We start from the raw sequence: 71,822 nt of genomic DNA on the forward strand, positions 1-71,822 counted from the left end.
TGTCTATCTGCTCTCCTGGTGCTTTTCCCCGCCACCTCAAGCGTGTGCGCGGCCTTTATGTTTTTTTCAAAGTCAAAGTCAGCTTTATTGTCAATTTCTCCACATGCCAAAGACACACAAAGAAACCGAAATTTCGTTCCCCCCTATCCCACGGTGACAAGACATGGCTCACAACAGACAAACAAGTAACAAGTATAACAAAAGCGTGCTGAATAAATAATGAATAAATAACACAACAATAAATAAATAAATAAGAGGAGCAGAAAAAAAAAAATGAGCAAGTGCGCGTACAGCAGACATTCCCGAAAATAGCGCAACAGTGCCACACGCTACGCAGAAGGGGGTAGCGAGTTCAGGGCCCTAACAGCCTGGGGAAAGAAGCTGTTGGCAAGTCTGGTGGTGCGGGAGCGCAGGCTCCTGTACCTCTTCCCAGAGGGCAGAAGGTCAAACAAAGAGTGAGCCGGGTGACTCACATCTCTGGCAATCGAGGTTGCCTTGCGGGCGAGATGGGAGGTGTAAATGTCCTTCAGGGAGGGGAGCGAAGCACCAATAATCTTACCAGCCGTATTCACTATGCGCTGCAGGGCCTTCAAGTTCTGTTCAGTGCAGTTACCACCCCAGACAGCGATGCAACTGGTGATGACGCTCTCAATAGTGCCACGGTAGAATGTAGACAGGACTGCCTGAGGAGCACATGCACGCCTGAGCTTCCGCAGGAAGTACAGGCGGCGCTGAGCTTTCTTTGCCAGTGACGAGGTGTTTGCGGACCAGGAGAGGTCCTCACTGATGTGCACCCCCAGGAACTTGGTGCAGCTCACCCTCTCCACCACAGCACCATCGATGATCAGCGGCAGGTGTGCTGTGTGACCCTTCCGGAAGTCAACAATGATTTCCTTGGTCTTATTAACGTTCAGCAGGAGGTTGTTGTCCCTGCACCACGTGGTCAGAAGGTCAACTTCCGACCTGTACCGAGTCTCGTCACCCTTCGTGATGAGACCCACCAGAGTCGTGTCGTCAGCAAACTTCACTATGCGGTTGTCGCTGTAGGTCGCAGTGCAGTCATGCGTCAGCAGGGTGAAGAGTAATGGACTGAGCACGCAGCGCTGGGGGGCCCCCGTGCTCAGCGTGATGCTGGCGGAGATTTTGTCGCCAACACGCACCACCTGAGGCCTCCGACAGAGGAAGTCCAGTATCCAGTTGCAGAGGGAGGTACTGAGGCCCAGCTCGTCGAGTTTGCAGATGAGTCGCTGCGGCACAATGGCAGCTGAAGTCCACAAACAGCAACCTCACATATGAGTCCTTTCTCTCCAGATGGGTGAGGGCCGAGTGGAGGGCAGAGCAGATGGCATCCTCAGAGGACCGCTTGGCACGGTACGCAAACTGGAAAGGGTCAATGGTGGGGGGGAGAACGGACTTGATGTGCTCCATGACCAGCCGCTCAAAGCACTTCATGATGATGGGCGTCAGTGCCACAGGGCGGTAGTCATTGAAGCAGGACGGTGCAGGTTTCTTCGGCACAGGAACGATGGTGGCAGCCTTGAAACACGAGGGGACGATGGCCTGCTGCAGGGAAACGTTAAAGATGTCCATGAAGACACCCGACAGCTCCCCAGCGCAGTCCTTCAGCGCTCGACCCGGGATGTTGTCAGGGCCCGCCGCCTTACGGGTGTCAATAGCGGCAAGCGCCCTCCTCACACCGTCGGCAGAGAGGCGCAGGGGCTGCTCGTGTGGGGGGGGAGTGGTCTTCAGCGGGCAAGTGCTGTTCTGGGCGTCGAAGCGAGCAAAGAAGCGGTTCAGATCGTTCAGCAGACGGACGTCGCCCTCACAGCTCCTCGGCGCGGGCTTGTAGTCCGTGATGGTCTGAATGCCCCGCCAAAGGCTACGTGCGTCCTTGCTGTCCTTGAAGTGGGTGGAGACCTTGCACGAGAACGCCTTCTTCGCTTCTTTGATGCCTCGGGACAGGTCGGCCCTCGCTGTCCTCAAGCCAGCCTCATCCCCCGCTCTGAAAGCCTTGTCTCTGGCCCTCAACAGTCTGAGGACAGCCCCCGTCAGCCACGGCTTCCAGTTCGCGCGAGTGACGACGGATTTCGAGCAAGTCACATCATCGATGCACTTCGTGATGTAAGAGGTAACAGAGTCAGTATACTCCTCTATGTCCGTCCAATCGTTGTAGGTGGCTGCCTGCTTAAACAAGTCCCAGTCAGTGGTGTCGAAGCAGTCACGAAGTGCATCGGAGGCACCCTCAGGCCACACTCGAACCTGCCTCCGAACCGGCCTGGATGCCTTTACCAATTGTCTGTATGCGGGCAAAAGCAAAACGGTGAGATGGTCAGAAAGCCCCAGATGGGGGAGGGGGGTGGCTTTGAAAGCTCCCTTTTGCGCCGAGTAGACTAGGTCCAGGAAGCTGTCGCCACGTGTCGGAAAAGGAACATGCTGGTGAAGCCTCGGGAAAACAGACTTCAGGTTGGCATGATTGAAGTCTCCAGCGAAGATGGTGAAACCGTCAGGGTGCGCTGTTTGCTGTTCACTGACAGCCTGGTACAGTTCACCAAGCGCCGCGATCCTGTCTCCTTCGATGTTGGAAGGCGGGATGTATACCGCGACTAGTAGAATCGCGGTAAATTCCCTCGGCAGATAAAAAGGACGGCACTTAATGATCACAAACTCCACAAGCGGCGAGCAGTGCTTACATACCACCACAGAGTCCCGGCACCATTCTTCTCGGATGTAGACGCATATTCCACCTCCACGCGACTTTCCCCCTCGTACAATGGCACGGTCCGCCCGATAGCACGCTAGCCGCTCCAGGTGCACTGCAGAGTCCGGAATGTTGTCACTCAACCAGGTCTCGGTGAACACGAGTCCCGGGAGCGCGTGGAAAAAGCATAAAGTGCCATCGAACCGCTAAAAAGTGTCCATCCGCTCTCCTGGTGCTTTTTTCGGCCACCTCGCGCGTGTGCGCGGCCTCCCGGTAGTTCCAGTAGCGCGTGGAAAGGGCACAAAGTGCCGTCGGCCTGGAGAAGAGGCGGATATGCGCTAAGTGCGATTGACAAGGCGTGTCCGCCAGAGGGAGGTATTTCCCCGCTACAGCTGCAGTGGCAGCGCTGAAAAGTCTCCCCGAGCCCCTGGAACTCTTCGCTGGGGGTAGATGCGTCCCGTGCGAGGTACCAGATCGCGCTCCACGGTCAGCAAAGCTGGTTTTGGTGGGCTAGCGGCCCGCTGGGAGTCTATTAACGCTCTGTGTTCTCCTCCGCGGAGCTTAAAAATGTCTATCCGCTCTCCTGGTGCTTTTTGGGGCCGCCTCGGGCGTGTGAGCGGCCTTCCGGTAGTCCCAGCAGCGCATGGAAAAGGCACAAAGTGCCGTCATACCGCTGAAAATTGTCTATCCGTTCTCCTGGTGCTTTTTGCGGCCGCCTTGCGCGTGTGAGCGGCCTCCCGGTCGTCCCAGGAGCGCGTGGAAAAGACACAAAGTGCCTTCGGGCCGCTAAAAAGTGTCCATCCGCTCTTCTGGTGCTATTTTCGGCCACTTCCCGCGTGTGCACGGCCCCCCGGTAGTCCCAGGAGCGCGTGGAAAAGGCACAAAGTGCCGTCGGACCGGAGAAGAGGCGGGTAAATGCTAAGTGCGAGTGACTGTGTATTGACTATGCGTGTCCGCCAGATAAGGTAATTCCCCGCTACGGCTGCAGCGGCAGCGCTGAAAAGTCTCCCCGAGCCCCTGGAACTCTGCGCGGGGGAGAGATGTGTCTCGTGCGAGGTACCAGATCGCGCTCCACGGTCAGCAATGAAGATTTTGGTGGGCTAGCGGCCCGCTGGAAGTCTAATAACGCTCCGTGATCTCCGCCGCGGAGCTTAAAAAGTGTCTATCCGCTCTCCTGGTGCTTTTTTCGGCCACCTCACGCGTGGAGATGCACTCGGGCGAAAAGTCCATGCTCCAAATGACGCCTCAAAAAGCAACGAACAGCAGTGAGTCACTGATTGTGTAAGAGTGCACTTGCGTTTGTTGTTACCTGGCTTGTGTGCTTCATTGCATATGACGTTGTGAACGCGTGTGTCTGTGTGCATGTGTGTGTATGTGCGTGTGTTTGTACGCGTGTGCACTCGCGCTTGTTCTTGCGCCATCCCTGGCACAATCATGCGCCCAGCGCGTAACGGCCGCGTGCAATGGCCGCGCCCAACGGCCGCGAGCAACCACCGCGCGCAACGGCCGCTCAAAAGCCGCACACTTCCTCTTGGTTACAACCGGAATGGCCGATCGGAATTGCTACGCGCAACAACCGCGCGCAATGGCCGATCGGAAAGGCCGTGCCCAATTGCCGATCGCAACAGCGGCGCGCAACGTCCGCTCAAAAGCTGCACACTTCCTATCGGTTGAAACCGCTATGACCGATTGGAATTGCCGCGTGCAATGACCGCGCGCAATGGCCGATCAGAACTGCAGCGCGCAATAGCCGATTGCAATAGTCGCGCGGAACAGCCGCTATAAGCTGCATGCGTCTTCTCGGTTGAAACTGCAATGGCTGCAACGACTGTGCGCAATGGCCGATCGGAATGGCCCCTCACAATGGCCAATTGCAACGGCCGCGCGCAACCGCCACTCCAAAGCAACACACTTTCTCTCGGTTGAAACTGCAATGGCCGATCGGAGCTGCCGCGCGCAGTAACCGCGCACAATGGCCGATCGGAATTGCCGCACGCAACGACCGCGCGAGCAGTCATTGCGCTCCTGTTGGATTGTCGCTGTGGAATGTCGTCCTCCGGCCAAAGCCCAAAAGTAATTGAATGGGCCTTTGCACTTTGTGTAATTTCAACTGAGAGGAAGTGTGCAACTTGTAAGCGGCCGATGTGTCACGACTGGCGCCATCTTTGACTGTCGCCATTTTGGTTTGCTGGCGCCATTTTTAGATGTGGATATGTATGGGCACGTATTTTTATGAATCAAAACTGGTGCAGCATCTGAGCTAGCTTTGCTACCAGCCAGTACGTGTGGGTTGAAGGGGGGCCGTTTTGTTGAGAAAGAGAAGGGGAGGGGTGTTTGTGTCAGTGTGGGCGGTCGTGAGAGTCGGCATTAATGGTGCCAAAGTTATCTGAATGAGAGTCGCATGTAATTTGACAAACAATAGTTTAGCCAAAGTTATCTGAAAGAGAGTCGCATGTAATTTAACAAACAATAGTGTAGAGGATCAAGGGGGGTTTTGTTGAGAAAATCATTGAAGTGTTGTCAGCATGGTGCCAAAGTTATCTGAAAGAGAAAAAATCAAGGTGTTGTCGCATGTAATTTGACAAACAATAGTGGAGTCGGCATTATTGGTGCCGAAGATATCTGATGAGGTAGAGCCTGCTGGAATCGTTTAATTTTGGAGGGAGACAGATGAAGGCCTCTGTTTTTATGAAGGTTATCTAAGTTTAAAACATATCCTGATAAAATAAAAAAAAAAACACGTGATACACAGAGGTGTGGTTTGAGCGAGGGGCTGGACCTGTTGTTGGTGTATTACGCCAGAGTATTGTGCTGCTAGTTCATCGAAAAGAGCTAAGCTAAAGCAGTGGTGTTAAACTGCAAACCTGAAGCTCAAATCATGATCGCAGAAACGCCGGTCAGTATCCATCTTTGTCGTAAAGGCCCTGATGGCTTGTTAGATGCCCCTAGGAAGAAACAAATGTATCTAAAGCGTATGCAACAGAGGCCTACAGAAAAACTTGAGCGGAGCTGGCATCTAACACCGGAGACTCTATGGCAGGGGTCTCAAACTCAATTTACCTGGGGGCCGCTGGAGGTAGAGTCTGGGTGAGGCTGGGCCGCATCAAATCGTAATCCACAAAAGTAATCCATAAAAAAGGTCAACTGATCCAATCTTCTCAATTTGAACAAATTAACAGTTAGAACATGCAGAACAGGAAAAGTTCTTCAGAACATAGGCTTCATTTCTACTTCCTCCTACTCCTTGCTGCCAGAGACTTGGCAACGCTTCCTCTCACACAGCTGAGCCACATTTGGCTTGAGGGAGGAGGCAACTGAGACCCTCAGTATGGCTTTAAGATGCTCATCTTTAATTCTGGACCTGTACTTTGACTTATTGAAGTTCATTGTGGAGAAGAGCTTTTCACACAGATAGGTGCTGCCAAAAAGGCACATGGTCCCCTTGAACATCCTGGAAAGCTCAGGGAAGCTGGGGGGCAGTTCTCTCAAAAATTGTCCAAGCTCCACTGTTCTTCCACTCACTTCCCTGAACTTGGCTTTGAGTTCAGTATTGCACTGCAGGTCAATTAGCTCCATCTGCAGAACAGGGGGGGCATCCTCAACATCAAAGGAGAAGGGGTCAGCAAAAATGTTAAAAGTGGCTCTGTGTGTCTTGAAGTCTGCAAACCTGTGATCAAATTCTTCTTGTAGCTTCCCAATGGTATCAGCATACTTCTCACCACTGAATGCTGTGCCTGAATCCATGAGTATCTTGCAAGCTGGGAAATGGCAGAGGTTTTTCTGAGAAAGGTGGGCTTTCCATAACACAAGTTTCCTGGAGAATGCTCTGACATTGTCATATGCAGCACTGACAAGCTGGCCCTGGCCTTGTAACTTCTTATTCAGTACATTCAACTCCTGTGTGATGTCAACAAGAAAAGCTAAGTCCATCAGCCATTTAGGATCACTTAGCATAGGAACAGGCATCCCATCCTTCTCGATGAAGGCTTTCACCTCTTCTCTCAACTCAAAAAACCTCTTCAAGACTTTCCCCCTGCTGAGCCAACGTACCTCGGTGAAGTAGAGCACGTCCTCATATTCCGACTCTATTTCTGCCAAAAAGTCGCGGAACTGTCGGTGCTTTAAAGCCCTGGATCTGATATGGTTGATCATTTTCACGACGTTAGACATGACCTTGTCAAACCCCAGGATTTTGCTGCAAAGCGCCTGCTGATGGATAATGCAGTGCAGAGCAATGGCATCCTCCACACCCTCCTCTTCTAGTTTTCTTTGAACAAGTGCTACAAGTCCGTTTTTTCTCCCCGTCATTGATGGCGCTCCGTCGGTAGTTATTCCGGCCAGACGTTTCCATTGTAAGCCGGCATCCTCAATGGAATCACACAGCTGTCGGAATATCTCCTGACCGGTGGTCTGGCCATGCATTGGAATCACTGAGAGCAACTCCTCCGTAACTTCAAAAATGTTGTCAACACCACGGAGATATATTGCAAGCTGCGCCGTGTCAGTGACGTCTGTGCTCTCATCAAGAGCCAGCGAGTATGAGTGGAAATGTTTAGCTTTCTCACGCAGTTGATCGTAAATGTTACCCGACAAATCAGAAATACGCTCTGCCACTGTGTTGGCGGAAATACTGATGTTACCAAACAGCTCCTTTTTTTCCGGGCAGACAATACTTGCAGCTTGGATCATGCACTGTTTTACAAACTCGCCGTCTTTGAAGGGCTTTCCAGCTTTTGCTATCATTTCACTCACAACATAGCTAGCTTTCACAGCCGCTTCGTTCTCTTTGCTTGTTTTTTTGAAAAAAACTTGTTGCCTCAGTAGAGATGATTTAAGTTTGGCGACCCGATCCTCTCGCTCATCTCCCAGGTATTTTGCATACTCCTCAGCATGTTTAGTTGAGTAATGACGTCTGATGTTAAACTTTTTGTTAACAGCAACTTTACCCATGCATATTAGACAGGTTGCGACGTTCCTGTGCTCAACAAAAAAATATTCCGCCTCCCACTTCTCCTGAAATTGCCTGTGCTCATCCGCAACTTTTCTCTTCACGGCAGGTTTTGAAACAGACATGACGGGGGCTGACAATGTACAGCACTAGGTGATAGTGACAAGATATTTCCCTCCACTCGCTCATTCAAACATGTCAAAGTGCTAATTCGCCAATTAGCCAATTGCTAATTCGCCCAGTTGTCACGAGCCTGAGCTACGGGAGTCCATACGTGTCAAAAAAAGTAAAACGGCCAGATGCATGTGCGAAAAGAAATTCGCGGGCCGCACTAACACACAGCTTAGATGTCACGCAGGGGGCCGCAAAATATTGTCCCGAGGGCCGCAATTGGCACGCGGGCCATGAGTTTGAGACCCCTGCTCTATGGGGATTTAAATGTTTTTACGAGACTGGTGAGTTGTCTTTCTTTATGAGAAATCAAGAGAGCTCTGGATCAAACAACAACAACAACAGCAACTATGAGCAGGCCGGTGCGTATGGTACGTTGAACTCAAATGACAGGGGTGTTTTAAATCAACTCCTGCCCGAGGTTTTGACTGAATTTCTCAATGAATATTGATTGATGATTTTTCCTATCAAGCCGTGTCTGGACAAACATCGTCGGAGTGAAACGTAAACTGACTTTAGATTAACCCTTAGTAAAAAAAAAATACTTTAAACGACCCACCCCTGGCCCTCCTCAGCACATTAGCCCATGCTCCTCCTTGCCCCCCTCTTTTTCTCACCTGCAGTCACAGAAAGGTGGGGTTGTAGTCATTAGCATAACTATCTAAAATGTATAAGAGCGGACTTGCAGACGCCTCTTTCACACACAAAAGCTCTGTCTATACATCAGAGAAAGAAAATGGCTCAAAAAATCCTCGTTTTGTACCTATGGAACATGGGCCTGGCATCACATTCTGGTCCAGCCCTGACAACTCTGGTGCAGAGACAGATGATGATGTGGACACGGCCTTCATAGCGGCACCATGGCCAAGCACGGCGGCTGAACAACCGGGACCAACGCCAGCGACAGGGGTGGAAAGGTTTGAGATTCTTCCATTGCCTACTCCCGACCCGAGCGAATGCATGTCATCGATCTGCCTCGACGATCTACAACCTGATTCTCTCTATGGAGCTTTGTCATCAACCTTTGACGTGTTTGAAACCCCTGAAACCTCGGGGTACAACCTAGCAAGCACAATGGAGCAGCATCAGCAGCAGCAGCAGCAACAGCAGCAGCAACAACAGCACCAGTAGCAACAGCATGAACTGTGGTCCTCGTCGCGAGCCATCGAGCTGTTTGACGACGCATGCGCACGCTATCCTGAAAATGGCAAGGATTTGCCCTGCTTGTCTGCTGCTGACATAAGAGTCATGCTCAGAGAGACAGAGACAGAGGTGCCCGGTGATTTTGAGGGGGCGGACGACACGATCGTTACCAATTACCCCTCGCTGGACCTTGAGTTTGGCATCGTTCCTACGGTGACGTCGACACCTGTGAGAATCAACACACAACCAGATGCAGAATATAATATGATGGTAGAACCTCTTAAATAGCTGGTGATTGAAGATTACGCCTGAAACTGATGGTCGCTCATCTTTTGTATGATGCCTTAATGAAGCATGCAAAAATAACATGTGACGGATGTGCTCTTGACGACCTTAGCCAGATGCATCATATATGTTTGTTTATTGAGGATCGAAGCTTTTATTTCTACGTGAATTATGAAGCAGTGACGGCTGAGTTGTGCAATGCTGACTTCCTCCATACGTTGTCGACATACTTTTCTATTTTAAAACCTCAGCATCTCTGTGTGTTTTATACCTGTTTCTGCTTATTAGTAATGTTTTTAAGAACTAGTTGATTTTTATCTGTAATAAACTATTGTGACCAGAAAAGTGATTGTATCTCTGTGTTTATTCAATTAAAAATCACAAGATGTCATACCTGTTTGTTTTATTAGCAGCGTCACACTCTGATATCCAGCAGAACATACCTGACAATGGGTGGCGAGAGATGTCTTCAAAAACTCTATTATGGTTCTATAAGAGTCCAGCTAGTTTTGGGGGAGAGACACGCCTACACAGAACAGCGGCTGTTAGCTGTAAAAACACTAACATTAAAATAGTGAAAGCTTTTTTATCCGATCAAGATGCTTACACTTTACACAAACCAGCCAGAATAACTTTTCCTAGAAATAAAGTTTTTGTTCGAGGTCCTATGAGACAATTCCAAGCAGATTTACGCGATATGCAATCACTAGCACGCTACAATGATGGATATAAATATTTACTAACCGTAATCGATATTTTCTCGAAACGTGCATATGTACGCGTTTTGAAAGCTAAAACAGGTACGCAGGTCACCGAAGCATTTGAAGATGTCTTATCAGTTAGCGGTTCGCCATTACGCGTTCAAACAGATAAAGGGGCGGAGTTTTTTTAACAAACATTTCCAGAAATTAATGAGACAGCACAATATTACACATTTTGCAACGTCTTACGATACAAAAGCGCAAACCGTTGAACAATTCAACAAAACGTTGAAGACGCGCATGTGGAGGTATTTCACAGCTAAGAACACGCAACGCTACATTGATGTAATTCAGGATTTTATTGTCAATTATAATGACAGTTTTCATAGTAGTATAAAAATGACACCAAATGCCGTAAACGAGGATAATAAAGATATTGTTTTTACCAACCTGTATACAAACAACCCTTTTCAACGCGGGGACAAGTTCCGGTTCGCTCCAGGTGAAACTGCGCGGCTTTCCAAACTAAGAGGGGTTTTTGAGAAGGGTTATTTACAGAGTTACACAGACGAAATATTCAGAATAACAAAACGTCTCCATCGCGTTCCTCCCGTCTATAAAATATCGGCCTTGGACGTTATGCCTATAGAAGGCAGCTTTTACGAAGCAGAATTACAAAAAGTAAAAATAAAAAAAAATGACATTTTTCGCATACAGAGAATTCTTAAATCACGCACCGTGTCAGGCAAACGCGAGTCCCTCGTCCACTGGGTTAGGTGGCCGACCAAATTCGACAGTTGGGTACCCGCAAAGAGTATTAAAAACATTTGACGTTCGATAAAACGGCCATTCTGTGAAAATTACAAGATGGGTGAAGGCCAGAGAGAATTCTACGTAACATTAGCGTCAAATGCTAGTATGCATCTTTTTAGCGATAACAGCCTCACCGAATTCAAAACTGAACTGGCGCAACATATCGATTTAAAAGGTTCGTGGGAGGTCGGTTTATGTGAGATTTCATACATCAACTAACTAACGTTCCTGAGAAAAAAACGGAATTTCTATCTAAAACAGCCTAAGCTTCCGGTTCATAGAGGGGACGTGTTCCAAGATGAATCAGAAGTGCGACACATGCTTAAAACGCGAGGCGGGGTCTACAAAGATCATGAGTCGTTAGCTTTGGACATTCAAACTCTATTAACTAAAGCAAGTAACAAAAAGATTGATGTCCAATTCAACATAAACAGAGGTTCTTGTTTTCGGGCGAAGAAGGTTTGAGAATTATGTTCAAGAGCCCTCTAGCGTACATTGTTGGAATGAACCCTGCACATTGGCTCTCACTCAAGCCGGAAGGCGTAAACGCACAACATCCTGCCGACAGACGAGCCGGGTCATATTTCATGTTCGTCTACACTGACGTCATACATCATCAGACAATTGGTGACGCCTACGCTCCAATGCTTAGGACCCTACCTATTGAGGGTAGTTACGGCGACGTTATAAACAAAACTTTTAATCCTGTTTACTATTTAGATGTGTGCAGAAGCCATATTGAAACCATTTCGGTTTACCTGCGAACAGACCTGAACAATCCGATAGATTTCAAATACGGGAAAGTCATTCTCATTCTGCATTTTAGATCGAAATAATAAAAAATAATGATGACATCAACAACGCATCCCGACCTATATCGTTTTGTCGATTATTATGAAACACAAGTCGGAGGGTCATTTCAAGGATTTTCTGGCGCCCCTTACACCTTGAAAACGGCTCTCTCATCCTGGCACACAGCGGTGATGTCCAAAGCTCCCATCCAGTTTCCTCCTGGAGAGCAGTCGTCGTTAATGCATTTGTGGGTCCTGCAACCTTGGATGCAACATGTGTAGTCAGCAAGACTTGGAATGGTCCCTCCCGTCGTGGCTGGCCCAGTTCCTTCTTTTGATGACCTCGATGTAGACCCAGTCTCCTGGATTGATGGGGTTGTCGACCTGTGAGGAGGAAAGATCAAGCGGCAGTAAATTTGTCTTTGTCACAGTTTGAGCGTCCTGATCATATAATCTGCCAAGGACTGCTCTTCATCTGTTGTTTGCAACTCTCGTAGTCAATTGTAGTGCCCATTTAACTGGCAAATAGGAATGTTTGCGGGAAGAGTTTGAACACTTCCTAATGATTCCCTTTAACCAAAAACTATTTATGACAGGGGCATTCCCATTTATTGCCTCCTGGTGTAAAAGAGATTGTCTTATCCATGGCTTCTTTCTCCTCACACGCTCGCACCCACACAGGGTGTGAACACACACACACACACACACACGCACACACACGGTGTGTAATAAGAGTATTGACAATACAGACCCACACACACACACATACATACACAGCAGCAGAAGTACAATCAGTGGTCATAGAAGTAAAGTGAAAAAGTGTATAACTGTATATAAGGTGCAAGAGTAAAGTGCCAAGTGGCATGGTGACTTTGGAATGTTCAAGTGGTTTTCCTCAGTGTGTTCATGAGTCTGATGGCTTGAGGAAAGAAGCTGTTACTCAGTCTGCTTGTGCTTGTTCCTATCACACCAGGTGATGAGTTGCTGTACCTCCTCTCTGTATGCTGAGTCATCGTTGTCTTTGATGAGGCCCACCACTGTTGTGTCATCTGCAAATTTTATGATGTGATTCGTTTCAAATCTGGCAGAGCAGTCGTGGGTCATCAGCGTGAACAGCAGGGGGGATAGCACACATCCTTGCGGCACCCCGGTGTTTATGACCGTGGTCGCTGAGGAGTTGTTTCCGACTCTGACTGTCTGCGGTCTGTTCGTTAGAAAGTCCAGCAGCCAGATGCACAGTGAAGTGCTGACGCCTATTGTACTCAGCTTATTCACCAGATGTTGGGGGATGACTGTGTTGAACGCAGAGCTGGAGTCAATGAACAGCATCCGCGCGTGACTGTTTTTGTTCTCCAGATGAGCCAGGCAGAGGTGGAGTGCTGTTGCTATGGCGTCATCAGTGGAGCGCTTGGGGCGGTAGGCAAATTGGTATGGGTCCAGAGTAGTGGGGAGGGTGGATGTTAAGTGGGCCTTCACCAGTCTCTCAAAGCACTTCATCATGATGGAAGTGAGTGCTATGGGTCTGTAGTCATTCAGTGATGATGCTGGTGACTTCTTGGGTAGTGGTACGATGGTGGTAGCTTTGAAAATTGCTGGTATGATGACTTGGTTCAGAGAGGTGTTGTAGATGTCTGTGAGGACGTCAGTGAGTGAGTCTGCACAGTCTCTGAGCACGCGCCCGGGTATGTTGTCTGGACCTGCAGCTTTCCTGGGGTTCACCTTGAGTAGGGTCCTCTTCACGTCCGCTGGGTCCAGTTGAAGTGTTGTGCTGTCTGGGTGTACTGGGGTTTTTGTGGGTGTTGTGGTGTTGTTTTCTTCAAACCGGCTGAAGAAGGTGTTGAGAGAGTTGAGGAAGTCTATGTTGTCCTCACACGGTGGGGGGGATGGTTTGTAGTCTGTGACTGACTGGATGCCTTGCCACAGGCGTCTTGGGTCTTTTGTGTCTGTGAAGTGTGAGTTGATTTTTTGACCATATGCACGCCCCGGTGCAAGTTGGCCCTAGCAGTCTTGAGGGCCTCCTTGTCCCCAGACTTGAAAGCAGCGTTGCGTGCCCTCAGGAGCTCACGTACCTCCCTGGTGAACCAGGGTTTTTCATTTGCTTTCACTGTAATGTCTTTGGTGACGGTTACATCTTCCATGCACTTCGTTATGTATCCAGTTACAGAGTCTGTGTATTCGGTGAGGTTGACGTCCTGGTTGGTGGTGGCCGCCTCCCTGAAGACAGACCAGTCTGTGCGTTCAAAACAGTCCTGTAGAGCTGCTGTGGAGCCCTCTGGCCAGGCCCTGATCTGCTTCACAGTTGGTTTGCTTCTCGTCAACAGAGGTCTGTAGGCTGGAATTAGCATAACAGAGAGATGGTCTGATGAACCCAGGTGGGGGTGGGGAAGGGCTCTGAAGGCCTGTCTGATGTTTGCGTAGACCTGGTCAAGTGTGTTTTCTCCCCTTGTTGCAAAGTTCACACACTTGTGGAAGTGTGGCATTACTGTTTTCAATTTGGCCTGGTTGAAATCGCCAGCGATTATGCAGACCAAGTCCGGGTGTGTGTTCTGTAGTGTACTCACAGACTTGTACAGTATGGAGAGTGCGTCCTTTGTGTTAGCGCTGGGGGGGACGTAAACAGCTGTGATGTTGACGGTATTGAATTCACGCGGTAGGTAGAATGGACGGCAGTTGAGGGTTAAAAACTCAATGTTCTCTGAGCAGTGACTTGTAGTAACTACAGCGTTTGTACACCAGTTGTTGTTAATGTAAATGCACACACCACCTCCTCGAGATTTACCCGTGCTGGCGTGGTTTCTGTCCGTGCGGAACGTTGTAAACCCATCCAGTTTAATGGCGCTGTCCGGAACGTTGTTGTGAAGCCACGTCTCTGTGAGGATGATCGCGTTGCATTCTCTCACCTTTCGTTCTGTAGTTAAGTCCAGCTTGAGATAGTCCATTTTATTTTCCAACGACCGCACGTTTGAAAGGAGAATAGATGGAAGTGCTGTTTTGTGAGGGTTTCTCTTCAGTCGGTGTGTGATGCCGGCTCGGGAACCTCGCCTTCTCCTCCGGCGTGTGCTCAGACTCCACCGCCGCTTCAGCTGCTTCCAGTGTCGGCTGGTGGGGGAGGGGGAGCCCGCTGCCTCGGAGGTTCCTTTGTCTCGGGACATTATTCCAAGACCGCGAATAGTTTCGCGATCCATGGCAAAGTTAACTCCGGATATATCTTTTGTGCAGTTGTTGCTTCTAAGTCCCAATAGTGTACTTCTGTCGTATGCGATTCTCGGAGACGATTTGGACGGTACATTTAACACAAAACACACATTTTTATCGGGAGCCGGCTTGGCCGCAGCCTCACAGGGCGCCGCCATCTTGGAAAATTACGTTTGGGCACATGTTGAAGGTATGTGCGCAAGTCTTCCTGGCTATAGCAGATGGATTAGTGATTTTAAAAGTAAGTCGATTCTGTTTTTTACCATGATACCAAATTAGTATCGAGAATTGTGGAAAATCACAGGTATTGGTACCGACGACTGAAATTCTGGTATCGTGACAACCCTGGCACACACACATAAATATGTCAACGGGGCAAATTGCTAGTCCGTGGGGGTTGACAGTGTGCCAATTGTGTGAAGCCAGTCTTTCCACCCTGGCCTCCAAATATCTCAACCATTGTCCCCTTCAAGGATTGACGTTCGACAAGCGGATTTTAAGTACCACAACCATTACATTTGCTCACCATTTACGAGGGACGTAGAGGTCCACAAATTCACCAGCGTCATTCTGCATGTTGATTAGCAGGTCGTCTGCAAAGCAAAGCTGCAGAGAATATTTTATGTCAACAATTTCACTACACACTCCAATACTTCCATTCATCCATCCATCTTGATGCACACATTCAAAATAGCCACAGCAGTGCGTTTTAATATAATTGGCTCACATGACCTGGGAGCTATTGAGCAAAATCGCTATTAACAGTATTAATTCATTGAAAAGAATTTAAGCATTCATCACATAGAGCCTATTTGGAACTATCATCCTTCACAGTTTGGGGTCAAAAAGTCACATGACCTGGAGCTATTGAGCTAAAGCGCTAACATTTATAGTCATAAATTCACAAAAAATATTTGAAGCATTCGAATGATATTATGATGTGTATCTCAACCAGCCTATGTGGACTATCATCCTGCACAGTTGGGGGTTAATAGGTCACATGACCTGAGAGCTATTGAGCTACACCGCTAATATTTACAGTCATGAATTCACTCAAAATATTCGTAGCTTTGGAATGAAATTCTAAGAGGTGCATCTCAACCAGACCATGTGGGGCTATTATCCTTCAGTTTGAAGTCAATAGGTCACATGACCTGGGAGCTATTCAGCCTCTTAGAATTTCATTCCAATGGTTCAAATATTTTTAATGAATTTATTACTGTAAATATTAGATCATGTGACCTATTGACCCCAAACTGTTGGATGATAGTCCCACATGGGCTGGTTGTGATACACCACTTAGAACTTTATTCCAATGCTTCAAATATTTTAAATGAATTTATAACTGTAAATATTTGCATTTTTCCTCAATAGCTCCTGAGTCATGTGACCTAATGGCCCGTGACATTGCAGGATGGTCGTCCCACATGGCCTGGTTGAGATATACATATTTTCAGTTGAATGCTTATTATTTTATCCGATTTATTACTGTAAATGAGCATTTTAACTCAATAGCTCACAGGTCATGTAACGTTTTGACCGCAAAAATTGCAGGATGATAGTCCCATGTTGAATGCTCCTCAGATTTTTTTAAGAATTTGTTAATTTGATATACACGGATGAGATTTACACATTTATCATTTGGAAAAAAAACGGACGCGTTTACATGTTATCACACTATGCTTTCTCTTCGATCTCTTTAACGGCATTTACATGCTATCGTAATGCAATGCTTTCCCTTCGCTCTCTATACCGGCGCTTACATACTATAGCACTGCCCTGCTTTTCCTTCGCTCTCTTTTAACGTAAAGCCTATAATATGGACACGCTTCCCGTGCGACTGGCTTGATCGCAGTGTTACCTGGAAGCGAGTCGAACCGTTAAAGCCAGAATTAAACCCAGAACGTCTGCACTGCGAGACGGACGTGCTAACTAGTGCGTCACCGTGCCACCCCAACCCCTTTCTCGGCTAAATCGCAATCTCGCGGAATGCAATGTGCCAATGCGTGGGGGTGTAAAACTGACCAGAAGACTCTTAGCATAGCAACTAACATGTGGAACGTCCACGCGTACCGGCGTGGAAACTGCCAATTAAACTGCATTTTAACTTTTTGTCCTCTAAACAAACACACACAGTAACGCTATCTGTTTAACGACGATAAACGTCGGTAAAATACACGGTAATATCACCGCATGTGCTCGTTTAAGGCGGTTCCAGAAAGAGAGCAACGCAGAGACTCACCGTAACCGACAAAAGGACGACGAAAAGGACAGGCCACCCCTTCTTCTTCTCTGATGGTATGACGGTTGACGGCAGTTAGCATCCGTTGCGGCCACACATCAAAAACGTAAAGTCTAAAATTTCAAGAAGCATGGCAGTCATATACAAAGCAAAAGAATTACTGGATTATCATTCACTTCGTACACTTTATTGTTCTCTTGTCTTGCCCTGGGCTGAGGTTTGGGGGAATACTTATAAAACTTCACTACAGCCACTTATCATTCTGCAGAAAAGAGCAATAAGGACTATTCATAAAGTCAACTACTTGGAACACACAAATCCACTTTTCATACAATCCAAACTATTGAAATCCACTGACATAGTATCTTACCAAACAGCAATCATCATGTATAGCAAGTAAGCAAAACAACTACCAGAAAATATCCAAAACTTATTTAGGAATCGGGAGGGAGGTTATAAGTTAAGGGGGAATCACAACTTCAAAATCTTAAACATAAGAACAACCTTAAAAAGTTTCTGCATCACTATAACTGGGGTCAAACTATGGAACAATCTAAGTGAGGAACTCAAGCAAAGTCCAAATATCCACCAGTTTAAAAGAATGTACAAAAATATGTTGTTTAGCGGGTACAAAGGCTAAAAGTGCCAAAGGGCTACACACAAGTTAAAATGAAACAGAAAAATAAGTGTGAAAGTGTATCTACTTGTGGTCTGTTGTAGAATTACAGTATATGTTGAATCATTGGTTTAATGCACAGGTGTCAAACTCAAGGCCCGGGGGCCAGATACGGCCCGCCACATCATTCTATGTGGCCCGCGAAGACAAATTGTGCATCAAATTCATGTGTCATTACTAGAATTGCAAATTGTCTTCACTTGTAATATCTTTTTAAAAAAATATTTGACCAGTTTTTACTCGTCTGATTTGAAAACGACTTATTTGTCAGTTTGTTTTGTAGCTTTTACTGTATATAATAGTGTTAAGAGTAAAAGTGATCAAGTCATCACAAAAATCACGAAAAAAATCTTATATAAGACGCACCTGACTATAAGCCGCAGGGTTCAAAATTTTGGAAAAAAGTCGCGGCTTGTACACCGGAAATTACGGTATGTGTTGGAAATGATATACTTTTTTATCATTGGATTCTATGTATCTACTTTTGTGTGCAAGATTCTCCGCAGTATGTGACCATCTAGCCTTGTGAAAATGACTTGGGGGCATATGGCCGGCTAATGACTGGAGTCATTAGCCGCGCTATACAATAAGCCCCATAGTTAGCTAGACATGTTCAGATCATGATTGTCATGGGATGGGTGAAGCAGACAGAGGTCTTATTTAAGTTGAAGTCATGAGTACGGCACAGGGATGTATTCCCAGGGCCACTAAGACTAGGTCTTTGTTAAGCTAATAGTCATGAGACGTCCATACTGCTCCGTCCATAAGAGTATCCCATTTGTTCTGTGGTAATGAGATAACTATGGAATGTACTTCCTGCCTGGGAACCTACCCGATCATGTACACTTGCCCCTTTGTTTCTCTCTCAATAAAAGGCACGGCTAAATTCGAGCAGAGCGCGGATCTCAGCCACACTTGTTGCGTGTGTTTGGGGTGCGCCCTTCTGCGCAGAAGAAAACGCTAAGCCAAAAAGACCTACCGCCTCTGAGATTGATTTCAGATAAATGTTGTCAACCCAACAGTATGTACTACAATTAACCCAGTAAAACTTTTTATTTGGCAGCATGGTGGAGCACTGGTTAGCATGTTTGCCTTACAATGCAAAGGTTGTGGGTCCGATTTCGGCTACGGACTTTCTGAGTGGAGCTCGCATGTTCTCCCCATGCCTGCCTGGGTTTCCTCCTGGTATTCCAATGTTCTCCAATGTTGAATAGACGTGCATGGTAGGCCGACTGACGACTATAAATTGTCTGTAGGTTTGAGTGTTAATGGTTATTCGTCTATGTGTGTCCCGCGATTTGGTGACAACCAGTTCAGGGTGTCCATGACTACTGCCCAGAGTGCGAGGATGTGCTCCAGCAAAGTAGCACTACTCTGTGAGTAGGCATGTTCAGAGAGCAAGAGTGCGCTTCACTCCTATTAAAGGGTAACTCAACCCAACATTTTCTTTAAAATATGTTATATATGCCCACAGGAGCCGAAATACATCATTCTTATTAATATTGCGTCCTTGGAATGAGATAAGTAACAAAATTCACTCGTTCTTATCCATCACAGGGGGGCAACCATATTGCCACTCGCTGCCGACTAAAAATGACATCACAGTTGCCAGGTCTCAAGCCAAAAACAATCGCAGTTCAGCTTTAGAAAACTGGTGAGCAAAATAGCCACCCGTTCAGATGGTGAAAAACAGGTGGATTTTAACTGTTACGTTCATATTCAACAAGTGAAAAAACATCCCTGCGTTTCAACTACTTGGGCAGCTGAGTCACGCCGAAAGTTACGTCATGCATCCTAAAAAACGGCCTTCGGAGAACGCACCCTGTGAATTTGGACACAGCTCCCGACTCCCAGCTGGCCTGGGAACTCCTTGGGATACATCGGGAAGAGCTAGAAGAAGTGGCTGGAGATAAGGAAGTCTGGGCTTTCTTGCTGAAAATGCTGCCTCTACGGCCCAACCTCCAGATAATCGGTAGATGATGTATGTACGGATGACAGGACAAAAATTCTGTATTTTTACTGGGATAATTATTCACTTTGTAATTGTAATCTAATGGACTTTAAAAAACAAACAAAACAAATGTGCTCTATGCGCTAAAAAAAAATAAAATAAAATAAAAACCAGGACCAATAAAGCATTTGGATTTTGTTACATTTTATTTTAAAGATATCACTCAGATGTTCCTATGGAGAGAAAAATGCACATTATAACACAAGATACGTGCTGATGACAAAAATGTCATCTTACTTGGCAACAACACCATCATTCTTTGCCAGCCTGAGGATGGAATCATCAGACTCCCCCTGTTTTGCATTTAGGAGAGAACACGCACATGTAAAAAACCACAAGCATTTGAACCATTGAACACAATCCAGGATGACTCACCATTCTGCGGATGGCGCCACAGATGGCATAGGTCTTGAACTGACCGTTGAAACGACCCGTGACATTGTCCACCTGTAGCAGACATAGTTGAATGAATGACTTTTTTATCGGGAGCCGGCTTGGCCGCAGCCTCACAGGGCGCCGCCATCTTGGAAAATTACGTTTGGGCACATGTTGAAGGTATGTGCGCAAGTCTTCCTGGCTATAGCAGATGGATTAGTGATTTTAAAAGTAAGTCGATTCTGTTTTTTACCATGATACCAAATTAGTATCGAGAATTGTGGAAAATCACAGGTATTGGTACCGACGACTGAAATTCTGGTATCGTGACAACCCTGGCACACACACATAAATATGTCAACGGGGCAAATTGCTAGTCCGTGGGGGTTGACAGTGTGCCAATTGTGTGAAGCCAGTCTTTCCACCCTGGCCTCCAAATATCTCAACCATTGTCCCCTTCAAGGATTGACGTTCGACAAGCGCATTTTAAGTACCACAACCATTACATTTGCTCACCATTTACGAGGGACGTAGAGGTCCACAAATTCACCAGCGTCATTCTGCATGTTGATTAGCAGGTCGTCTGCAAAGCAAAGCTGCAGAGAATATTTTATGTCAACAATTTCACTACACACTCCAATACTTCCATTCATCCATCCATCTTGATGCACACATTCAAAATAGCCACAGCAGTGCGTTTTAATATAATTGGCTCACATGACCTGGGAGCTATTGAGCAAAAACGCTATTAACAGTATTAATTCATTGAAAAGAATTTAAGCATTCATCACATAGAGCCTATTTGGAACTATCATCCTTCACAGTTTGGGGTCAAAAAGTCACATGACCTGGAGCTATTGAGCTAAAGCGCTAACATTTATAGTCATAAATTCACAAAAAATATTTGAAGCATTCGAATGATATTATGAGGTGTATCTCAACCAGCCTATGTGGACTATCATCCTGCACAGTTGGGGGTTAATAGGTCACATGACCTGAGAGCTATTGAGCTACACCGCTAATATTTACAGTCATGAATGTTAGAGATTTGCTCACTCCAACTTATTTTGCAAGAACCACACGGAAGACAAGCAAGTTCTTTTAGACACCTGCAGGTGGAGAGATCACTCGCTACAGGAATGAAATCTGGAGCCTCTCCCAACTGCAAAGGCATATTTATTAAGAGAAAGAGTGGGGGTAAGAGTAGACTGAAAAGGAAGCCCTTGTGCTCTAGTCAAAACATATCAGGGGATGTTTTACGACCTTGTGTAGGATGAGACAAGGTAGGTTATTTATTACCGGTTGCATTCCAACATAATCATACGATAAGGATACTTTGAAAAACCCTAACATCTCCCTCCTGTTTTATCATATGATTATGCCACCGCAAACAACAAAGACAAGTCAAAAAAAAAACACACATATATAATGTATAATGTATAATGAAGAAAGAAGAATAGTAAAAATAAAAAAAACAACAAACAATGATAGCAACACTTTCCAGTGAAGATGAGGCATTACCTCAATACCCCAGATCAAACTTATTGTATAAGCGAAAAACCTGCTGGCCAGATGTTATTAGCAGGAAAATTCTTACACGGCCCCGTTGCCACAGGCGACCAGAATGCTATCAATAAAAAACAAAAACACAGAAACAGTACATCATTGTATCCATCACTTGCGAAGCATTTTCGATGGTCAAATCATCAAGTTTCTGTAAAACATGCTCAACAGAACAGCATCTACGCAATCCATGTTTCATTATCGTCATCACATCCGTCATCTCTAAGAAGTTGTATATGAACTTGGGCTACAGTAGAGGACACAAACTTCGACACAGCAGACTTCAAACATGGGATAACGCAGGACGTAAACAAGCACAACACCACCAGCACAACAAGCACAGGAGACAGCAATTTCAAAAGCAGTTGCCACCAGTTGCCAGAGAATAGCCACGAAAAGAAATCAAACTGATGTGGGACCTTGTCATTAGACATGGCCTGCTGTAAGTTTTTCAGTGAATTCATGGCGTCGTTGATGTGGGTGTCATTTTCTCCTGGTATGTATGTGCAACAGGAAGTCCCAATGATGTGGCACACACCACCTTGTGCTGCCGTCAACAAGTCCAGAACCATCCTGTTTTGCAAGACCATCAGTCTAATAGCCTGAATCTCTCTATTTTGTCCATCGTTGACTTGCAGCGAGAGATTCACAAAGGATTGAAAACGATAGTTCAGTGTCTCGATGAAGAGCGATAGTTTCCCAACCCCAATCTGAGGGAAGAGCGCAAGGACAACTTTGTCTCCGACGGACCATACTTTATGGTCCTCTGGAACGTTCGCACCCCAGACAGGGTCATGAGGGTCAAAGGTTGCAACTGCTCTGCGTCGACGTCCAGAAGAGTTGTGTGCTCCTGTCAGCTGATGATGTCGTATCCTGTAGGTGTGGTCCGTCACCCACACTGGTGCACACACTCCTGTCCAGTTGGCGGGCAGCATCGGATAAACCTTGTGACCACAAAGCCACCAGCCATTCTGTATGAAGTATGTTCCGTTCGATGGTGTAGCCATGTTCGTTGGAGAGCCCTCACCACCTGAAATGGCACTCTGGCCAAGGTCTGCCTGTTGTTTCCATGCATTTTTTCAACCTGCTTTTGATAGTAAAGTTTGCCCGTTCAACCAGGCCTGCGCTCGAAGGATGCCAAGCACAGTGGTTTTCTAACGTTATTCCAAGGTGTACAGCCATGTTCTGCACAACTTGGTTCACAAAGTGTGGACCATTGTCACTGTAAATGGTTTGGGGGATGCCATGAGTTGGTATGATGGTTTTGCAGATAGCTTTTGCCACTGTTAAGGCATCTGCGCGTTTAGATGGAACTACTTCCACCCATTTTGAAAATGCATCAATCATCACTAGGCAGTATTTGTAAGGTCCACTTTGTGTGAGTTCAATAAAATCCATATGCATGATTTGAAATGGATAAGAGGGTTTTGGAAATGAGCCTCTCTTAGGTCTCATGTTTCCTTGTGGATTATGTTTCACACAAACAGGACATGCTTTACAAAAAAAAATTAAGTAAGCATCTAAACCAAAGGTAGTGAATTGTTGATCTATGATGGACTTCATCCCTCCTGTCGACACATGGCAAGGCCCATGTGTCGCAAGCGCTGCTGCCTTAAAAAGTGATTTTGGTAAAACAGGTTTGTCATTGATGCGGTGGATATTATCTGTATCCACTATTGCACCTTTTGTCGTCCACATTCGTTTTTCCACCATTGGAGCATTGCCCTGCATATCTGTCAGTACAGTCTTATCTATGAGTTGTGTGTCCTCTGAACCCATTAAAAAAAATTCATGGCCATGTCTCCCTGCAGCTGCTTCTTTTGCAATTTTGTCTGCTAATCTGTTTCCATTTGAGACTTCATCTCTGCCAGTGGTGTGAGCAGCACATTTACACACAGCTAGTTTAGCAGGTAAAAGAATGGCCTGCAACAATTCTTTTAACAAGGAGGCATGGGTAACCGGCTTACCGGTTGATGTTGTCATCCCTCTGCGCTCCCATTGTTTTGCAAAATAGAACAGAGTAGAAAACGCATACTGACTGTCTGTGTATACAGTGACTTCCTTATCTTCCGCTAATTGACAAGCTCTTGTTAGAGCAATCAGCTCAGCAGCCTGTGCTGACCTGGTGTATGGAAGCTTCTCTGCTTCAACAATCTGGTTTGGCAATTTCACAATTGCATAACCACTTTGATTGTTTCCTTTAGGATCCTTTGAACATGATCCATCCACAAACCACTTTTCCCCCTTGTCAAGTGGCGTGTCACTTAAATCTTCTCTGGGCAGCTGTAGATGTTCTGTAGCATCCAAACAGTTATGTGGTGTTCCATCCCCTGGCAACGGGATCAACGTTGCTGGGTTAAGGATTGTGCACCTCTTTATCACGATGTGTGGTTGTGACAGAAGTATAGCTGTGTAGGACAGATGTCTGGCTGGCGACAAAAAGTTCATTTTGCTTTGCAGCAGCAACACATCTACAGCATGTGCAACCAGCAGCTCCATTTTGTGAAAGAGCACCACATCTGCAGATTGTCTCACTACAAGCGCCGCCGCGCATACTGCTTGGACACAGTCCGGTAAAGACAGAGCCACTGGATCCAGTTTTTTTGAATAAAATGCAATTCGTCTTAGTTTGCTGCCATGACTCTGCAGCAACACTGAGGTCATAAAACCATTCCTGCAGTCTGCTGTTTGCACAAAGGTTTTATTGTAGTCTGGCAAGATAAGAGTTGTGGTTTCTATCAGAGCCTGTTTCAGCACTACAAAAGCATCATCCGCTACTGGTGTCCACATGATTTTTTCTGTCATTGTCATGGGAACTCCATGCACAATATCCAGCAGCGGTTGTGTTTTTTCCGCATAATGTGGGATCCACGCTCTGCAGTAATTGCAGAGCCCCAAAAATGACATCATTTGTTTTTTTGTTTCAGGTTTCGGTGTATCTGAAATAATCTGCTTTCTGGTTCTTTGTATCTGTCTTCCAGAAGCCGACAAAGTGTGACCTAAATAGTTCACTTCCTGTCTGACCCATTGTAACTTATTTTTGTTCACTTTATTCCCTGTTTTGCAGAGATAGTGTAACAATGCTAAGGAGTCTGCCTTGCAAGCAGCTTCAGTTTCAGAGGCTACCAGGAGATCATCTACATAAACTAGAAGTTGGCTTTTGTTTGACATCTGAAAATCAGCCAAACAGGCCATGATAGCTTGAACGTAAATAGTTGGACTATCAGCAAATCCTTGTGGCAATCTGGTGTATGTATAGCTTTGTCCTTTAAAGGTAAAAGCGAACCAAAACTGTGAGTCTGGGTGAATTGGCACTGAGAAAAATGCATTGCTGAGATCAATTACTGTGAAAAACTTCTGATTAGGTTTCAAAGTGTTCAGAAGTGTGTGTGGGTCAGGCACATTGGGTGCTCTTGTTTGCACTGCATCATTCACTGCTCGTAAATCTTGTATCATTCGCCAATTAATTTTGTCGGCCTTTTGGACTGGAAAAATGGGAGTGTTGCAAGGAGAATCCGAGCATTCCCTAATGATTCCTCCTGCCAAAAGATCATTTATAACAGGGGCAATCCCATTTATTGCCTCCTGTTTTAAAGGATATTGCTTAACTCTTGGACGCCACTCTGATCTTGGTTTGATCTGTACTGGGGAAATTGATTTTAAAAGTCCTACATCAGATGGGCCCTTGGTCCACAGTTTTTCAGGAAGCCCAGCCAATTCCCCCTCCTCCTTTTCATTCAAACAAATGTCAACTAGTCAGGGAAGCGCACAAGCGCCTGCTCTGCCTACAGCCACTTCACACACTGTTTGCTTCCACACGTCACAACTGGTACTGTAGCTCCACCCATCACCTTTGTCCTCATAATCAGTCACAGATCCAGCAAGTTTAATTCGGGAACCCACATCTGCCCACGTTATACTGTGAGGTTTAAACAATGAGATGTGGGGTACAGCCGACAATTTGTATCTGTCTTTCTGAGGAGCGGGCAAGAGTACAGCGGCAGCTGCAAATGACCTGCGATCAGTGTACAGAGCAGTGATTGTTAAAGTTACTTCTGTGTCGCTGAGAAAACTTCCAATATAGTCATCTTGTGGATCAGTGAGAATATTCATGGTGACATGTAATTCAGTACAAGTCATTTCTGATTCAGGTTGGGACAATTGTTTTCGAGCTTCACTCAGCAATCTGCTTGGGAGTTTAGGATTTCGTTCAGGAGGGATGGCATAGGAGCAGCAAATCTGTTCACCTGCTTGTGCAGCATATGAGTCCACATCTCTCACTCTACATGCTCGCATGCCATCCTTTACTGGAATTATTGCAATTCCCAACCGAGTCATCAAATCTCGTCCCAACAGGTTTATGGGACATTTTGGGGATAGGACAATCGAAACTGAAGCCATGCTTCCAGTTTCCTTATCTCTCACTTCAACTGGATTAGAGATACTTTCCTTGTGTACCTGCCCATCAGCAGATTTCACCCAAATAGTATTTTGGGAGGCCTTTAGATTTGGGACTTTAGTTTTTATCACGGTTTTACAAGCCCCGGTATCACACAAAAACTCGACATCACTGCCTCCAATGTTTAGAGTAACATATGGTTTTTCTTTTAATGCACTCAGAATGTCCCATGCTGTATGGACATCTACTATTTCTTCCTCTATAGGAGCACCAGAGGTCAAAGGGGGGGGGGGGGGGGGGGTCTAGTCATGCTGAGAATTTGGCCTTTCCTCTGCCCCTCCCTGCACCCTTTGATTGATATTGTTTTGCAGAACGACACTCCCTTGCAAAGTGTCCTCGTTTCCCACAGTTCCAACAGTTGTCAGAATCTCGTGGGGGTTTTGAATTATATGGCTGCCTGCGACCTTGTTGGCCTCTACCTCTTCCTCTAACATGCTGGGACCCTTGGAAGAAGACTGTTGTATCTTCATCTAGTTCATCATCATCATTATCTAGATGAAATACATCAGAACTTTTGCCTTTTTTGATCACTTTTTCAGCATGTCTGGCCCATTGCATAGTTGTTGACACACTTGCAACATCCACTTCCACCAAATGTTTCCTCACCCAGTTGCCTATTTCAGGGCGGAAATTAGTGAGGAGCGCATTTTTAAGCTGTTGTTGATAAGCACTCTCAGCTGTATCATTGAATGGGATGCCACTATGCACCCTGAATTCTTTTTCAAATCTCAAACGAAAATCATCAGTATCTTCGCCAGGCTTCTGTTTTATTCCTGCCAAATGACCATAATTCGCTCGTCTTTGAAATATAGTTCGCACTCTTTGCACAAGACCATTCCATTGTGCTGCATACTCCTCTCCCAATTGATTTCCCTCAACGGGATAGGGAAAAGGCCCTTGATTATTTCTACCTGTATAATTTCCTCTAACCTTTGCCCAGTCTTTTCCCAAGGAGGACATTGCAGCTTCTCCTGCCTCATGTCCATTCAGTCTATAGGAATGTATAATTCCAGCCATGTCCTCTGCCCATATAGCTGGGTCTTCAGCAACAGGGGTAACCCCTTCAACTGCTTTTCTTGCCTCTTCCAAAGTCCATGGCCGGAAAACATATGTATGTGGGGGTTGGCCTTCACCTACAATAGGGTTTGGCACCTGTATCATTGGGCACACATCAACATTGTCTACATTTTGAGAAAATTTAGCAGCAGTGGTCAAACTTCTTGTTTGTACAGGACTTCTAGTAATGTGACCCTGACTTCTTTTGCTGTTATATGGGGGGGGGGCTGCAGGTTTGTTAAGCTTGGATACAAGTTTTGTGTACGAGCGGAAGGCCCCTCTTGCTCCTCTGCTCGAGCTGCCCCTTCAGCGTCGGCTGGAGCCGTGGCCGCGGCAGTGCGCCTGCGCACTGCGGCCTCATTGTCTTCCGGCCTGACAAACATAGTCTCAGCCTCATCACCTTTCATCTTTCTATCTTTTGTCTTTTGGATTTGTTCTTTTCTCTCTTGTGAAGCTTTCAACCACATTTTAGCACAATCCAATTCTCTGTCTTTTCTTTTCTTTTTCAGTCCATTTTTCTTTTTATCCACACTCTCTTCCAAAACATCAACTACTATCTTCCACACTTCAACTCTCAACTTCCCTTCTACTCCATACTTTTTCTTCCACTTCGGCATATATTGCATACAATTAAGAAATCTACTCGCCATGTACTTCTCATCTTCGTCAAGAGGTAGAGATTTACCGTTTTTATTTCCCATCTTAATTCTAGTAATTTTAGGTTATACAATTTCCTTTTCTCAAAAATATTATTATTATTATTACTTATTTATTACTTATATATTTAATTATGTCTTTGAGGATCCTCAATGCAGGTTTAAATTGACCTTTCAACAAATTACTAGCCTGTATTATTGCCGTGGATCAATGCTAGAACTGCTATTTAGTCAATTTATCCTACCAGTCACACACTCAATCACACAAACTCCAGCGCTTTTTTAGGCCTATCCAGGGATGGGTGTAAAACCCTCCCAAACAGCTTTGGAAAAACGGACAAAAGAAAAAATCTACGCCCTTCTTCAATTAAGAAAAAGAAGCTCTGTTTTTCTTAGCCCGTTTCTTCCACTGGGACTTGAACCCAAGCTATTCTTTGGCTTGGAAAAACATACAAAGAAAAATCTACGCCCTTCTTTGATTAACAAAAAAGAAGCTCCGTGTTTCTTAGCACGTTTCTTCCACTGGGACTTTAACCCAAGCCAGATCCCTCAGCTCGGAAAAACAGACAAAGAAGAGTCTACACAGTTCTTCGATGAACGAAAAAGAAGCTCTGCCTTTCTTAGCCTGTTTCTTCCACTGGGACTTGAACCCAAGCTGGCTCCCGTGCACCTCTATGTGTTACGCGTTTAACAACACAACACAATTTCAGGCCTTTAACTTACTTGTCCCCTGGTTCGTTGCACTGCCGGGTCCCGTCAATCCACCTCTGTCAGACGAAGGCAGACCTAAGATGCTGGCCCAGCGAAGAATTTCCTTCCCAGGTCTTTCTTTACCAGGTCCGGCTAGTGGACGCTGGCCCGTCGACGGTGTACAGCGCGTCGTCCTCCGTCAGCCAGATGATGGGTATGAGGGTCCCGGGTTTCGGCACCAAAATGTTAGAGATTTGCTCACTCCAACTTATTTTGCAAGAACCACACAGGAGACAAGGCAAGTTCTTTTAGACACCTGCAGGTGGAGAGATCACTCGCTACAGGAATGAAATCTGAAATGTCTCCTTCCTGCAAGGGCATATTTATTAGGAGGAACAGAGTGGGGGTGAGAGTGACTGAAAAGGAAACCCTTGTGCTCTAGTCAAAACATATCAGGGGATGTTTTACGACCTTGTGTAGGATGAGACAAGGTAGGTTATTTATTACCGGTTGCATTCCAACATAATCATACGATAAGGATAATTTGAAAAACCCTAACAGTGTTGATCGCAATTTGGAGTCAGATCAATAACTAAAATCCGTAACCTAACATCACTTATAGTGGGTTGCTTATTGATTGCTCAAACAATAACACACGGAGGCAAAGATGCAGTACGAGCCGATCTTTACCGGGTGCTCCGTCACGACCCCACACAGACCTGACCACACAATCACTGAACCTCCAGTACTGACAGACAAACACAGTCGAGCACTGAGTGCTCGATCCAATCTACCACATCCCTCTTTTCCAACTGAGAAGTAGTTTATCCATCAGTTACCTCAACTCTTTCGTATCAACACTGATCAAAATTGCAACATGCATATTTCAATTATAAACAAGGCATGTTTCAATAAACCAAATGGCTTTCAACAAGCTATTCTGTTAAGCTTATCGTTTGGCGAATCATGTTGACCTTTCTTTTTTTACTTTCTCTTCGAACTTATAACATTTTATAACATTTCAAGATAAACACAAATCATCCACCCGTTATTTTCTCCATCCTTTTTTTTTTTTAAACACTGAGTAACAACATCACTTCAAGTCAATCGGTGTACCTGGCAGGGCGCTTAACTGCTCTGCCACTCCTGGTATAGCATGTGGGTGTGCTGTTCTCAGACACAGGATAAGGGGTGTGTGGTACCGGATCCAGTGGTGGTGAGTCCACTGTTGCAGTAGTCTGAGAATGTTGTAACTCAGAGTCCAAATGTTCATCAGGATGAGTGCTCGATTCAATCTACCACAGTTCTGAGAGAATCTATGGCCACAAACTGAGCAGGAAAAAGGTTTCTCACCTGTGTGTGTTCTTACATGTGTTTTTAAATGTCCCTTCTGAGAGAATCTTTGGCCACATCTTTTTTGATTAAAGGACACACCTTGTCCTTTTGCTCATTAGGCATGGCTATTGTCACATTCAAACTTGTACAGATAGAAGAATCAAAATCAGGACTCGATCCTGCTTACCAAGACCAGCGCTTCAACCAGCTATTAGGTTCGAGCTCACTAACTGGTTCTCAAACTTGGCCCAGCTATCTAGCTATGCTTGCTCGCAGAATATTAGCATGGGAGTTAAACGTGCCTTTTGATTTGTGACACATCCTGATTAAATTTCGCATTATTGTACATGAATAGTTTATGTACATCAACTAGACCAAGGAAATTGTTGTTGACTTCCGGAAGGGTCACACCCGCTGACCATCGACGGTGCTGTGGTGGAGAGGGTGAGCAGCACCAGATTCCTGGGGGTGCACATCAGTGCGGACCTCTCCTGGTCCGCCAACACCGCGTTACTGGCGAAGAAAGCTCAGCGCCGCCTGTACTTCCTGCGGAAACTCAGGCGAGCAAGTGCTCCTCCGGCCGTCATGACTACATTCTACCGTGGCACCATTGAGAGAGTCCTCTCCAGTTGTACCGCTGTCTGGGGTGGTAGCTGCACTGCATACAAAATGAAGGCCCTGCAGCGTATAGTGAACACGGCTGGTAAGATTATTGGTGCTTCACTCCCCTCCTTGAAGGGCATTTACACCTCCCATCTCGCCCGGAAGGCGACCACAATTGTGAGTGATGTGAGTCACCCCGCTCACTCTTTGTTTGATCTTCTGCCCTCTGGGAAGCGGTACAGGAGCCTGCGCTCCTGCACCGCTAGATTCACCAACAGCTTCATTCTCCAGGCTGTTAGAATCCTGAACTCTCTTCCCCCTTCTGCGTAGCGTCCTGTACTTATTTATTGTGTTATTTGTTTATTTATTATTGATTCATCACTCTTATTTATTCATTGTTTGTGCCTTCTTGTTTTATTTTCTTGTGTTGTTTACTTGTATGTACATTGTGAACTATGTCTTGTCACCGTGGGATAGCGGGAACGTAATTTCGATCTCTTTGTGTGTCTTGGCATATGAAGAAATTGACAATAAAGCAGACTTTGACTTTAACTTTGACTCCAGCTGCGTCGCTGTCCCATCTGACAGCCAAGCTTGCTTTCCACGCAATGTCAACATAAGCAGACTTCAACAATTATGTAGCGACCTGGTTAACCCAGTTACCCTTCGCCCTAGACAACAATATAAGTCTCTAAGGTCTCTATTAAGGTCGCCAGGCATCCGTCCTGCTATATCAGTGATGCCTTCACCTTTTTTTTTCTTTCACGAGTCCCTGACTCGTATTGTTGGCCTGGCCGATCTAATTGACCCTGACCTTAGGCAACAGTACAAAGTCCCTAAGCGTCTACTATTGAAGCCACTCCGGTGCCCATATGCTAGCCATTGGCATCCCACAAGTTCCAGCGGTGTGAGCACCCTTCGGTGATCAGACGAAGTCCTCACCACCTTTCTCTTTTCAAAAAGAAATCATGCATACAATCATAAATGTATATACAACCACCATTCCTGAACACAGAGCTAAAATTATTCATTTTTAATTTTACTCTGCTTTCACTTCATAACATTGCTGGACTGGGAGGTTTTATTGAAAAAAAAAAAAAGGTTCCCCCTTACCTTTTGTGCTGATCGGACTGCAATATTGTTGAGCAAGAGCGGAGAAGGAAGAATTCTTCCTGGAGCATGCACTTTCCCTTCTGAAGAAATCACGTCGGATGGTCACCATTTGTTGGATTTTGGTCCACAATTTGGGAAGCGCGCTATTCGCGCCTCACGGCAAAAGCCATAGCCAATCACCTGTTATTCCATTTACTCACTGTGTGCTCGTTTTTTTTTTTTTTTTCAGTTTTAGGAAAAGGTTAAGACACCGAAACGGAATTTAGACTTACACAGGTTGGTTGAGTTCAATCACAATTCTTGTTTAGAAAGCTCTGTTTTCAGGAAAGTACAATACAGCGCTGGGCCTTTCGTGCGACCATGCTCAAGAGCAGAAAGTCTCCATTCAGAAAAGGCAACGTTCAAGGTTCTTTGGTCAGCTTATATTCAGTTGCACATGCTAGTGTGGGCCGAGTTTGATGGGTGATGAATCGGGGTGTGGCAAGTTCGCAGGAGAGTTTGATTCCATGGGAGTGGGTGCTGGTTCGGTGAGAGCTGGTTCCGTGGGGGTGGGTGCTGATTATGGGCGATTCGGTGTGTGGGGGGGCTGTTGTCTTCCATCCCGTCTTTCGGCCTTGGCGATCACCTTTGGCCGGGTTCTTGGTTGTTTTCCTTCTGCCGCTCTTCCTCTGGCACCTCTACCGGTTTTATCTCCAAGGCTCCTTCCAGTAAACCATTCTTGCACATACATCCTCTTTGCCCACTGCCGCACACCGCCCATTCATCATTCTTTCATTTTTGTCATTTTGTACGGAATTATGTGAGCTTTTGGCTGTGACATCATCAATTTATTAATGTTCCCTGACTATGCAAAGTTTGTACTCACCATGTTTTTGTTTGTTTGTTCTTTTGATACTCCATGTACTTGCTTACGTCATCAGATTCTTAGTTTAATCATGCCTCCAACCATATCTTTTCTTTGTTAGGCTAAATATTTTCCTCTGTCCAGAACGTTCAGTCGTAATCGAAAACTAGCATCAAGCATTAGTCAATACATAAAATATAATCAAGTACTGTACATTTTTAGACAACTTTGGCAGTGTCCGTGATTTAGAAAATAGTCAGCCATGCATTGAACAGTTCCTTAAGGGTCATTAAGCTATTCAGGCAATACACTCATGATTGCAGACCGGCTCACAACCACAACCGGATTGTCAAGTTCGCCGACGATACCACTGTGGTCGGTCTCATCTCCAATGGCGATGAGGTAGCCTACAGAGAGGAGGTCCTGGAGCTGGTCGACTGGTGCTCTGAGAACAATCTCGCTCTGAACACCAAGAAGACCAACGAGCTCATCATAGACTTCAGAAGACACAGCCCTGAGCCAACTCCCCTCTTCATCAACGGCGAGCAGGTGGAGAGGGTCCACAGCACCAAGTACCTGGGCGTCCACATCTCTGACCGGATCTCCTGGTCAGAGAACATCACCACCATCGTCAAGAAGGCTCAGCAGCGGTTACACTTCCTGAGAGTCCTCAGGAGGTACAACCTCAACACCGACCTGTTGCTGACCTTCTACCGATCTTCCATCGAGAGTCTACTGACCTACTGCATCGTAGTATGGTTCGGCAGCTCCACCGCCGCTGACAGGGAGAAGCTGCAGAGAGTGGTGAAGGCAGCCCAGAGGATCATCGGCCGCCCTCTCCCCTCCCTTACGGACATCTACACTACCCGCTGCCTCAGCAGGGCTAAGGCCATCTCAGCGGACAGCTCCCACCCTGGCTCCGCCCTGTTTGACCTGTTGCCCTCTGGAAGACGCTACAGGCAAATGAAGACCAGGACAAACAGACTCAGAAACAGTTTCTTTCCCCAAGCCATAGCCGCCCTCAACTCCAGCCGACACTGATGACACTTTCCTCCTGCACTATTACTGCACTTTGTCCGCACTACTGTTTCTGATTATTTCATCTACTTTTCTACTAGTCGATTACTTGACTATGTTACTTGTGTCTACCTCATGCACTGGATGGAGGTCTCCAATTTCATTGTACTATGTAGAATGACAATAAAGGTTTTCTGATTCTGATTCTGATATCAAAAAACATGTTATTTCAAAGTGCTCAGAAATACATATCAGATCTGTCATGTAACATGGGGGGAAAAGAAGGTGCAAATGGTAAAAAATGGATTGTTCACAGGAATAAATTGGCAGAGCTGAAATTCCAAATTTGTCCAAAGGATGGCGCCAGACCAAAACATGAGACCAAAAAAGGGGCCAGAATAAGCTAAACAAGTTAAAATAGAAATAAAACAGGAACACGGTGTCAGAGTGTGAGTCATGCATGGACGCACAAATATGATTTTTACTTTTTGATTTCTTTGCTTGGTGTGGTATATGGTTTTTGCTGCTTTGCTGGTCTCCAAAAAACACTCGGTGGTCGGTGGCTGTTTTCAGAAAAATAAGCAATTCAGGGACCACGGCTGATTGGGAAAAGATTTTATTCAACCGATGTCAGAGTGAAGTCTTTCCAAAAAGTTGAGTGGCCCAAGGCATGGATGTAAAAAAAAGCCCTCCCCCCAAAAGAGGGAGCGAGCGAGCCCGCACTAGAGCGAGCCCCCGCTGGAATGAGAGACCGCTGGCACCCGCTAGAGCGAACCCCCCCCCCCCTCTTGTCAGGCCCGTAGCTTTTATACCTGACAAGAAGCTGATGTCACGGCTTTGGGTAACAGCTGTAGTTTTCAATCTACTAGTTTACTTCAGTCCTAAAAAGGAGATCTTGACCAGCGCTGTTGGTGATGGACGACAACAGCCACCTTACCTTATTATAGGATTGCACACATTGCTGAAACTGAATTCTCCCTGGTCACGGACAACTGGCCCTTCTATCTTCTACTAAGTACTTGTACACTACTGAAACTAAAGCTTCTCTGTACAGCAAATATAGTTTGATAGTCTTACTGCTACATTTGGATCATCTAATGCAACATACAGATACGCCTAAAGTTCAAAATTCACTTCATTGGCTAAAAATGTATTCTGTAACCGCTAAAGCAATATTGTTAGTCAATTCGATCAAGAGACCCCTCACTATGAGAATAGTGGCGTGACATAAATTGTTTGGAGAAGCACAAATGTGATTTTTACTTTTTGATTTCTTTGCTTGGCTAAAAATGTATTCTGTAACCGCTAAAGCAATATTGTTAGTCAATTCGATCAAGAGACCCGTCACTATGAGAATAGTGGCGTGACATAAATTGGTTAAAGAAATAGATCAAAGGTTTAGATTTTTATTTCAGAGTTAATTGAAGCGTAACTTTAAAAATTATTCTCATGCAACAGGAAGTGAAGAAAAGGGGAAGTGAAAGGCTTTACCGGCGGCTAGCTGTACATTGGTGGAAAGTAATGCCTGGTCAAAGCGGAAACATCTGCTGAAGGACAGCAGGTGTATGAGAGGGAGAAAATTGTCCAAACCCTATACAGCGTGGGAAAACTGACCAGATTCTATAGGGCGTGGGAAACTAGGCGGTCTTATCCTATAGAGAGAATATAGGTACCAGACAAGTCTATAAAAAGTTCTGCAGGGGCAGCTACGGGGCTTTTTCCCCCAAAGAGCGCTCATACGTGAAGAAGCCCGAAGGAGTTTCAAGATTTTTTCCAGAGTCCCGGGATCTTTGTGCGAGACGCAGGATCGCTGGTCTGAAATTAACTTGGATTTACTCCAAAAAATTGGACTGGACAACTTTACAGGAGAAATTAGGGGAGGGAAAACGACTTTTATGTATTTTAGCGAGAGTGGGAAATAGTCATCGGGCCGCCGGCTCCCTCGAGGCCAGCCTGTTTATCTAATTTGGATTTTAGAAGTAAGATCGAATTGATCACTCGACTTTGCTTCCACCAAAAATAGCACGCAGCTGGTATCTACCTTTTCCCTCTGTCATGAACTGTGTTTTGCAATCGAATTGTTCTGGGATTGAATGATTTTATTAACACGGGTATCAGTGAGTGGAATTGTTCGGTTTCTGGAGTAATTGAGATTTGTAATTCGATTTCATGTTTCGTCAATAAATGTGTTTTGTATATTATCTACTTCGATGTGCGCTGATCTGTACTGAATGTGCAATCGAATGTTTGGGGTTGATTTGACGATTTGATTAATGTGCAGGGGATTATTATGGTATAACTTAGGACCGTAATAAATAAGAGCAACCTCAGACAATTTTAGAGAATTAAATAACTCCCGTAGTTATTTAAGACACGGGTTAATTTCAATCCGTTTGGAAGTTTGCTTCGTCTGAATAAATTAACGAAAGTGCTTACAACGGATTATCGGTTTAGTGTAGAACTAAAAATAATTTAATTATTTGAAGGGCGCGGGCCTGTTTCCCCTTTTTGACGGGCCGCGTAAAAAGCAACTCCGAACATGTTAGAGAATTAAATAACTTTCGTAAATATTTAAGGGAAAAGTGAATTTTGTTAAATGTTAATTCGTTTGAAAATTTACTTCCTCTAGATAAAATAACGGCGATGGTTAAAATAGATTATTAGAGTTGGTGAAGGATAAAAAAATTTCGATTGTCTGTCGGGCGCGGCCCAGTTCCTAAATTTGTCGGGCCGCGTCAAAAGTTAAACAGGACGCGGTCGAAAAATAGACTTGCCTTCCAAATTAATTACTGGGCAAATCTAAATAGAGTAAAACATTTTTATTTGTTTTAAGAAAGTTGTTACTCTTTTTTTAAAGCAATCAAGTGGGGTGAAGCACTCCGACCTTTAAGTGCTAGATCTACTTATAAGAAGTTGGAATTAATAATATAAAGTGCAGTAATTTTCTTCTTAAATGCTATTATTGTCACACTTTTATTAATTCGATTCTCTTTCGAATAAACAAGTTGGTCGGCTCGCTGCATGAGCGACCAAGTGGAACGGACCCATATCAACATTTACTTCGGCAAAACTAGTGCTTGGGTGCGCTATACAAACGAATCCCTGAGGTCTTAACAAAGACATCTAAAAATATCCGTAACATAATAAGAACTTCAAACATTAGCGGGGAGCCATCAATACGATGCGGTCACTTCGAAGTCTTGCCTCGAATTGAGTTACTCGGCTCGAGCTTCGGGTGACTTGAGAGGGATTGGCGTCGTACAGAAATTAGATTGATTCCGGTGGAGTTAATTTAACTCGGGTGGTTAGATTACGGACGAATCTCCGAACCCGGCTAAGACAAACCCGCCTTATGGAAAGAGGTGCGTTTGACCCGGCGTTGATGCTCGCCTTCAAGCCCCACCTCGGAAAACGGAATCCATTTATGTTTTTCTTCATAAGGGGCTTGTGAGAGCCGTGCTTTGTCTGGCCCCTCACCTAGGATCCGTTTGCCATGGATGACCCTACCAGGGGCATGAAGCCCCAGACAACATGGCTCCTAGGATGTCTGTGCCTCCTTACCAGCAAATTTCTGGAAGTCCACATGGCGTCTTTGATGGCAGCAAAGGTGAGCCACTGCTTTGTAAAGTCTTCTTGCTTGATTTTCAATGGGCTCACCCCATAGAGTACAAGGTCTGCATACAGCGCTTCCCTTGCCGGGAATTGCAGGTCGCCCACAAGTCTACAGCAGCCCTGCACTACCAGAGCAGGTGCAACACCGACTCCTGGGTGCCACAGCCAGGTCGGGGGCACGTTGAGAGCGCTGACATGCCCCGGGAGTGCATAACGGACCTGACTTGGAGGACATCATGGGCCACCACCCGTAACAGGTCCCGGAGTTTGTTTCGAGAGGGCGCGGTGGTTGACATTGTGTCAAACTGTTGTGGGCTCGCCGAATGCAAGCCCGTGCACTGGACACGCCGCTTCCTGCTCCTGTACGACAGAGATCATAGACCTGTGATTTGTTAAAATTTCACTATTCTCTTGCTCTAATTTAAAGTTCTTCAAAAACTTCTTGACTAAGGAATAAGAAGGTGACAGATTAAAAGACACAGGAATTCTTTGGTCGGTGGGTATTAGCTTTATTTTCCAAAGGTATGAGCCCATCCGGAATCGTGTCATTGCTTGGCTTTTCGGTGCATTTGGTGTAACAAAGCGCGCTTCACAGGTGCAGGGCAACATATCTTCTACCGAGGAAGAGGTTTAACTCCGGGACTCCTTCTCCTCCGTTTTTTTTCTTTTTCTTCATGGTGTCCCTCTTCAGTCCCTCTGACTTGGATTTCCAGGTGAAGTAAAAAATGGCTCGGTCCAATTCTAAAAGCAACTTCAAAGTCAAAGTCAAAGTCAAAGTCTCCTTTATTGTCAATAGCTCCGCATGTCAAGACACACAAAGCGATCGAAATTACGTTTCTCACTATCCCAGGGTAACAAGACAGAGTTCACAACGCACATACAAGTAAACAACACAGGAAAAATAAAACAAGAAGATGAACAATAAGAGTGATAGCACGCTAGCCGCTCCCGATCCACAGCAGAGTCCGGAAAGATGACAGTCAACCAGGCCACTGTGAACACGAGCACACAGCAGGCACGCACTGTCCGGTTCGTGGATCTTATCAGGCGAACGCAACCCATCTTGTCGTCCCGCGAACGAACGTACGCCAGTAGAATGGAAGGCACGGCTGGGCGAGGTGGGGTGGCCGCAAGCCTGGCCCGATGTCTCCGCGCTGGCCCCTCTCCCGCTGCCTCGCAGACCCGCTGCCGACGCATCCCAACAATGCTCCAGGACGGAGCAGTCCGAGCTCACGACGCAGTCCAACCGGGGGGAGGAAGAGCAGGCCAACTTACTTGTTGGGATGAAAACAGAACTGATTAGTAAAAGCAAGGGTAAAATCACCACTTTTATGGTTAAAATTCTCTCTTCTACGGTCAGCTCTCTTAATCCCCCAAACCCAAGAACAGATACTGTTAGGGTTTTACAGAGTATCCTTATCATAGGATTATGTTGGAATGCAACAGGTAATAAATACCTTACCTTGTCCTCCTTATCACAAGATCGTAAAACATCCCCTGAGATGTTTAGACTAGAGGACAAGGGCTTTCTATTCAGACTACCCATACCCCCACTCTGTTTCTCTTAATAAATATGTCCTTGCAGTTGGGGGAGCTTCAGACTTCACTCCTTCAACGTGTGAACTCTCTACCTGCAGGTGTCTAAAAGAACTTGCTTGTCTCCCGTGTGGTTCTTGCAAAATAAGTTGGAGTGAACAAATCTCTAACATTTTGGTGCCGAAACCCGGGATCCCTCATACCCGCTATCTGGCTGACGAAGGAGGACGTGATGCATTGTCGACAAGCCAGTGTCCATTAGGAGGACCTGGAGAAGAAAGTCCTGGGAAGAGACTTCTTCGCTGGGCCAGCATCTTAGGTCTGCCTTCGTCTGACAGAGGTGGATTGACGGGACCCGGCAGTGCAACGAACCAAGGGGACAAGTAAGTTAAGGGCCTGAAGTTGTGTGCACGAGAGATACGGCTTTGGTTTGTCCGAGCTATGAGATACGGCTTTGGTTTGTCCGAGCTATGAGATACGGCTTTGGTTTGTCCGAGCCATGAGATACGGCTTTGGTTTGTCCGAGCCATGAGATACGGCTTTGGTTTGTCCGAGCTATGAGATACGGCTTTGGTTTGTCCGAGCTATGAGATACGACTTTGGTTTGTCCGAGCTATGAGGCCTAAAAAAGCGCTGGCGTTTGTGTGATTGAGTGTGTGACTGGTAGGATAAATTGACTAAATAGCAGTTCTAGCATTGAGCCACGGCAATAATACAGGCTAGAAATTTGTTGAAAGGTCAATTTAAACCTGCATTGAGGATCCTCAAAGACATAAAAGAAATAAATAAGTAATAATAATAATATTTTTGAGAAAAAGAAATTATATAACCTAAAACTACTAGAATTAAGATGGGAAATAAAAACGGTAAATCTCTACCTCTTGACGGAGATGAGAAGTACATGGCGAGTAGATTTCTTAATTGTATGCAATATATGCTGAAGTGGAAGAAAAAGTATGGAGTAGAAGGGAAGTTGAGAGTTGAAGTGTGGAAGATAGTAGTTGATGTTTTAGAAGAGAGTGTGAATAAAAAGAAAAAATGGACTGAAAAAGAAAAGAAAAGAGAGAGAATTGGATTGTGCTAAAATGTGGTTAAAAGCTTCACAAGAGAGAAGAGAACAAATCCAAAAGACAAAAGATAGAAAGATGAAAGGTGATGAGGCTGAGACTATGTTTGTCAGGCCGGAAGACAATGAGGCCACAGTGCGCAGGCGCACTGCCGCGGCCACGGCTCCAGCCGACGCTGAAGGGGCAGCTCGAGCAGAGGAGCAAGAGGGGCCTTCCGCTCGCACACAAAACTTGTATCCAAGTTTAAGAAAAATTCAGCCCCCCCCCATATAACAGCAAAAGAAGTCAGGGTCACATTATTAGAAGTCCTGTACAAACAAGAAGTTTGACCACTGCTGCGAGATTTTCTCAAAATTTAGACAAGGTTGATGTGTGCCCAATGATACAGGTGCCAAATCCTCTTGTAGGGGAAGACCAACTCCCACATACATATGTTTTCCGGCCATGGACTTTGGAAGAGGCAAGAAAAGCAGTTGAAGGGGTTACCCCTGTTGCTGAAGACCCAGATAAATGGGCAGAGGACATGGCTGGAATTATACATTCCTATAGACTGAATGGACATGAGGCAGGAGAAGCTGCAATGTCCTCCTTGGGAAAAGACTGGGCAAAGGTTAGAGGAAATTATACAGGCAGAAATAATCAAGGGCCTTTTCCCTATCCCGTTGAGGGAAATCAATTGGGAGGGAAGTATGCAGCACAATGGAATGGTCTTGTGCAAAGAGTACGAACTATATTTCAAAGACGAGCGAATTATGGTCATTTGGCAGCAATAAAACAGAAGCCTGGCGAAGATACTGATGATTTTCATTTGAGATTTGAAAAAGAATTCAGGGTGCATAGTGGCATCCCATTCAATGATACAGCTGAGAGTGCTTATCAACAACAGCTTAAAAATGCGCTCCTCACTAATTTCCGCCCTGAAATAGGCAACTGGGTGAGGAAACATTTGGTGGAAGTGGATGTTGCAAGTGTGACAACAACTATGCAATGGGCTTGACATGCTGAAAAAGTGATCAAAAAAGGCAAAAGTTCTGATGTATTTCATCTAGATAATGATGATGAACTAGATGAAGATACAACAGTCTTCTTCCAAGGGTCCCAGCAAGGCAGAGGAGGAGGTAGAGGGCAACAAGGTCGCAGGCCGCCATATAATTCAAAACCCCCACGAGATACTGACAACTGTTGGAACTGTGGGAAACGAGGACACTTTGCAAGAGTGTGTCGTTCTGCAAAGCAATATCAATCAAAGGGTGCAGGAAGGGGCAGAGGAAAAGCCAAATTTTTAGCATGACAAGCTTCCTGATCTTTGACCACTTATGCTCATACAGAGAAAGAAAGAATAGATGCCCATATGACAGCAAAACATGTCATTGTCAGATTATTATAATTTTTTTAGATTATTAGAAGTCTTGTCCATCCAAGAAGTATGACAATGCTGTTTGTATGCCCAAATTACAAATGACTAGAGCTCAAATTGTGTTACACTAAAGTTAAAATATGCAAATCACGTGGTAAAGAAATGCAACTTGCTTCTAGAAGATAAATAAATAAAATTAGAATGTGCTGTCCTCGTGTGCATGGGAGGGACCAGCTCCTGATCGACCACAGGAAATGGCCAGCCTGTGACGAATCATTGTTGCTGAGACCTACCTTCCGCACGCGAGAGCTGTGCATGTGTGTGCGTATGTGTTAAAGTTAAAGTTAAAATCCCAAATTGATGAAGATTGGCTAAACTTTTAGTATAAAGACATTTGCTAGACTGTTGTCTATTCAATTAACACCGCAGAACAGAAACAATTTTGACAGAAAAAAAAATAGAGGAAAAGAGAGAGAGAAATCTGTTTGCGAGCAGAAACTAATCCACAATAGTGCATGTTAAGTGTCGAGCACACATGAGAAATTCGAAGAAGAAAAAAAAGAAAGAAAAAAAAAACGACAGAACATGCTTTCAGGAATTGGAAGAAGCTAAATTGTGAATTTAAGATTTTGCAATGCTACATTTAATAGGAATAATTGATTGGTTGTGTTATAAGATTATGCAAAATTCTAAATGCAAGCTAAATCTGAGAGATTGAGTTCTTCAAATTTAAAAACAAAGAAAAAATTCTGATAAATTTGCCAGTTGTTTATTTTAGTTGTTTTTTTTGGACTGGTGGATTGTTCTACCAGGAAACCTGAGTTGAAAATGATATATGAATGTTGTGTGGTGAGCTTGGATGAATTGGGACCAATGTGATAGTATGACTCCTTTTTGGAGACTGTGTGAGATGCATATGATGAGCATTGATGAATGATTGCCTGAATGAAAGGTTGAATGGTTGAAGTCGTTGGCGACTACTATGGAAAATTAGTAGAGCGACTTTGATGAAAGAGTGATTTTGAGCAGGTTGAATGTTAGAAAGAAACACGTAGCTTTTGGATTGATAATTAACTAGAAAAAAAACTGGAGAACCAGTAACACATGTAGAAGATGTGTGAACTGAGAAATTGAGAAGCGTTTTGGAAAGAAAGTCAAATTAAATGATGATGGAATCGTATGTAGTACAGAACGCATTCTCCCAAAAAGTTTGTCAAGGTGTGAGTCATGGGCGTTGCCAAGCCTCAAAAGGAGGGAGTGAGTAGGACAGGTAGTGGAAGATAGTAATAATACAACACTTTATGACAATGAATTTTCGAATACATTTGGTGTTATACTGTGTTAAATTTTTTGTTCTGGTGTAGATAGGTTTGCAACACGAGAGATTTAGAGGTTCAAAAGAAAGACAGTTAAAAGAAAACATTTTTGATTTGGACAATTGCAGGCTAACAGGAACATGAGAACGATAAGAACTACGAGGTGGGATCCAATTTCATTGGGGAGATTGAGAATTCACAGCACCATACTCTAAGTCACATTTTTGAGCAAGCATGACAATAACATGTGAGAGGTCAAGACATACAGATCAGGGCTTGATGTGGAACGCAGACCTCGATGAGTTGATTTTCAATAATGATACTGAAGACAACATACTGTCCGATTAAATTGGAACTATAGATAAAATGTAGCTCAAAAATAGGATGAGTTGCAGGATTTACGATATAAAAACGAGACCGCTGTTATTAGGAGAATTTGAAGTTTGGTAAATAAATGTTACCAGCAAATTGATGGAAGCAGCTAAATTTGGAGATAGTCTTACAAGTTTGACGTCCCAGCCTGTCATTCTCAGTGTCAGGGCCCCTGAAACCCAATCCGAGTCTTCGCCTGCAGCCGTGAACAACTACAAAATGGTGCCTGGCTCTGAAGCACCTTTGACCTTTGGCGAAGGACAAGAAAAGACTACTGTTGTGCTTGGAGAGGGGCAAGTACACTCCGGAGGACAGACAACATCCTCGGGGACGGAAAAGACAGTGAAAAGCGGAGGAACTCACAATGATGAAAATTGACTCATTTGAACAATGGACTCATTCAAGAGTGATGGATGGGGTCGCTCTGAAGCAACAACAAAAGAACACCAACTTGAGAGGGTGAAGTGCAGCAAAAAGATATGGACTTGGAGTGTCCGACAACCAAACCGCACTCCTTGCTACGGCATTACCAAATTTGGTGAAGCTTGGTTCAAAGTGGAAGGGAGGTTCATTGTGCACTGAGTTTGACAGAACTGAGGAGATTTTATAAATAAATAAATAAAAATTTGAAAAATACGTAGGACTACAGAGAAAAGCGTTATAATCAGAGATTGAACGGATTTGGATAAAACAAATAGGCTAAAACAGTAGGAAACAAGAGCAAGATCTGATATTTTGGCTCATCAAGCTTAAGACGTAGAGGTCGAGTTATATAAATTTTAGAACAGGACATTTGGCAGTCAGGAGGAAGCTAGGTTGCTCAATGTACCTACTCAATACAATAGTAAGGTTTTTGTACCACAGTGGAGGTTGGATGGTCAGAAAGTTAGATACGTTCAATTTTTGACATTCACACAATCATGCATAGGAGTCACAAGGCGACAGTTAACAAGACAATGACTGCAATAGGGGCCACCTACGACTGCACCGACATTAAAAAGTAGAAGCGAGAGAGCAGAGTATGGGATTAGATGCTAAAACGTCTGCCATACAGTTACCGATTTGAAAAATACGTAGGACTACAGAGAAAAGCGTTATAATCAGAGATTGAACGGATTTGGATAAAACAAATAGGCTAAAACGGTAGGAAACAAGAGCAAGATCTGATATTTTGGCTCATCAAGCTTAAGACGTAGAGGTCGAGTTATATAAATTTTAGAACAGGACATTTGGCAGTCAGGAGGAAGCTAGGTTGCTCAATGTACCTACTCAATACAATAGTAAGGTTTTTGTACCACAGTGGAGGTTGGATGGTCAGAAAGTTAGGTACGTTCAATTTTTGACATTCACACAATCATGCATAGGAGTCACAAGGCGACAGTTAACAAGACAATGACTGCAATAGGGGCCACCTACGACTGCACCGACATGAAAAAGTAGAAGCGAGAGAGCAGAGTATGGGATTAGATGCTAAAACGTCTGCCATACAGTTACCGATAGGAGATTCTATCAAAAGAAGCTACACGAGAGATGTGTGTGTGTGTGTGTGTGTGTGTGTGTGTGTGTGTGTGTGTGTGTGTGTGTGTGTGTGTGTGTGTGTGTGTGTGTGTGTGTGTGTGTGTGTGTGTGTGTGCGCACTCTGTGTGGGTGCAAGCGTGTGAGGAGAAAGAAGGCATGGGTAAGACAATCTCTTTTAAACCAGGAGGCAATAAATGGGAACGCCCCTGTCATAAATAGTTTTTGGTTAAAGGGAATCATTAGGAGGTGTTTAAATTTTTCCCGCAAACACTCCTATTTGCCAGTTAAATGGGCACGACAATTGACTACGAGAGTTGCAAACAACAGATGAAGAGCAGTCCTTGGCAGATTATATGATCAGGACGCTCAAACTGTGTCAAAGACAAATTTACTGCCGCTTGATCTTTCCTCCTCACAGGTCGACAACCCCATCAATCCAGAAGACTGGGTCTACATCGAGGTCATCAAAAGAAGGAACTGGGCCAGCCACGACGGGAGGGACCATTTCAAGTCCTGCTGACTACAGATGTTGCATCCAAGGTTGCAGAACCCACAAATGCATTAACGACGACTGCTCTCCAAGAGGAAACTGGATGGGAGCTTTGGACATCACCGCTGTGTGCCAGGATGAGAGAGCCGTTTTCAAGGTGTAAGGCGCTCTCCAACCAACATGGCTACACCATCGAACGGAACATACTTCATACAGAATGGCTGGTGGCTTTGTGGTCACAAGGTTTATCGGATGCTGCCCGCCAACTGGACACGAGCGTGTGCGCCGGTGTGTGTGACGGAACACACCTACAGACTAGAACATCATCAGCTGACGAAAACACGAGCACATATACAACTTCTTAGACGTGACAGATGTGATAATGATGATGAGACGTGGATTGCGTAGATGCTGTTCTGTTGGGCATGTATTACGGAAACTTTTTGATTTGACCATCGAAAATGCTTCGCAAGTGATGGATACAATGATGTATTGTTTCTGTGTTTTTCTGGTCGCCTAGGCCAAAGGTGCCGTGTAAGAATTTTCCTGCTAATAACATCTGGCCAGCAGGTTTTTCGCTTACACAATAAGTTTGATCTGGGGTATTAAGGTAATACCTCATCTTCACTGGAAAGTGTTGCTAACATTGTTTGTTGTTTTTTTTATTTTTACTATTCTACTTTCTTCATTATACGTATATATGTTTTTTTTTTCTTACTTGTCTTTGTTGTTTGGGGTGGCATAATCATATGATAAAACAGGAGGGAGATGTTAGGGTTTTACAGAGTATCCTTATCATAGGATTATGTTGGAATGCAACAGGTAATAAATGCCTTACCTTGTCCTCCTTATCACAAGATCGTAAAACATCCCCTGAGATGTTTAGACTAGAGGACAAGGATTCAGCCTACCCATACCCCCACTCTGTTTCTCTTAATAAATATGTCCTTGCAGTTGGGGGAGCTTCAGGCTTCACTCCTTCAACGTGTGAACTCTCCACCTGCAGGTGTCTAAAAGAACTTGCTTGTCTCCCGTGTGGTTCTTGCAAAATAAGTTGGAGTGAACAAATCTCTAACAGATACTACACTTGATCTTAGCCAAAAGGCAGAGAAGCGATGGAGTATGCGAGTGAGGGACACGCTTACAGGCTTCCCCGTCTACCCATTCTCACCAACGGTTTGTTAGAATAGGCCTCTTTGGCACATGTGATTAGCTAGGGAGCGTGAGCTATGCCATTATATCGCTGTAACCCTTCTCTTGCTTTATTAGCTTTCTCTACTCTATGACACCCTTTGCACATATGTAGAAGTCACTCTCGGTTAAGACGACAAGGTCACACATTATCACACAGGCTAGGCAGAGTCGCCTCCTTGCAGGAAGGCGGCCAGAGTAGTATAAGAGCAGGAACCTTGGCGCTGGGAGAGGGACCTTCTTTTGCATCTCGCAGAAAAGGCTCCACAGCTGTGCATCGATCATTTTGGCATACATTAAATAGTTAAACTGTGAAGGCTGCCTCTTGGTAATTACTGTTAGCATGTTGAGCATTAAAGATAAAGAACTGGGAAGAAACCTAACAGGTTACAGTACGGAACAGAGTGCTGCTCTTCTGGGCACTAATAAATCGGCAAACCTGTCTGCCGACTTATTTGTTCACTCTTCTTCACTCGCAGTAATGCATGAAGTTCTTGAGGCATATATGTGTCCCCTTTGACCAGTCTCTATCCAACTACACAGTGTAGGTACCTATTAAAAGGGTAGTCCCGATGAACATGAAAGGCAAAGATTGATAATTCGCCAAGAACTTTCCAGGGTATCATATGTACAACGGCTGCACCGAAAAGAGTTGGGCCAGAAGAATAGTACGGAACTGACAGAGGATTATAACCCACGCCTTAGGAGAGACTGGAGCCTAAATCCAGCAACTTAGACCGCTCAGCCACACTACCTACCAGCTGCAGTTCCAACATTGAATTTTGTTGACAATTCTATTAAAACATGAAAGTGTATAAAAAGTTGGTTTCTCCACCAGCATCCAGGTTAGTGCTGCCCGACTGAGCTTTGTTCATAATGTAATGAACAATATGAGTGACAATCAGAATCCAGTTGCGAGTTGGAACCAAATGCTTGTTTGCCGATTAGAGGACTTGAAGAACTTCTAGCACTGAGCAGCAGAGTGGCACAGCGGGTGCGTGCTGGGCCCATAACCTAGAGGTCGATGGAATCAAGCCATCTTCTGCTGTTTGGAGTTTGTCTGCTTTGGACCTTCTTTCAAGCCATGCTTTTGAGAAGAAATGTCGTGTGCATAATATTTTCCACACGTTGGTTGTGCTGCATGGAAGTCGACCCATCCTCAATGCATACAGTTTATGAGGCATATATGTATTTTTTTTCACTAACGAGGGGTTTGGTGATTGCGAATATGAAACTGGTGGGATTCGGTACCTCCAACAAGGTTAAGAACCACTGCTCTAAACACTTCCTATAGCTTCCAATGAGAGTGTGGATTCTGGTTGAAGGTATATTGGACCATTCTTCTTGACAAATCTGTAACTCCTATAAACTTCATTTCACTTCTCAAATATCACTGTGTCTGTCTGCTATTGCTGATCCGAACAGCCAAGGATTTATGAAGAAAATCTTGAAATTGATTAGGGGTGCCCAAACTTTTGCATATGACTGTATATGACCAAAGATTTGAGGTCCAACCGAGACTGGAACTGAGATCACTGGATTCAGACTCTAGAGTGCTCATGAAACCCTCAGGTGTAGGGAAGCATACGATTTCATGGGGCAGCCCACAAGCTGCTGCCATCTGTAAATTTTTCCCAGCTAAATGACAAATTATTTGAGGTCCCACCGAGACTTGAACTCGGATCACTGGCTTCAGAGTCCAGAGTGCTCACCATTACACCATAGAACCCTAGCAGTGGCAGAAGGAGGAGCATAATTTTTCTGAGCACAATGCACTAGCGCTCATTTTACGAAAGTGACAAAAGTAGTGGAGGCAGGGCTTACACACTCATAGGGCTGTACACAAAGTACTGAATTGGAATTTTCAATTTTTTTTTCCATGTAAATGACTACATTCTACCGTGGCACCATTGAGAGCGTCCTTACCAGTTGCATCGCTGTCTGGGGTGGTAACTGCACTGAACAGAACTTGAAGGCCCTGCAGCGCATAGTGAATACGGCTGGTAAGATTATTGGTGCTTCGCTCCCCTCCCTGAAGGACATTTACACCTCCCATCTCACCCGCAAGGCAACCTCGATTGCAAGAGATGTGAGTCACCCGGCTCACTCTTTGTTTGACCTTCTGCCCTCTGGGAAGAGGTACAGGAGCCTGCGCTCCCGCACCACCAGACTCGCCAACAGCTTCTTTCTCCAGGCTGTTAGGGCCCTGAACTCGCTACCCCCTTCTGCGTAGCGTGCGGCACTGTTGCGCTATTTTCTGGAATGTCTGCTGTACGCGCACTTGCTCCTTTTTTTTTTGCTCCTCTTATTTATTTATTTATTTGTTGTTATTTATTCATTATTTATTCGGGACGCTTTTGTTATACTTGTTTACTTGTTTGTCTGTTGTGGGCCATGTCTTGTCACCGTGGGATAGGGGGGGAACGAAATTTCGGTTTCTTTGTGTGTCTTTGGCATGTGAAGAAATTGACAATAAAGCTGACTTTGACTTTGACAAATTGGAAGTTCCACCAAGACTTGAACTTGTATTGCTAGATTCAGAGTGCTCACAATCACAGCATGCAAACATTGATTGATTGATTGATTGATTGATTGATTGATTGATTGATTGAACATTTATTGATCCGGGGGTGGGGAAATTCAGGCCCCAGCAGAACCCATACCACAGAGCGGGTACACAAAAGACACACAGATGGCATGAGCGCAACTCAATAGGCTCTCATAAGGCACCGTACAACGGCGCCACAAAGACATCACAGCAAACCAAAGCAAAAAGACAAAGGAAAAAATGTAACAGTTGCCAACTAGCACCCCTCAATATCAGAGAACACCCCAAAACACACAAAATACACTCCACGGGGTCCATAAACAGGTGAAAGGGCAGTCCAGTTCAACGGCGCTCAAAGGACCGTGGTCGTGAATCGGTGAAAACATCACAAAACAGGCACCCTGGGCACCCAGTCGGGGCACGTGCAGATGGTCACCACGGGGCTTGCACGGCGAAGGTCGTTGGTTCCGACGAGCACAAGGCTGCGAGGCCAAGGCGAGGGACCCGTCAGCACCAGCCGGATAAGCAGGAAGCCGGTCTCGACCGATTACACGGTAATCCAGAAGAGCATTAGCTTTAAAACCATCCAAGATCTAAAGTAAGTTCCACCAGTTGACATTGTAACTTGGAGAACATGTGATTACTTTATCAAATACTATATGACCAAATATTTGAGGTCCCACTGAAACTTAAAACTCGGATCACTGGATTCAGAGTCCAGAGTGCTAACCATTACACCATGGAATAGACACACACACGCACACACACGCATGAACACACAGGCACACACGCACGCACACGCACTCACACACACACACACACACACACACACACACACACACACACACACACACACACACACACACACACACACACACACACACACACGCACACACAAACAATACTCAATGCAGCTGTATAATGTGGACATTATTTACCAAATCTACATTGAAATTATAATGAATACATAAAAAATAAACTAACTATGGCGAAAGGATAGCCAAGAATGAGAATATCATCGAATGACAAGATGAACAATAAAAGCAACTCGAAATAAGCGATATGGGCATGAAAAGGTTTTAACGTTCATAAGGGGTGACCATGAACCAACAGATTAGGCTCCACTAGGTTGTACCCTGATAAGTTGCACTCACTGAATGTCTTCTGGATGGATGAACTGGAGGCAGTTCTGGAGTGGGTCTGCAGTCAGCTGGCCAAGCCAAGAAGGAAAGAGTTGGCTTGACAGTTAAAGGTAAAAAAAAAAAAAATGGAAACACAGATTAGAGGCTGGTTTCACCCTACACGTGGTCAGGGGAGCATTTTAGCGGAGTGTCGCACACCTGGCTGTTGCTGACTCAGAGAGCTTCTGGCTCACATTTGCAGAGGTGTCCCTGGCACACTTTGCAAAGCAGACAACACTGACAAATAAATTTAGAAAACGTTGTTTCCACCCAGTCTCAAACAGGGGTTGTTTCGCATCTTCGAAGAACATGATGACCACTACGCTATGGAAACTGCTGTGACGTCCAAAGCATTTTGAGAAGCCCGGCAAAAGTTCAACAAAAGTGAGTGAGGAAGAAAGCAGGCACTTATGAACTTTTTGATTTGCTTTTCAAAACTGTGCCAGCAAATGCAATGTTTTCATTCAAAGAAATGAACTCCGCGCCGGGGAATTGAAGCCCTATTTGCCGAGCCCAGGCTAAGTCGTTTCGCTAAAGGGTACCTGATTTGAGACTGGGTGAAAACTAGGTTTCGCACTTTTGTATAACTTTTGCCAGGCTCTTCAAAAGGCTATGTGTGTCAGCGCAGTTTCCACGGTATAGTGGTTATCACATTTGCCTCACACGCTGAAGGTCCCTGGTTGAAAACAAGTCTTAAGATCCTTTTGATTTTAAACTTTGTGTCAGGGAATTGAAGCTCAGTTTGTCAAGCCGAGGCTGTGAATAGCATAGCTAAAACGGGCTGTTGCGTTTTGTTCAAGATGTCCATCGTTAAGCAAGGAAAACAAAAATGTGGAGTAACAGTTTTTGTAACAGATATTAGGTTGTTTAATGGCGGTCAGTGCACAAGGCACTTCAGCAGAAGAAACAACAAGGTCACACTCCAGATCAGAAGGCTTTATACTGACCAAAAGCAGGAACAAGGAAGGGAATGGGAGGGAAGGATAAGGTATGTTCTGTTATCACCTGAATATCCTGTTATTTACTGAATGTTTTGTGACTATGCGCCATGGAACTTTACTGAGCTCTGTGTGCCGTGTCTGTGCTCACTGCCTATGTGTAAGTGAAAGTCACAAAGCTCTGTGTGCTGTGTCTGTGCTCTGATTGAGCAACTATGTTTGGGTAAATTATTTACACATTGATTGATATGATGAAGTATATATGTTTGTATAAACTAATAAGAGTATCTGCACATTGCTGTGGCTCCCTCTTCAGGCCCTAATTGGATCCCCATTCACTTCCATCCTTTCCGTTCATTATCTGTACCGCGGGGGGTCGCAGGCGAGCTGGAGCCTATCCCAGCAGCCAATGGTGCAGTAGGCGGGGGACATATTGTAACTGGTTGCCAGCCAATCGAAGGGCACACAGAGACAAACAATCATTCGCACTTGCACCACACCTATGGGCAATTTGGATTACTAAATCGGCTGACCAAGCATGTTTTTGTGATGTGGGAGGAAAACCCAAGGAAAACCTACGCAGGCACAGGGAGAACCTACAAACTCCACAGAGGTAGCACCAGATCACAAGTCAAAAGTCCTTATATGATACAAATGGATTTGCTTTCATGTCGAATAGTATGCTTTGCATGTTTGAATGGGGATTTGGGGAGGTTTCACTGAAGATGTGAATGAATGAGGGACACTTTGGGCCAGTAAGTAAGGTGCACCACCGTAGCAGATGTTTCCATAGTGTGATTATCACGTTTGCCTAACACGCGAAAAGTCCCCAGTTCGTGATTGGGTAGAAACAGCTTTGTTACGTTCCGATTGATAGCGAATATGACATGGACCTGAGGACTGGATTTCAGTGATTAATGAATTCTGATTAATATCATAGTCGGTTTGGGCGTGCACTTCCAGGGTCATAATTGTGTGTCTACCGCTACCTCGTGGCAGTCAGGCCTAAAAAAAAGATGGGAACGCCTGAGGGAGTTTCGCCAAGATGAATTAGGAAGAACTTTATAAAATAAAGTTGATGTTAAAACGTAGGTGGACGTAATGTCTGGAAGCTTGTGTTCAACAGAAGTCTGTTTGGCAACAGTGAACAACGGACAAATTCAGCAAAGTAATTTAATTACGCCATGACCCAGATTCGTTCCGAGGATGCTACGGCCACCATGCTATACGATCATGACCGATATGATATCACAATAAGTTTAGGGTCTTTTATTTAGGATCTTCAGCCAGGACACCCAGGCAAACCATGAAGGAATGTTGATCTTAAAATGTTGGTGGAACTATCCAACTGTGCAGATCCGATGATCCCAAAGATTTGGGGTAAGACAACATTGAAAAAACCTTTTTCTTTGTTGACAGTGTCACTTCTATTGTGGCTTAGCTCTTCTTCGTTTCACATCTAAAGTATCGTATCATTTTACCTTGCGGCTTATACTAAACCATACATACCATATCATGTCACCCATACAACTCATGCATGAGATGCGATGGCTGAGATATTTAGGCGATGGGTTGCCACTCATCATTTCAAATCACATCCTAGTCGGATTTTCATTATCTTCACATCCAAAGTGTCTTGGCACAACATACATACCGTGACTTGTCAACACAAGACTTTCAAGACGAGGTGGCTGAGAGGTTATGGCGATGAAATGCTAGTCCGTTGTGGTCTGCACACCTGGGTTCACAGCTTCATCCCCGTCGAAGGTTGGTTTTAAATTTTTGTACAGTGGAGCCTCGGTTTTTGAATGTCCCCGTTCTCGAACAAATCAGTATTTGAACAAAAAATTCGAGATTTTTTTTTTGTTTCGGATGTCGGACGAAATTCGGTTGTCGAACCTCGCGAGATGAGCCGAGAGAACCCGCATGCCAACTGACTCCGTTCGTTATTAGATTCTCGTTACTCTGAGGATTGCATCAACTCTAATCGTGCCTCCAAAGGAAGCAAGTGGGAGCAGTAAAGCAATCCTAAAACACAAAGACGCTCCCAAAGCAATGCGACAGTGAGCGCCCGGTGCGCTGCGGTTGCGCGATCGGACCAAATTAAGCTCCCTGCGCACTGAGGTCCACTTAAATTCTGGAAAGTACATCAGGACTTTAAAAATATTTTGTAAATTTTAGCGACCGCTCTGTCACAATAATGCGAGCAGCAGTTGTGCGGTCGGCGACGCGCTGCAGTTGCGTGATCGGACAAAAATCATCTCCAGATGATTGATTGATTGATTGATTGATTGATTGATTGATTGATTATAGATCCCTGGGGGTGGGGAAATTCAGGCCCCAGCAGTATTCATACCACAGAGCGGGTATATAAAAGACTCAGATGACATGAGCGCAACTCAATAGGCTCCTATAAGGCTGCCACACAACGGTGCCACAAAGAAAGCCAGTAAGCACGAAAGTTAAAAGCCATCAAAGCAAAGCAACAAAACAAAGGAGAAAAGTAACAGCGGCTAACCAGACTCCCTCAATTCCAAAGAACACCTCAAAACACACAAAATAGCCTAATAGGGTCCATAAACAGGTGTAAGGGCAGTCAAGTTCAACGGCGCCCAATGGACCGTGGTCGTAAATCCGTAAAACATCACGAAACAAGAAAACATGTGAGCAGCGTCCCGGGCACCCAGTCGGGACACGTGCAGATGGTCACCATGGGGCTGGTACGGCAAGGTTCCTACGAGCACGAGGGAGCGGACCTCCCAAACGGGTCGCGGCTGCGAGGCCAAGGCGAGAGACCCGGTCAGCATGAGCCGGATGAGCAGGATGGCCATCGTAGAGTCACGACCGATGTGTACAGCCATCCCAGCTCCCAGGGAAAAAAAATATCCGATCCGAAACAATCTGCACACGCCGAGGTGCAGTCGAAGGCACCAGCATTGCCGAATGGACAAATAGAAAGAAAGAAAAAGGAGATAAGAACAAAATAAAGTACAAAAGAGAGAACACTGCTGGTAGGCTTCCACTCACAGTGGCGCCAAACCAAAAAAAACAAAAAGGCCTTGCATATAAGGTCACCGCTCGTGGGGTCCGACAAATAGTGGATTTTGAAGTTTCTCTTCAGAGAGAATCTTTGGCCACAAAATGAGTAGGAGACAGGTTTTTCACCTGTGTGTGTTCTTGCATGTGATTTTAAGTTTACTTTCTGAGAGAATATTTGGCCACAAACTAAACAGGAAAAAGGTTTCTCACCTGTGTGTGTTCTTGTATGTGTTTTAAACTCTCCCTTCTCTGAGAATCTTTGACTACAAATTGAGCAGGAAAAAGGCTTTTCTCACCAGTGTGGGTTCTTGTGTGTCTTTTTAAGTTTCGCTTCTCTGAGAATCTTTGGCCACAAACTGAGTAAGAAAAAGGGTTTTCACCTGTTTGTGTTCTTGCATGTGTTTTTAAATTTACCTTCTGAGAGAATCTTTGGCCACAAACTGAGCAGGTCAAATCAAGTCAAGTTTATTTGTATAGCCCTAAATCACAAGCAGTCTCAAAGGGCTTCACATAGACAAACAATTGACACTTCTTCTCAAAGCATCCCCTGATCTTTAGCTTCCAAAAGGGCAAGGAGAACCTCAAAAAAACCCTACCAGGAGAAAAATGAGAAACCTTGAGAAGGGACCACAGATGGAAGGATCCCCCTTTCAGGATCACCAGGCTGCAATGGATGCAGAGAGGGCACCTAAAATACTTAATATGAAAATCAATGAAAAAGTGGATGTCCAAGTCAAAGCGAAGAGCTGCCAGAGGTGCCCTCGATTGTCCTGGCAGTGTGTTCGAGGAAGGTAAGCTGCAGTTCCCTCATCCTGAAGTGGTCCACGAGAATCCAGATAGCCGCTCTCAGCTTGAGTGCCACCGAACCACCTCCCAGCCGGGGAGGGGTGGGGGGACGGGGGATGGGGAGAGGGAGCAAAAACAAACTCCTGCCGAATCGGCCACTACAGGTTAATTAAAGGCCATATCATAGAAATGTGTCTTTAAACGTGTCTTAAATGTTTCTAGAGAGGTAGTAGTTCTAATATCCATTTGTAGGGCATTCCAAAGCTCTGGACCTCAAATAGAAAATGCCCTAGACCCTGCAGAAATTTTCTTGGCCCTCTGTGTCACTAAAAGACTAGCGTTTTGTGAACGAAGGTTACGAGACGGAACATAAGGAACAACTAGGTTGGCGAGATATGAAGGCGCCAAGCCATGCAATGATTTATAGGTTAATAGGAGAACCTTGAAGTCACATCTTAAATGGACCGGGAGCCAATGTAAATTGGCTAATATTGGGGTAATGTGATCAAATTTTCTTGTCCGTGAGAGCAGCCTTGCAACAGTATTTTGTACTAACTGTAGACTTTTGATGCTGGACTTAGGAAGACCAGAGAATAATGCATTACAGTAGTCCAGGCGCGACGTGATGAACGCATGTATAATAGTTTCCGCATCACCGGTCGAGAGGATCGGACGAATCTTAGCAATATTACAAAGGTGAAAAAACGCAATTCTGGTTATATTCTTAATGTGCTTTTGAAAGGAGAGCGTTTGGTCAAATATTACCCCGAGATTAGTTACAGTATCACTCTGAATGATAGTACGGTTATCTATAGTTATAGTGGTTTCCTTAAATAAGTGTTGATAACGAGTTGGACCAATTATCAACATCTCAGTTTTATCTGGGTTAAGACGAAGGAAGATGAGAGACATCCATTGCTTGATCTCCGCAAGGCACGCCTCAAGATTACAACAGTCCCGCAGATCTGTCATCGATAACGCCATATATAATTGGGTGTCATCCGCTTAACATTGACATTATAGAACTCAGAGGACGTATTGCCATGGACCACTCGGTGCGTCCGGTCTGATAGATGTGAATAGAATCAGCCTCGTGCTGACCCTGACATACCAACACAACTTTTAAGACGCTCTAATAAAATATCGAAGTCTACAGTGTCGAAGGCTGCACTAAGATCAAGTAGTAACAATACCGATGAAGTGTTCGAATCCATAGCTATGAGGAGATCATTAGTCACTTTAGCAAGTGCTGTCTCAGTGGAATGATTAGTTCTAAAACCAGACTGAAAAGATTCACATTGATTATTGGCGACCATGTACTCAATAAGCTGCTGCGCTACTACTTTTTCAAGAAGTTTTGCTATGATTGGGAGGTTTGAAACTGGCCTATAATTACTGAGACAGTCGGGGTCAAGATTTGGTCGCTTAAGTAACCGTTTAATGATAGCAGTTTTAAAGGCTGTAGGCACTATCCCAGAGGAGACAGACAGATTAATTATATTTAAGACAGACGGACCTAAAATTTGAACTAATAATAATTTAGGATTGTTTTTATTGGGATTAATGACTTGCGAAAAATAACGAGTTTTTGCTAAGATAAGTGCATCTTTATATTTCAGGAAAAGGGTTCTCACCAGTGTGGGTTCTTGTGTGTCTCTTTAAGCTTCCTTTCTCTGAGAATCTTTGGCCACAAGCTGAGCAGGAACATTTTCTTTCACCTGTGTGTGTTCTTCCATGTGTTTTTAAGTTTACCTTCTGAGAGAATCTTTGGCCACAAACTGAGCAGGAAAACCGTTACTCACCTGTGTGTGCTCTTGCATGTGTTTTTAAGTGTCCCATCTGAGAGAATCTTTGGCCAGAAACTGAGCAGGAAAAAGGTTTCTCATGGGTGTGGGTATTTGTGTGTGTTTTTAAGTCACCCTTCTGAGAGAATATTTGGCCAGGAACTGGGCAGGAAAAAGGTTTCTCAACCGTGTAGGTTCTTGTGATTATTTTTAGGTGACTGTTCTGAGTGAATCTTTGGCCACAAACTAATATTTTTCACCTATGTGTGTTCTTGCATGTATTTTTAAGTTTACCTTCTGAGAGAATCTTCAGCCACAAAGTGATCTGGAAAAAGATATCTTACATTTTCCAACACTGAGAACATTTCCAGTGTTTGGTATAAAATATCAACTTCTGACTCATCATCTGCAGCATCAGAAGCATGTGACAGCATGTCATCACAATCTGATGTTGGAGCTAAGAGGTCGTCTGCTTGCGATCCTCAACGGTGGGCTCGATTATCTTCTGTTGTCGTGTGTTGACGAGAGCTGATTCTTGCAGGCTCCGCCGCTTTGCTCACCTCATGTTGACCCTCATCTATACTTTTCAATGAGAGACAAGTTGAGGGCATACTGTAGATATCCTCTTCTTCCTTCTCTTTCGCCTCCTCTATTATCAAAGTTGCTCTGGCTCCGCCTCCTCTTTTTTGATGAAAGGACACACCTTGTCCTGTTGCTCATTAATCATGGCTGTTCCTGGCTGTTGTCACATTCAAACATAAAGACCAGCGCTTCAACCACCAGCTTCAACCAGAGGTTCGAGCACGCTAACTGGTTCTCAAACTTGGCCAAGCTATTTTGCCTTGCTTGCTCGCAGAATAGTAGCATGGGAGGTAGATGCGGTGACATCCTGATTTCCACGTTGCAATATTGTAGTTGAATAGTTTATAGTTTATTATTTACCACAGTAGAACAGGCCTTGTAGCTCAGTGGTTAGAGCACTGCTCTTGTAATCCAAGGGTCGTGAGTTCAAATCTCACTGAGGCCTGATTTTATACTAAGCATTGGCTGCGCAAGCTGGATTTATAAGAGTTGAGGGTGTAATTGCACATACTTTGTCCATGGTACTGGTGACCAGCAGTTGTGTGAAGAGTTATTGTCTTTGAGGATCTTAAGGGAAATTTTATAATTTCCCACGACACACAAATGTGTCCACACTGAATGAGAATCATTGGCTTAGAGTCCTCTTTAGACTACATTTTCAAGCATTTCTTTTGGTCAATATTCTAAATGGTTGACACAGTTTTGCCAAGCAAGGCTGTGTAGCTCAGTAATAAGAGCACTAGAATTGTAACTCAGAGGGTGTGAGCCCTGCTTGATAGTAGTGTGTTTGAATTTTTGATTAGCGGTAGGTGCTAAAGCCTCATTGCGAGCAAGAGAACTGGTCTTGCCAAAAAATGATTCACTTGCTGTGTCCAAATTCACATGCTACATCCTCAGAAAGTCGAGGTTTTTTTTGCCAATTATCAGGCTGCATGACGCGACTACCGGTGCGACGCGAAGGCACGTCACGTGACACACGAATTCAGCCTTGAAACTGGCATTCGTTAAATGGCGACGGATGCTGAGCGGAGACTACATATATTTTAAAGTCATTTGCCATATTACTCTTTCAAATATCTATTCAGAAACTCTGAACATATATGGACATATTTATTGAGAGAAAACAGGGGGGGGGAAGGGATTGAGAGTGGACAGGTTTGGTGAACCCCCAACATCTGGTCAAATCAGAGCAGGGGGTGTTTTATGATGTTGAGGGAAACAGGGGGAAACTTGATTGCTTCCTCTGCAGCTGGTCAACCAGTGCAGAAGTCTTAGCACTTTGTTTACGATGTTGTGAGAACAAACAGAAGAAGTTTGTTCCCCTCAGCAACTGGTTAATCAATATAGTCTACATTCCAACATAATCATACGATCAAGATACAGTGGAGCCTTGGTTTTCGACCACAATCCGTTCCAGAAGGCTGTTCGAGAAGTGAATCATTCAAATTCCGAATCATGTTTTCCCTTTACAAATAATGGAAAAAAATTAATCCGGTTCAATCCAAAAAAAAAAAAAACGCCTTTTTTAACCATTTTATTCATTCGCGCAACTGTAGTGCACCGCCGAACGCGCAACCGCAGCGCGTCGCCGACTGCGCAACTGCACCGCGCTGGTCGCATTATTGTGACAGAGCCGTCGCTGAAATTTAGAAAATATTTTTAAAGTCCTGATGTACTTTCCAAAACTTAAGTGGACCTCAGTGCGTAGGGAGCTTAATTTTGTCCGATCGCGCAACTGCAGCGCACCGCCAAACGCGCAACCTTAGTGCGCCGCCGACCGCGCAACTGCACCACGCTGGTCGCATTATTGTGACAGTGCGGTCGCTAAAATTTAGAAAATATTTTTTAAAGTCCTAATGGACTTTCCAAAATTTAAGTGGACCTCAGTGCGCAGGGAGCTTAATTTGGTCCAGTCGCGCAACCGCAGCGCGCCGGGCGCTCACTGTCGCATTGCTTTAGGAGCGTCTTTGTGTTTTAGGATGGCTTTATTGCTCCCACTTGCTTCCTTTGGAGGCATGATTAGAGTTGATGCAATCTTCAGCGTAACAATAATGTAATAACGAACGGAGTCAGTTGACATGCGGGTCCTCTCGGCTCATCTCGCGAGGTTCGACAACCGAATTTCGTCCGACATCCGAAGCAAAAAAAATCTCAAATTTTTTGTTTGAATACCGATTTGTTCGAGAACCTGGACGTTCGAAAACCGAGGCTCCACTGTAATTTGTCAACCCTAACAATCTTGGGCCAAGAACTGAGAAGGAAAAAGGTTTCTCACCTGTGTGTGTTCTTGTGTTTATTTTTAAGTGACTGTTCTGAGAGAATCTTTGGCCACAAACTGAGCAGGAAAAAGGTTTCTCACCTGTGTTCTTGCATGTGTTTTTATAAATGTCCCTTCTGAGAGAATCTTTGGCTACAGCTTTTTTGATGAAAGGACACACCTTGTCCTTTAGCTCGTTAGGCATGGCTGTTGCCGGCTGTTGTCACATTCAAACTTGTACATATAGAAGAATCAAAATCAGGACTCAATCCTGCTTTCCAAGACCAGTGCTTCAACCAGCTATGAGGTTCGAGCACACTAACTGGCTCTCAAACTTGGCCCAGCTATCTAGCTTTGCTTGCTCGCAGAATAGTAGCATGGGAGTTAAACATACCTGTTGATTTGTGACACATCCTGATTACATTTCGCAATATTGTACATGAATAGTTTATAGTTTATTAGTAACAGCCATAGAACAGGCCTTGTAGTTCAGTAGTTAGGGTACTGGTCTAGTAAACAAGGGGTTCTGAGTTCAGTTCTCACTGAACTCTGATAATATACTTAACATTTGCTGTGCAAGTTGAATTTATAATAGTTGAGGGTGTATTTCCACATATCTTGTCCATGGTACTGGTTTCCAGCAGTTGTGTGATGAGTTGTTGCTGTCTTTGGGGACGTGAAGGGAAATTTTATAGTTTCTCATGGCACACAAATGTGTGCACACTGGTTGAAAATCACTGGCCTAGAGTCCTGGTTAGACTACATTTTTAAGAGTTTCTTTTGTTTCATCTTCTAAAAGGTTGACACAGTTTTGCCAAGCAAGGCGGCATCGCTAAGTGATAAGAGCACTAGAATTGTAAATCAGAGGGTGTGAGTTAAATTCCCACTAGGGTCTGACAGACAGCTACATCTGCTAACCTTGCTGTATAGTAGTGTGTTTGAAATTTTGATTAGCGGTAAGTGTTGAAGCCTCATTGCTAGCAAGAGAACTGATCCTGCAAAAAAGGGGTCACGAGCTGTGACCAAATTCACAGGCTGAATCCTCAGAAGGTTGGTTTTTGGGCCAGTTATCAGGATGCACGACGTCACTTCCGGTGCGACGCGAACGCACGTGACACAGAGGATGAAGATTTCAATGAATTTAATAATTTGGAGTGACACGGATGGTGCGATAAACTTGGTATTTATGTTAGTTATTTGTTATATAGTTTATTGATTGATTGATTGAAACTTTATTGATCCCGAGGGCTGGGAAATTCAGGCCCCAGCAGTATTCACACAACGGCGCCACAAAAAAAAAGCCTTTAAGTGTGAAAGTTAAAAGACATCAAAGCAAAGCAACAAGAAAAAGGAAAAAAGGAAAAGCGGCCAACCAGCCCCACTAAATACCAAAGAACACTCCAAAACACACAAAATAGCCTCCACGGCTGGGGTCACCAACACGGTGCCCGCGGGCACGAGGACGCCCATGAGGACCGCATGAGTCGCCCGCAGGACTGTTCTAAAATTAGCTTAAATAGCGGCACTTGTCAGTGAGCTGCATCTATTTCTTTTACAGTCAAACCTCGGTTTTCGAACGTCCTGGTTCTCGAGCAAATAAGAATTCGAACAAAAAATTCGAGATTGTTTTGCTTCGATTGTCGAACAAAATTCGGAGGTCGAACCTCGCGAGATGAGCCAGGAGGACCCAAGACATCCCGACTGCGCAGCCCGGATGCCGGCTGACTCCGTTGTTATTGTATTTTCGTTACTTTGGTTTGGTTGCGCAATCGGACCAAATTAAGCTCCCTGCGCACTAAGGTCCACTTAAATAATGCGACCAGCGCGGTGCGGTTGCGCGGTCGGCGGCGCGCAATGGTTGCGCGTTCAGCGGTGCGCTGCGGTTGCGCGATTGGACAAAACTAAGCTCCCTGCGCACTGATGTCCACTTATATTTTGGAAAGTACATCAGAACTTTAAAATATTTTCTAAATTTCAGCGACGGTCTGTCACAAAAATGCGACCAGCGCGGTGTAGTTGCGTGGTCGGCGACGCGCTACGGTTGCATGTTCGGCGGTGCGCTGCAGTTGCGCGATTGGACAAAAATGCGCAAATGAAAAAACTGCTTAAAAAAGGCGTTTTTTTTTTTTGGCTTGGAACGGAATAATTTTTTTTTCCCCATTATTTGTAATGGAAAAATGTGATTCGGAATTCGAATGATTCACTTCTTGAACAGCCTTCTGGAATGGATTGTGTTTGAAAACCGAGGCGCCACTGTATAGAGGTGAATGTAATTCTCATTAATGGAATAAATTACTCCTTTTGACCAGCAGGGGGGTTTGTGAACCTATTCGCAAACCGTTTGGTGGGAAAGCTTCAAATCCCAAGTGTTCCAGTTTCTTCACTAAAGAGACGTGAGTTCTTTGTTACAGATGTTTACTGTGATCTTAATTCGTTGACATCACAGCCACACCATAGGACTAGCGACAACACATAGATATACTTAGATTTACAAAACATACATATCAAATACAAAAGTAAAAGTAAAACATACATACCACTTTGGCCTGCCAGTGAACAACTGGGTACTTTACTGTTTTTAACTTAGTAGCTTCGCGATGACGCATCCTAGGTCGGTCGTTAACTATTGCGCTGTTGCATCACGTCACCTTTCCGCTTCTTTCCAGGAAACAGGAAGTGCCCTCGAAGTCTAACTTACCCCCGGTTTCTATCGCAACTTAATATCAACAAGACAGTGCTACAAACTATATACAAATAACAAGGAACTACAATTAATTCACACAAAAATAATTTGCACACCATGCAAACCTTGAAGCTTCGCCAGAGCCGCAACAGCTCCGCCCAGCGGCGAAAGACACATCTGCTTCGGGTTCGGCAGTTACACCAAGGAAGCCTCATGTGTCCATCACTACTCAAAAGCGTTCAGTGTGTCACAGCACTGTAGACCTAAACTCCGTGTACATACTACTGCGCAAATGTTTAGTTCTAAACAGAAAGAACGCAATCCCCCACAAGCAGAAATTATGCAGTAGAGATCCCCACATTTGGGGAATTCACAGGGGTCAGTATGTGGCATTAGCATTAGTCGATCTATGTAACCATAACTGGAATTGGTCTCTCTATTTAAGTCGTTGCCTCAGACCCATTTCCAGTTATTGCTTCTCGGCCTTTTGGCTAAGATCAAGGGTAGTATCTGTTCTTATCAGTTTAATGTCTGATACGTCCCCTATCCGCGGACCACATATTAATTATATTTTTGGGTTAGGGAGATGGGGAAAGGGCTTGCCCCGTCCACTCCACGCATTGACCTGGTATTGCAGTGCCTCCAGGAACGGTGCACCTCCTCTCCTGGTCAAATCGGTAGTTCATATGCTAGAGAACCATTTCAATCCGTTCGCTTAATTCTTACAGGGTTAAGCAGTCAATTATGACTTGATGGGGTCTGATCTAAATGTAAGACATTTCGATTTGAGAGGCAGCAAGAATTTATGTAACCGTTCTAAATATAATATGTGTTTCATTGCTTGATATTTTCCTATCATTGTTCCAAGAATTTTTATTACAATTCTTATCCTCAATTTTTTAAGAAAATGTCATTTTCATAACTTGTTCAGAAAAAAAACATAATATTCAGTGGTTTTCAATAAACACAAATTCATACAGTTTTAGGGTTCTCAGGTTAAAAGAGGCAATGCTAAGGGGCATGTTTTTGCACATATATTATTTTACTACGATTTTTTATGGTTTGTTATGGTTGCTGCCATCACCGTTAGATGGCGACTCTAAGAAAAAGGAGGTGAACAAAGGCGTGGGGGTAGGGGCAATGAAGGGTAGAAAAAGAAGCAAAGCATGATGGTAGTGTTTCTTAATCTATTTCTTACTTAATTTATAATACTTTGGTTTTGTAATGACAAATGGTACTATTTAAACAGTTCTACAAATCCTGTTTCATCCGCTGAGTGTGTATGTGTGCCACACCTTTTTAGCAATTAAGCCCGTGACTGAAGATGGCGTGTGCGATAAAGACGTCAGCCCGGTAACTTCTACTATTCATACTTGCCTGGCACGGGAGACAACCTGAACAAGAAGGCAAATCACCCAGGGTGAGAATCATCCATTGCACTCCGGAAGTGCCGACTCCTGCGACTTAAGAATCGTGGGAAATCTTGACTGTATATCTTCTGTGGGTGAGGACAGCGTTCGCGCTCTCCCCCCGGACTTACTGATTAAAGCAAAAGTTACACGCAATTGTACGCACACAGATTAAGTCTGAACGCCATTGAGCATGTTAACTGTACTCTAGAACTGTGCATTTGCTTGCTAAACTGTTTCAAACAAATTAGTAAAATGCGAAATATGTAATTACCACGTTCCCGACTCGTTACATGATATGAACGTATCAAAACCTTTTTGTCAGCTGTAGGTCTGTCTTTTTGAAGAATTCGCCCGATTGTTGTTCCTCATACATTACAAGTATGGATTTCTAGAAAGCAACTTTTACTTCCTAAAGTAAACTGACAGATTTCTATTCAAATGTAAAATATCGAACGCCACTGTTGGGTTATCTATTAATTTATAATTAATCGTAATACGTTGAAGAACCAGACGTGAGACGGTCGTAGGATTGAACGGTCAAAAGGGTCCCCCCTCGTTTATTCACCCCTCAGGAATACCGCGCTATTCAAAGGTTCCTACTACCGTAGTTCACCTAATACTACATCCTCCTTTCTGAGTAGGAATCCTATTATTTTCAACGTCACTATAATAACCAAACTTTTCATGAAAGTGTTGAGAATATAACTGTTACTATATCTTCCGTAATACACACTCCTTTCAACTACTGAACCATTATCAGTTTCAACTGTGAAATATATGACTAACTACTGAGTAATGTAGTCCTTCAATCCGCTTGGAGGTTGTCTTTCCCTGGTAGGGTAGCGTCTCTCGTTTCCTTGTCTTCGCTGACTCCCATCAACCAGCGTGCTGTGTGTGCTCGTCGGTTCATCAACAACACTGTTGTGCCCCCCCTCAGTCTCTGATTGGACAATTTCAGTCGATGGTGCAATAGGAGTAGTAGAAAGATGTACTCTGTTTCTCCGAAGGATACCTCCTTGCATCTCGACATGGTATGATCTGGGTGTGTCTGCCGTGGAAACTATTGTCCCTCTTTCGTTCATGTCCTTCACCCAGACATGGTCACCTGGATGCAGACGCGGCAGATCATGTGCTCTGTGTCGAGTGTTCAAATGTCTCTGCTGTTTCTGTCGAGAACTTTGCTCGGTGTTTCTCAATGTCTCCATGTCTGCCCATCTTGGGTCCAGTTGTGAAGGGATAGTTGGAAGTTGCGTTCTTATTCTTCTCCCCATCAGCAACTCAGCTGGACTGTATCCATTTGCCAATGGAGTCGCTCTGTATGCCATTAGAGCTAAATATGGGTCACTGGATTTGCTTAGCAGACTCTTCACAGTTCTGACAGCTCTTTCTGCTTCCCCGTTGCTCTGTGGAAACTTTGGACTAGACGTCGCATGTTCGAAACACCAGTCCCGTGAAAACTTTTTGAAACTGTCTGATGCAAATTGTGGCCCATTATCCGTGCGCATTTCCTGTGGTATTCCATGTCGCGCAAATATGGACTTACAATGCTCCACTACTGCTTCAGATGTTGTAGATTTCAGTGGAGCAACTTCAAAAAAATCGGGAGAAGTAGTCGACAATGAGTAAATATACTTTACTCCCTTTTTGGAATAGATCTGCTCCCACCTTCGACCAAGGCCTCTCTGGGAATTCGGTTGGAATCAATGTCTCTTTATTGACCACTCTTTCTCGAGCACAAACATCACACTTCTCTATTTCATGTTGTATTTGTTTGCTCAATCCTGGCCACCACACTGACTGTTTCGCCCTCTCCCTGCATTTTTGTATTCCCAGATGTCCGTCGTGCAACCTACTCATGATGTCGCAGCGTAGAGCTTCTGGAATCACAATCCGAGTGCCTTTCAACAACAATCTGTCTTGCACACTGAACTCTCCTGAGAATGGCAAGTATAGCTGAATGATAGATGGCGCCGTGAACCTTTCTGGCCACCCTTCAGAACAATATTTTTTTACTTGACTAATCACGACATCGTTGTCTTGATGTTTCTTGATGTCTGCAATTCGGCTGTCAGTTGCTGGCAAACTAGCCATGACAGCGTGCACATACAAGTCAATTTCCTCCTCCTTTAGCTGATCTTCTGAGCTGTTCATCGGTGATCTTGACAACACATCCGCGGTTGCAATACTTTTGCCTGGTACGTGCGAAATGTCATATGAAAACCCCATGAGCCGCATCCTCAGCCGCTGTATGCGTGGTGGAAGATCGTCTAGGTGTCGTGAACCCAGGAGTGGGACCAATGGTTTATGATCCGTTTCCACGTGGAAAGTAGAGCCAATGAGAAACTCTGCAAAGCGTTCACATGCCCATGTTGTGGCCAAAGCCTCTTTTTCAATTTGCGCATAGCGCTGCTCTGTAGTAGTAAGGGCGCGTGACGCGTACGCAACTGGTCTTACTTTTCCATCCTGTTTCTGCAGAAGCACTGCTCCTAACCCATATGAGGAGGCATCAACCGATGCCACTGTCTCAGCGTTCGGGTTGTACAATGCAAGTATTGGTGGTGTCGTAAGTTCTTTTTTGATTTCTTCAAAAGCTTTTTGTTGCTGCAATCCCCATGTCCACATGTTAGTCTTCTTGAGTAGATCTCTCAATGGCTTTGTTTTGTCTGCTAAATGTGGTAGGAATTTCCCCAGGTGATTAACCATGCCGATTAAGCTTCTGGTTTCAGTGATGTTTCTCGGCTCCCGCATGGTGGACACCGCTTTCACCTTGTCTGGATCAGCACTCACTCCTGAGGCTCCCACAATCTGCCCCAGAAATGTTATTGTTGACTTGAAAAACTCACATTTGTCACTGAGTGTGACGCCTGCATCCTGGAGCCGTGTTAGTGCTGCATGAAGTCGCCTGTCATGCTCCTCCTGCGTAGCTCCTAGGATAAGCACGTCATCCATCTGGCACAAAACACCATCCAATCCATCTAGAATTTGTGACATTCTCTTCTGGAAGTGCTCAGGTGCGGACGATATTCCAAAGCACAATCTCTTATAACAGAATCTCCCGAAAGGTGTAATGAATGTCGTCAACAGAGACGAGCCTTTCGACAGCGGTACTTGCCAAAATCCAGAATTTGCATCCAATTTGGAAAATACTTTGGCTCCGGCAAGTTGTCCTAGTGTCTGTTCCACTGCTGGAAGTGGATGTCGCTCCCTCTGCACAGATTTATTTAGTTCTGTGAGGTCAGAGCATATCCGTACTTTTCCGTTGGGCTTGGGCGCCACTACCATTCCGGCACACCATTCGGTTGGTTCCTCCACCTTACTGATGACGCCTTGTGACTCCATTCTCGCCAACTCCTCCTTCACCTTTGGAAGTAGTGGCAGCGCAACACGTCTTGCCGTAGAGATTGAGAATGGCACTGCATCGGGTTTCAACACAATGTCGTATTCTCCTTCCAATTTCCCTAATCCATTGAACAGGTTGGGAAACTGTTGTTTTACTCTAGCTTTTGAGTCGAGAGTCACTGTATCAAGCCTAGCTACTAACTTCAGTGCATTCAGGGATGCGTCCTCTCCCCACTGCTCTTCTCCCTCTACACCAACGATTTCTCCGCAAGTGACTCTTCCGTGAAGCTCCTGAAGTATGCAGACGACACCACTCTCATCGGACTGATCCAGAACGGTGATGAGACTGCGTACAGACAGGAGGTGGAGCGGCTGGTCCACTGGTGCAGCCAAAACCACCTGGACCTGAACCCGCTCAAGACCGTGGAGATGACAGTGGACTTCAGGCGAGGCCCTTCACCACTTTCACCCCTCACTATCCGCAGTAATACTATTCTCTCCACAGACACCTTCAAGTTCCTGGGAACCACAATCTCTCGGGACCTGAAATGGACCGGCCACATAGACTCTGTCCGGAAGAAGGCCCAGCAGAGGCTGTACTTCCTGAGACAGCTCAAGAAGTTCAACCTGCCACGGGAGCTGCTGAAGACCTTCTACACTGCCATCATCCAGTCTGTCCTCTGCACCTCCATCACTGTCTGGTTTGGATCGGCCTCCAAACAAGACAAGCACAGACTGCAACGGACAATAAGGACTGCAGAAAAGATAATTGGAATCAACCTCCCATCTATCCAAGACTTGTACCTGTCCAGGACCAGGAAACGTGCAAGTAACATCTCAACAGACCCTTCGCACCCAGGTTGCAGCCTGTTTGAACTACTCCCCTCCGGACGCCGTTATAGAGCTCTGTACACTAAAACCAGCAGACACAGAGACAGCTTCTTCCCCCAGGCTGTCGCTCTGATGAACTCACACCACTCTTAGAGTCTCAGAGTCATTACTGTGCAATAACATCCCGCTTGCCACACCTTTTTTGTCTACACTGTTTGGACTATGTGTCCTCTCTGCATCCATTGCAGCCTGGTCATCCTAGAAGAGGGACCCTCCCATCTGTGGTCTCTTCTCAAGGTTTCTCATTTCCCCGAGCTGGAGTTTTGAGTTTTTCCTTGCCCTCTTGGGAGTTTAAGATCAGCGGGTGTTTGAGAATATCTTTCGTTCTTCACATGTCCTGAGTGTTGTTGTTAGTCACCTAAATGTTGAACAGAGGCTGTGATTTACCGAAGTCAAATTCCTTGTTTGGCATGCTCAAACATGGCGAATAAAAAAAAACTCTTGAATTTAGTGCTGGCCGTCCCAATAGTGGGAATCCTAGTTCTTTCACGACATAAATGTCTTGCATTGTTTCCTTACCATTTTTGTGGAGTTTAGTGTTGAATTTTCCTTCCACCGTTAAAGGTACATTTCCTGGCCCACGCACAACTCTGCTGACGTGCTCCAGCTTTGCCAACTGTCCGTTGTAGAGTTTTGCTGGTATCGCCGTGACATCGGCGCCAGTGTCCATTTTGAATTTTGTGTCTGTGCCACCCATTGATATTGTTACAATCCATGGGTCATCATTTTGGCCATTGCTAAGTGCCCCTAAAAATAAATCATCACTCTCTTCTGTGACATTCATTTCATGCACCATTTTTGTGCGGCACACCTTGGCATAATGTCCTCTTTTCTTGCACAAATTGCATGTTGCTTCTCTTGCTGGACATTGTTGTGGATTGTGTCCTTTCAAATCGCCACATTTCCCACATTTTGTCTGCTTTGGGGTCTCTGAGAACGTCTTTTTAACCATTGTCCTCTTTTGTTGCCCTCCCGTACTTTTCCAGCAGGTGGCAGTGTCGGCTCGCTGACGCTGTTTCAGGCTGACGCTGTTGAGTTCCGCGCTTGCTGCTTCCATGTTAAAATTACTTTTCAACATTTCTTGTTGTTTCTTTACTTGTTCACTCTGACGGCACTTTGTCATGGCCCGCTCTAGAGTCAAGTCCGGGTCTAGCTGCAATTGTTCTGAGAGTTTTTTGTCTTTTAATCCGACCACCAATCTGTCTCGGATCATTTCTTCATGCAACGCACCGTAGCCACAATGCTCCGATAGACAGTGAAGTGCAGTAATAAAGCTGTCCACAGTTTCTCCCGCCTCTTGCTGTCACATATTGTATTTGGCTCGTTCAAAAATTACATTTCTTCTTGAAATAAAGTGTGCATTTAGCCTTTCCCTCACCGTTCCATAGGCGGTCATCTCTCTGTCAGTCAATCTTAATGACGTAAGGATATCCTTGGCCGGTTCTCCCATTGTGTAGATTAAGGCATTTACCTGGTTTCCCTCAGGTTGTGTTTCCAGTCCGGATGCTACTCTGAACCTTTCAAAGCGCTTTATCCACTTCGGCCATTCCTCTGGCTTGAACGTGAATTTCTCCGGTGGCGGCACATGGAACCTCTCATGCTTGCGTCTCCTCACCGTCACGCACACGGACTGCACCTGCTCCCCCTTTTGTGAGGCTTTCAATGTCCGGGACCTCCAACTCCGTGGTATCTTCCTTTTAGCACCACTTCTGACACCATGTTGGATTATCTATTAATTTATAATTAATAGTAATACGTTGAAGAACCAGACGTGAGACGGTAGTAGGATTGAACAGTCAAAAGGGTCCCCCCTCGTTTATTCACCCCTCAGGAATACCGCGCTATTCAAAGGTTCCTACTACCGTAGTTCACCTAATATTACAGCCACCATCGCAGTGGAGGTTAATTACACTCCAAACCATGCCAGCAACGTCAAAAGCCTCAATTATTTGCGACACAAGAGAGATATAGAGCATTTCTGAAATTTGAGAAACCATTTGAGAAATTACGATCGTATTTTGTTTCCCGATTTGTGTTGAATAAAGTTATGAAATTACAAATTTTCAAATAAAACACAGAGATGGGATCATTTCCCATTCTCTCATACCAAAAGTACTGTCACGTGCTGGCGCCACCTGCGACAGGACCACGCCCACCTGTCAGTGGAATCGCCGTCACCTGCCACGGGCTCATGGACAGCGAGATATCAGCGCCGCCAGCGCACACCTAAGTGTCAGTCTGTCCCTTGATGCTGCTTCGCTCATCAGTCCCTGAGATACTGACTCGCTTGACTATTGGAAATCCTGCAGAATCGTTTGTCCTCTCCAGCCCGGTCGTCGCTCTAGCGCCAGCTGTTCCCATCATCCCTGTTAGGGTTTTCCAGGTTATCTTGATCCTATGATTATGTTGGAATGTAACCTGTAATAATTAAACTCGCCTGTCCTGTCTTAACAAAAGTAGTAGAACAAAGTGCTAAGATCTTTTGAACTGATTGACTAGCTGCAGAGGAAGCAATCAAAGTTGTTCTGTTTCCCACAACATCGTAAAACACCCCCTGCTCTGATCTTACCAGAGGCCGGGGGTTCACCAAACCTGTCCACTCTCACCCCCACTCTGTTCCTCCTAATAAATATGCCCTTGCAGGGAGGAGACTTTTCAGACTTCATTCGATAATCGCTGTTCAGACAGCGACGAATGGACTCTCCACCTGCAGGTGTCTAAAAGAACTTGTTTGTCTCCTGTTTGGTTCTTGCAAAATAAGTTGGAGTGAGCAAATCTCTAACATTTTGGTGCCGAAACCCGGGACCCTCATACCCATCATCTGGCTGACGGAGGACGACGCGCTGTACACCGTCGACGGGCCAGCGTCCATTAGCCGGACCTGGTAAAGAAAGACCTGGGAAGGAAATTCTTCGCTGGGCCAGCATCTTAGGTCTGCCTTCGTCTGACAGAGGTGGATTGACGGGACCCGGCAGTGCAACGAACCAGGGGACAAGTAAGTTAAAGGCCTGAAATTGTGTTGTGTTGTTAAACGCGTAACACATAGAGGTGCACGGGAAATAGCTTGGGTTCAAGTCCCAGTGGAAGAAACAGGCTAAGAAAGGCAGAGCTTCTTTTTCGTTCATCGAAGAAGTGTGTAGACTCTTCTTTGTCTGTTTTTCCGAGCTGAAGGATCTGGCTTGGGTTAAAGTCCCAGTGGAAGGAACGTGCTAAGAAACACGGAGCTTCTTTTTTGTTAATCAAAGAAGGGCGTAGATTTTTCTTTGTATGTTTTTCCAAGCCAAAGAATAGCTTGGGTTCAAGTCCCAGTGGAAGAAACGGGCTAAGAAAAACAGAGCTTCTTTTTCTTAATTGAAGAAGGGCGTAGATTTTTTCTTTTGTCCGTTTTTCCAAAGCTGTTTGGGAGGGTTTTACACCCATCCCTGCATAGGCCTAAAAAAGGCGCTGGAGTTTGTGTGATTGAGTGTGTGACTGGTAGGATAAATTGACTAAGAAGCAGTTCTAGCGTTGATCCATGGCAATAAAACAGGCTAGTAATTTGTTGAAAGGTCAATTTAAACCTGCATTGAGGATCCTCAAAGAAAAAAAAATTGAAAAAAATTGTAAAACCTTAAGCTACTAAAATTAAGATGGGAAATAAGAACGGTAAATCTCTTGCTCTGCTCTTCTTTAAAACGAGAGGTTCATGGCAAGTAGATTTCTTAATTGTATGCAATACATGCTGAAGTGGAAGAAAATGTATGGAGTACAAGGAAATTTGAAATGTGGAAGAAGTGGTAGAAGTGCTAGAGTGTGGTTGAAAGCTTCACAAGAAAGCAGAGAACAAATCCAAAAGACAAAAGATAGAAAGTTGAAAAGTGATGAGGCCGCCATTCAAATGAGATTTGAAAAATAATTCTGGGTACATAGTGGCATCCCATTCAATGATACAGCTGAGAGTGCTTATCAACAACAGCTTAAAAATGCGCTCCTCACTAATTTCCGCCCTGAAATAGGCAACTGGGTGAGGAAACATTTGGTGGAAGTGGATGTTGCAAGTGTGACAACAACTATGCAATGGGCCAGACATGCTGAAAAAGTGATCAAAAAAGGCAAAAGTTCTGATGTATTTCATCTAGATAATGATGATGATGAACTAGATGAAGATACAACAGTCTTCTTCCAAGGGTCCCAGCTAGGCAGAGGGAGAGGTAGAGGCCAACAAGGTCGCAGGCCGCCATATAATTCAAAACCCCCACGAGATTCTGACAACTGTTTGAACTGTGGGAGACGAGGACACTTCGCACGAGAGTGTCGTTTTGCAAAACAATATCAATCAAAGGGTGGAGGAAGGAGCAGAGGAGAAGCCAAATTTTTAGCATGACAAGCTTCCTCCTCTTTGACCGCTTATGCTCATACAGAGAAAGAAAGAATAGATGCCCATATGACAGCAAAACATGTCATTGTCAGATTATTAGAATTTTTTTTAGATTATTAGAAATCCTGGCCATCCAAGAAGTGTGACAATCCTGTTTGTATGCCCAAATTACAAATGACTA

General features: G+C 44.8%; 4 long non-coding RNA genes, 4 other non-coding genes and 1 pseudogene across 9 annotated transcripts; 4 read left to right on the forward strand and 5 right to left on the reverse strand.

Annotated features, from left to right (window-relative positions):
- Positions 1-15,255: 15,255 nt before the first annotated feature.
- Positions 15,256-19,674, reverse strand: LOC137840652 (uncharacterized). The gene is made up of 3 exons (XR_011087489.1): positions 19,485-19,674; positions 16,988-17,100; positions 15,256-15,351 (listed from the first exon to the last, which is right to left on the reverse strand). It is a non-coding gene; the product is annotated as an uncharacterized lncRNA (long non-coding RNA).
- Positions 19,675-19,801: 127 nt separating this feature from the next.
- On the reverse strand, positions 19,802-20,123 carry LOC125975094 (uncharacterized). Its single transcript, XR_011087333.1, has 3 exons — positions 20,050-20,123; positions 19,912-19,967; positions 19,802-19,847 (listed from the first exon to the last, which is right to left on the reverse strand). It is a non-coding gene; the product is annotated as an uncharacterized lncRNA (long non-coding RNA).
- A 25,564-nt stretch (positions 20,124-45,687) lies between these two features.
- Positions 45,688-45,770, reverse strand: LOC125975897 (U2 spliceosomal RNA; annotated as a pseudogene).
- Positions 45,771-47,501: 1,731 nt separating this feature from the next.
- On the reverse strand, positions 47,502-47,573 carry trnaq-cug (transfer RNA glutamine (anticodon CUG)). The gene has a single exon. It is a non-coding gene; the product is annotated as a tRNA-Gln (tRNA).
- Positions 47,574-48,440: 867 nt separating this feature from the next.
- On the reverse strand, positions 48,441-53,038 carry LOC125975097 (uncharacterized). Its single transcript, XR_007483874.2, has 2 exons — positions 49,547-53,038; positions 48,441-48,966 (listed from the first exon to the last, which is right to left on the reverse strand). It is a non-coding gene; the product is annotated as an uncharacterized lncRNA (long non-coding RNA).
- A 4,036-nt stretch (positions 53,039-57,074) lies between these two features.
- On the forward strand, positions 57,075-57,147 carry trnat-ugu (transfer RNA threonine (anticodon UGU)). Its single transcript has one exon. It is a non-coding gene; the product is annotated as a tRNA-Thr (tRNA).
- A 4,966-nt stretch (positions 57,148-62,113) lies between these two features.
- On the forward strand, positions 62,114-62,304 carry LOC125975896 (U2 spliceosomal RNA). The gene has a single exon (XR_007484091.1). It is a non-coding gene; the product is annotated as a U2 spliceosomal RNA (small nuclear RNA).
- Positions 62,305-62,767: 463 nt separating this feature from the next.
- Positions 62,768-70,010, forward strand: LOC137840628 (uncharacterized). 2 transcript variants are annotated; one of them, XR_011087435.1, is made up of 4 exons: positions 62,768-62,814; positions 62,946-63,062; positions 64,888-64,997; positions 65,530-70,010. It is a non-coding gene; the product is annotated as an uncharacterized lncRNA (long non-coding RNA). The 2 variants fall into 2 exon arrangements; XR_011087434.1 differs by having other exon boundaries at positions 62,783-63,062.
- Positions 63,012-63,173, forward strand: LOC125975907 (U1 spliceosomal RNA). Its single transcript, XR_007484099.1, has one exon. It is a non-coding gene; the product is annotated as a U1 spliceosomal RNA (small nuclear RNA).
- Positions 70,011-71,822: the final 1,812 nt, after the last annotated feature.

The sequence above is a fragment of the Syngnathus scovelli genome, chromosome 9, assembly GCF_024217435.2.
Source record: "Syngnathus scovelli strain Florida chromosome 9, RoL_Ssco_1.2, whole genome shotgun sequence".
In the NCBI taxonomy this organism is placed as follows: domain Eukaryota; kingdom Metazoa; phylum Chordata; class Actinopteri; order Syngnathiformes; family Syngnathidae; genus Syngnathus; species Syngnathus scovelli.